This window comes from Diabrotica virgifera, chromosome 2, assembly GCF_917563875.1.
Source record: "Diabrotica virgifera virgifera chromosome 2, PGI_DIABVI_V3a".
Taxonomy (NCBI): Eukaryota; Metazoa; Arthropoda; class Insecta; order Coleoptera; family Chrysomelidae; genus Diabrotica; species Diabrotica virgifera.
The window spans coordinates 150,788,888-150,860,976 of NC_065444.1; the positions used below are offsets into that span (position 1 = coordinate 150,788,888).

At 33.4% G+C, this 72,089-nt stretch overlaps 1 protein-coding gene across 1 annotated transcript; it reads right to left on the reverse strand.

Moving 5' to 3' along the window:
• Positions 1-20,375: 20,375 nt before the first annotated feature.
• On the reverse strand, positions 20,376-30,390 carry LOC114330083 (thioredoxin-2-like). Its single transcript, XM_050642861.1, has 2 exons — positions 29,892-30,390; positions 20,376-20,673 (listed from the first exon to the last, which is right to left on the reverse strand). The coding sequence occupies exons 1-2, from the start codon at positions 30,295-30,297 to the stop codon at positions 20,609-20,611; spliced, it is 471 nt and encodes a 156-aa protein (XP_050498818.1). The 5' UTR covers positions 30,298-30,390; the 3' UTR covers positions 20,376-20,608.
• Between the last annotated feature and the right edge of the window lie 41,699 nt (positions 30,391-72,089).

Below are 72,089 nucleotides of genomic sequence, written 5' to 3' on the forward strand. Positions count from 1 at the left end.
GTTAGGATTTTTGATTGATAATTTTGTTTAAGGGCATAGGCGCAAAATGTCGCCTGACAAAATGTTCAATGTGCTTTAAATGTATTTATTTTTTTCGAGTCCTAAGAAAACTAATAAATATTTTTGAAAAATTTAAAGGCAGAATGAAAGACTTCATGATTACCGAGGGACGAAAGTCCCTGAAAACTTTTATAATGTTTATTTTAATAAGTTACAGTTATTTTTAAATGCAAATATTTCATTCAAAAAAATTTTTTACTCTGATGGTCTTGAGGCCCACGGTAATAACGTAATCTTTCATTCTGCGTTTAAATTTTTTAAAAATATTTATTAGTTTTCTCATTATTCCAAAAAAATTAATACATTTAAAACACATTGAAAATTTTAACATTCGACATTTTGCGCCTTTCCCCTTAAGTGTTTAACTGTTTTTACTTATTAAATGTCTAGTAAGGTTTTTTATTGATAAATGTTGTTTAAGTGTTTTAACTTTGTTACCAAATACAAGTCTAGTTAAATATGGTTTTTTGGTTGATAAATGTTGTTTAACTGTTTTAATTTTGTTACCAAATACAAGTCTATTATTACTTGTTTGTTACCAAATATAAGTCTAGTTAGGATTTTTGATTGATAAATTATGTTTAGGCGTTTAACTTTATTACCAAATTTGAGTCTGTTTTTACTTATTACATGTCTAGTTAGGTTTTTTGATTAATAAGTTCTGTTTAAATGTTTAACTTTATTACCAAGTTTCATAAATAAACAGTAGCGAAGCCCAAAATGCGTTTTTATTACATTTACCGGAGCTGTTAGGATAGTATTAATAATAACCGCTTAATCTAATTATAAAGGCATTATTAATCACATTGACCAACTGCTAAGGTTATTATAAATACAGACCAGTTATTATTAATACAGACCGGACTTATTACATTGACCGTAACATATATACAAAGTGAATTCAAAGTGAGACAAAAATCATTTTTTATAATCCCTCTACCTTTTTAAAAATTAGTTGAAAATTTCTCTTTTAGTTAGTGATATACAAATGAAAATAGTAGGTACCTTAGGGTAACTCCCAAAAATGTACTTCTTGGTCAATAAAAACACCAATAAATAAAATACGATAACAAAAAAACTTTATTTAAAGTTTTTAAATAAATAAAATGTAAATATATGTATAGAGTTAAAAAATAAAAAAAAATGAATATTTTAAATCGGTCAATGTCTAATGGGCATACAACTCTTTACTGCTTAAGATCAGTCTATTCCTGAATTATTATAGTCTAACGAACAGTAATAGTAAATATTATAGTAGGGGAGCCCAAGCGGGGATTTTTGCAGTTACTCGAGCGCGTCAGATTATCATGTGGGGAGAAACCTGGTACCCTGCAGATGTACCTCTACCATATATCTGTACCTCGGAAGGATACAACACTAAGTCCATTTTTTTCAGTTTTGACATTTGAACATATTAATAATCAACTTTTATCACTTTATTTAGAGGAATAGAGCACTATGGTCTAAACCATTTGCTAACGGAGATAGCGACCTTTAAAACAACATCAAGTCCATTTTTACTTAGAGGGATAGAACACCATGTGGACTTGATGTTTTATCCCTCTACGCATGTGAATTACCGCCACACATAGTGTTGCACACGGTTGCATTTCTTTATGATGACAAGTAGTAGATTATTAGTGATCTAATAGGTAGTGCTTTTGCCATTTACGGTGTGTTTAAAGTTATTTACGGTACGTATTTGGGTACGCACCTGAATGTAGAGAAAATGTATTAACTGTATATAGAGGATTATAATAACAATAATTTCAACCCTATGTTAAGAGCTAAAAAATGGTTCTACTATGATGTGTTCAACAAAAAATTTAAGTTGACTTTCAAACCGCCAGAAATAGACACATGTGACTTTTTTCAAGCAAAACTAAAAAATAATTTGACACCAGATGAAAAAAATCTGTTGAAGAAGAACATAATGGACATCTGCATGAATCTAAATCAAGGAATGATTTGAAAAGCAAAGACACCAAAAAGGCTAACAATACCATTAAGGTATTAACTGGTGATCTGCAAAAATGTTTGCCATCACCTCTCGTAACAAATTGCATAAGCTTCTATAAGATAAAACTGTGGACATTAAATTACACCTTGTATGATTCTTTTGATTCCTCAGTCCATTGCATTATGTGGGATGAATCCAAAGGAGCTCGTGGTGGATTACTCATATGGGCAGATACCGTCATTCCTGGCAGTGAAATAGAAGAAATCATACTATGGTCAGACAATTGTTACGGCCAGAATAAAAATGTTAGCCTTATTATGTGTTTCTTTTGAATACTCAATAAGTATCCAAAAGTAAAAATGATCACCCAGAAGTTTCTACTAAAGGGCCACACCCACATGGAGGCGGACACTGTCCATGCGCTGATAGAGCGAAAGAGAAAAAAACTTAACACCATGTCTATTTTAACACCCTGGGAATGGCAGCAGTTAGTCAGACAAACATCAATGAAATATACCGTACATAATATGAAATTAGAAGATTTTAAAAATTTTAGGTCTGTGTACGATGTCAAAATATCTCAAAATCCTCCTTTTATTAATAGAAAGAGAGACATCAATAAACAACCAGTTTTTCTGTCAAACTGTGTTCAACTGCAAGTAAAACAAAACAGCATGGGAATTCTGTTTTTGAAAAGTAATTTTAATGATGAAAACCAGGAAATTGATCTTGTTAGGTTTCCAAGGCGACACCTTACATTGCCAAAAGATTTGCAACTGGTATCACAAACTCCAATACCTATATCACAACAAAAGTACAATGATCTATTGGCATTACTGCCATATGTACCTACGTTTTGCCATGATTTTTATAAAAACTTAAAGCACACTAGTGATAATGCCAATAGTGACTATCCAGAGGGAGACTCACTTGAGGACGTCTGAGTGGTTTGTATCACAAAATACTATTTTGGTTAAATACATAAGATGTATTATTTGTATTTTTGTAAAGGTGAATTGTTTGGTTAAATAAATTTTGTAAATCAAATAGTATTGTAGTTGTTATTGAATACCCCATACTAAGACATACAGTACAATAACTTTGTTAGAGGAATACAACACAATGTCCATAAAAGGGTTAAAAACACAGGAAATTTTTTTTATTATAACAAATGTATTATGTAAACTACAATAGATAAATATTCTGTTAAAATATTGTTTCAATATCTCAATAAATAGCTACAGCAATAACACTTTTTGTTGAAAAAAAAAGTTTAAAACTGCTCTTCTGTAAAGTTAAGAAAATGGACAAAGTGTTGTATCCTTGCGAGGTACAGATATTGGCTCTTAACACAGGGGAGTTCGTTAAGGGGGGCCCGAAAAATAAAATCTATCCTTATAAAAAGTCTAAATTGTCAGATTAAGATAAGGTAAGTTAATTACATGCAAAAGAGTGTATATTTAAAAAATCTGACGATTTTTAGCCAGGCGTAAGGAAATGGGTGAGTCCCAAAGTTTCACAAGAAAAACAAGAAAAAAGCGAATATTTCGCGAAATGAATGACAGATCGAAAAACTAAAAAATATTTGCTCAATACTTTTTAAAAATCTATCGATTGATACCAAACATGACTTCCCACGTAGAGGGGTGGGGGGTAAATTTAATATTTTAAATACGAATCCCGCGATATTTCGCGAAATGAACATCAGGTCGAAAAACTGTAAAATACACTTATTCAATATTTTTTAAAATCTATCAAATGGCATCAAACGTTACCCCCCACGGAGATGGGGTGGGGGTTACTTTAAAATCTTAAACAGGAGCCCCCATTTTTTATTGCAGTTTCGGATTCCTTACGTAAAAGTAAGTAACTTTTATTCGAAAGAGTTTTCGAATTATGGATAGATGATGTTATAATCGGAAAACGATTGTTGGAAATGGAAAATTAAATTAAAAAATGGCAAGCGCCCACTAAAATGGAAAACTTTACTTACCTTTTTTTTTATTTTCGAACCTACTCTTCACAACCCAATAGGTCCCCGAAGCGCTCGAGTGACTGCATATTTAGCATACTTTGCTCCTCTACTATTAGTAGGTATACGTTACAAAATAAAAAAAATATTTAAGAAGCAGGGATGGCAAAACCACAAAGGTGGGGAAAAATTATGATGGATTCCAGGTTTCTGGATGGAATAGTTGGGAAAACCAAAAGTGTTCCACTGCAATCTTCCCTAATACCACTACATAACTATGATTTGGGGGATAATATGTATTTTGAGTCCGCCCTTGAATTCTCAGGTATACTCAATATTTGAATTCTCAATACGATAATATTTTAAAAAAGCAGAACGTAATTTTTTGTTTGAGACAAAAAATGGGTCCCAACAAAGATCTGCATTCAAAATACGACTTTTATTTATCTTTTCTAATGTACGTGAAAAATACTTTCACTCTGCTATAACAGATACCAGATTAAATAAATGAAAACAGAATTTTTCTTTATTAAGTAATAAACAAAAAAGAAATACAAAACTGGGACACATTTGTCTCAACAGTATGAAAAAAAATTGATACAGATACCGCACCAGTAACAAAAATACTTATAGTTAAAAAGTCAACTTAAGGTGAAACAGTAGCGATCAAAACGCGTTCCAAGATTGCGGCTGTAATTTTGAATATTTTTTCGAGATATTTGGCACACGTATTCGTAATATAATAAAGAATGGCGGTACAGAGCCCAATTTGAACAATATATTAATATGTGGAAATTACTCTGTAATTAAATACAATATTATAAAAAAACGAGCCTGTACCGCCATTAAGAAGAACAAAAAATATACTTTCTTCAAATAAACTTTTTTAGCCGATGCCTAGATTTTGTGTCATTTTGGAACTACTAATGAAATAAAAAATTTTAGTAGTTCCAAAATGACACAAAATCTAGGCATCGGATAAAAAAATGTATTTGAAGAAAGTGTATTTTTTTGTTCTTCTTAATGGCGGTACAGGCTCGTTTTTTTAATATTGTATTTAATTACAGAGTAATTTCCACATATTAATATATTTTTCAAATTGGGCTCTGTACCGCCATTCTTTATTATATTACGAATACGTGTGCCAAATATCTCGAAAAAATATTCAAAATTACAGCCGCAATCTTGGAACGCGTTTTTGCTACCTGTTGATCGCTACTGTTTCCTCTTAAACGAAAATAATAAATTTCTAACATTTAAGTGTAAAAGGATTGAAAACAGTCATTGCGCAAGGGACGCTTACTTCCTGAACAAATAGTTTTTGTTCATTTTTCCCTATTTTTGAGGAATATATGAATTTAACCTTCGACGAGTTTTTCCTGGAAACGGCTAATGATCTCCTAGGTTTACAAGATTTTGTGACGAATTTGAAGGTATTCTAAAGTCATGCTCCATTCGAGTACACCTGCATAATATACTTACTTAGGTACTTAGTTTACTCCTCTTGATTCCATCTGAAACATAGGGCCTCTACACTCCCCCTCCATTCATTTCTGTTTCTGGCCAGGGCTCTCACCTCTTTCCATGTTAACTTTCTTAACCTGTCTTCTAGCTCTCTGGTAATATTTATTTTCAAGGATGTCATTGGTCTGCCTTGTTCTCTTTTTCCAGTTGGTTGGTAATCAAGGGATGGTTTGGTTATATCGTCTTCATTTTTCCTTATTGTGTGTCCAATAAACGGTTATTCGCCTATCCAGCTATATAGAGTTTTTTACATAACTAAATATCACATAACTAAATATCATATTATTAAAATAACTTATTAAGTTAATTTATGGTAGGGGAGTCAAGCGGGGATTTTTGCAGTTACTCGAGCGCGTCAGAATACCATATGGGGAGAAACCTGGTGCCCTGCAGATGTACCTCTACCATTTATTGGCTCTTAATACAGGGGAGTTCGTTAAGGGGGCCCGAAAAAAAAATCTATCCTTAAAAATACTCGAAATTGTCAGATTAAGATAAGGTAAGTTAAGAACATGTAAAACAGTGTATATTTCAAAAATCTGACTATTTGAATGGGGCGATCGTAAGGAAATGGGTGAGTTAAAAAGTTTCACAAAAAAACGCGAATAATTCGCGAAATGAACGTTATATCGAAAAACTAAAAAATATGTGTTCAATATTTTTAAAAAATCTATCGAATGATACCAAACATGATCATCCACAAAGAGGGGTGGGATGAAAATTTAAAATTTTAAATACAAATCCCAATAAACATTAGACCGAAAAACTGCCAAATCCACTTAATCAATATTTTTGAAAAATCTATATAATGATACCGTACACGAAACCCTACGGAGGTGGAGTGGGGGGTTACTTTAAAATCTTAAATAAAAGCACCAAATTTTTATTCCAGATTTGAATTCTCTACGTAAAAATAAGCAACTTTTATTCGAAAAATTTATCAATTATGGATAGATGGCCAATGTCCAAATTAAATTAAAAATGAAAAGTCTCCACTAAAATGAAAAACTTTACTTAACTTTTTTTGGTTTTAGGGCCTACTCTTCACAACCCAATAGGTCCCCAAAGCGTTCGAGTGACTGCACATTTAGCATACTCCGCTCCCCTACTATTATTACTGTTTTGATTTTTACATTGCATCTCTCATTTTAAAAATTAATTACTTAGTCATTTAACAACCGATTTTCAAAAAAATTATATCGCTGGATAGGTGAATGACCGTTCTCTTAACTTCCAAAAAAATATACTGGGTATTTCATTAAAAAAAGTTAACAACGGTTTTTTTTTAAATCCGCCATTTTTTTTTAAATCTACAAAAAATTCAATCGATTCAAACAAAACTTTTATTAAAATAAATGATTTCAGCGAAAACCGCAATTTTTATCTTAAGCCGTTTAGAAGCTATTGGCAGTTAAAATGGGGGAAATATAAGTGGAGACCCGGTATATTTCCAATATTCGTCTAAGGCTTCTATTTACAAATGTTTTGTATAATATGTTTCACTCCAAGTTTCTAATGCATATAGCAAAATGCGCTTTACATTTTTTGTATTAAATATCCTGATTTTGACTTTGGTTGTTAATTTATTGGACATTGGACATTGGAATTTTGAGCTTTAGTTAGCCTTCCATTAATTTCTTCTTCTATTCCACTGCTAGCGTCAATTATGCTTCCCAGATAGCAAAACTTCTGTACATTTTCTACTACTTCTCCTTCAATGTATATCCTCATTTCTATTTTAGTGTTTATCTTCATAAGTTTGGTTTTTCTGGTGTTTCTAAAATTCGAAATAAAACTAGAATTTTGTTTTGCGTCAAAATGAAAATACATTTTCGCGCCACGTAATATTCATATCAGATCTTTTGTAGCTGGAATGTTGTATGCGCCACTCATTTTTACGGCGTTTATCGGTTTTCTATTCTTGTATCGGAGTTTTTCAAAGTTATTTATAAATTAAATGTATGAAGTTGAATGCAATGTTTCTCGATTAAACGTTAAGATTTATAAATGGTCGCCTTTGTCGTATTACCTCCCAAATGATCTAGTGTCCATCGACTGTACATTAATTTTTTTTTCTATTCGAAATAGGTTGAAAAAAATATTGGGATGGCCGGTAAATAAACTCGGATTGCCCGTTGCCAGATCAAACTTAGCGTCGTAACCACTACAACTACATAAACCCTTTCGGGAATAATCGTTAATTGGTTTATACTTTTGTAGCTTAACCTTCCGACGACCAACCTTTTTTTGTTACACGGATGACTAAGGGGGGGGGGGGGGAAATGACCCCAGGTCAAAAATGTCAAAAATGACAACAAAAAATTAAGTTTTTTATGGCATGGACTTTAAGCCAGTCACAACATGAGTATTAGTGTCATGTGTAGTGTGTATGTTGAGTAAGTGTCTTGTTACTTTGCAAAGTCGTCGTTAGCGTAAAACTACTTGGAATTACACATTATAGACGGTATTTTACTAAACATCAACTTCAGAATATATTTTTTATTCGTAAAATTTAGGGAATTTTTTTAATTTTAAAATATGAGGATATCTAGAATGATATTAAAGTCAAATAAAAAAATAATGAGTTAAAAATTGAAAATACTTTTGAATTTATTAAAGAAAAACCTGCGCTGGGGTCACAATTTCCCCCGCTTGGTCATCCGAAGGTTAATAACTTCTAAACAGCTTAACCGATTTTGATCACTAAACATGAGTTTGAAACGTATTGACAAGTAGTATCTAATGCATCTAAGTTCAAGATCCTGACGGCTTATACACCAGTTTAAAGCTTAACACTATTGATTTAATGTATTTGCGGTTCTACTGTCTCTTCTTGAACCGAAAATATATACGCTTAAACAATTTGCCGTTTTGTACCTACCAAGTCCTATAGCTGGCTTATGGGTGGTCAAAAGTCACAAACTATACACTACACCGGTTCTGAATCGGCCCTGACCCCCTCTTCAAACACAGAAAAAAATATTCAGATCGGTTTAACTTTTCCACATACATAACATATTATTATTATGTACATATCCACAAACATTTTCCCTTTTTTAATTAGAAATTGAGTCATTATTTCTGAGCTCGGTAACTTTTGAATGGCATAACCGATTTTCAAAATTAGATATGCCGTAAAATCCACACCCTTGGACCAAAATGGATGGTTGACATATGAATGGGTGAGTCTTTCCCTGAACTTTAAGATAGGAGTTGGCCCTATTTTCAATTCAGTTATATTTATAAAATCGAAAATTTCGTGTATATATACCTAGTGTCGCGTGTAGGGGGTGTGGGTGTGAGCCACTGGCGAGAACTGCCGTTCTCTGGTGATAATTATAATGTCAGACCAAGCAAATACACTGCTCAAAATGATTAAATCTTACTAAAAGTCATATCAGTTTTTTTAGGAACCAGCTGTACAATAAGCCAATAATTGGATGTAGTTCGTCCGGTTCATGTATTAAATATTATATAATATCAAAAATCTTATCAAACTATCTTTTAAATATTCTCATCAATTGTCAAATAAACGTCAAATTGAAAGGCAGTTTATTTAGAAGTCCTCCTAAAAATTATTAATTTTTAAGGTTTTTTCTTAACTTTTTGAGTATTGCTAGTTGTATAAAGAAGTACTAAACTAGTGCTCTGTAAGAAAGTGTGAAATTTCGCGACAAGAAGTTAAATTTCAGAAAACAAGTAATATGGAAGGTATACCACCTGAACCTCCAGATAAAGAGAAATTTTATGTAGAAATGGAAGGAGATGGGATGATGGAATATGAGGAATTAAATAAAAATAGGCTAAATAATAAGGTAACAAACAAACAAAACCAAACAAGTAGCATTATTGAGGTAAGTAACAAATTTAGTTCCAATAATGATGAAACTTTGACAAATTTAAATCAAACAGATAAGTCAGGTAAGCAAAATTTAAATAAAGTAATAAATTTAAGATTAAAACATAGATATCAATTTGGAGATAATGCACCTTATATAGTACACATAGAAAATAAAAACGGTAACATTGGTCGATTACACAGGATCGGCACGGCCCGTTTGATTTTAAGTGCAGTACCTGAAATTGAAAATAATATCACACAAATTACAGTAGTTGGTAGAAATAAAATCAAGGTAGAACTAAATAATTTTGCTAGTTCTAATAAATTAATTGACTCTGAAATTCTAAAAAGCAAACAGTACGAGGCATATATTCCAACGTTTTTTACTCAAAAGAAAGGTGTTATAAAATTGGTAGATAAAGAGATAGAAGATAATGATTTATTATCATTAATTAAACCTAGATTTGGAATTAAGTTCGAAGTATTACATGTAAAAAGAATTATGCGGAAAGTGACTCAAGATAATGGTAATACTATTTATGTAAAAACAGGAACCGTAATTGTCACTTTTAAAGGTCAGTCTATACCAAAAAATGTAATAATAGAAAAAATGATATACGAGGTGGAAAATTATACACCCAGAATAATCCAATGTTTAAAGTGTTTGAGATTTGGGCATATAAGTGCTCAATGTAGAGGAAAAGATAGGTGTGAAAGATGTGGCGAAGAACACAACAAATCTAATTGTTCCAATCCGAATAATTTACTTTGTGTATTGTGCAAAGGAAACCACAGCGCTACTGACAAGGGAGCAGATTGTACAGAAAGACAAAAACAGGAATATATTAAAAAAGTTATGAATAATGAAAATATAACATATTATGAAGCTAATAATAAATATAAAAAATATTATTCAACAGTAAGCAAAGAACAAGAAAATACTTCTAATAAATATACAATATATAAACGAAAACGATCAAGTAGTATTGATTCTAGTAGTGTAGATAAAGAAACAATGGAAGCACGCAGAAAAATTTTGCAAACACCAAAAGTACAAAGTCAGCCTTGTTATAATCTTAATAATCCCATTTATTCTACCAAAACACAAACACAAAACGATAATCAAAATAATATAGGAGAAATAATAGTAAATTTTATTTCAGCAACATTAAATCAAATTAATCACAACTTAGATAAAAAAACGTTGGAATTATTAAAAAACAATATTTCACAATTATTATTACCTCGTGATGGCTAACGTTTCATTTCTTCAATGGAATGCGAGATCAATTAAAACAAATAAGGGATATTTAGAAAAATTCTTGTATGACAATAAAATAGATATAGGATTAATATCAGAAACTTGGCTAAAAAAAAGTAATTTTATTAACTTTACTGGTTATAATGTCTTTAGGAATGATAGAGATGACGGATATGGTGGAGTAGCCATAATTTTAAAAAAATTAATTAAATTTTACAACAGTCCTACTTTTTACCAAATCAATGACATAATGTGCAATAGCATATCAATTAAAATTCAATCCGGCAAAAAGATAAACATTTATTCAATATACGTAAAACCCAATCTTAAAATCACAGTAAATGAATGGAAAAAGTTTTTTAATAGTCTAGAGAAGCCTTTTATCATTGGTGGTGATTTTAATAGCCACAATTATGTTTGGGGTTGTAGTACTGTAGACACTATAGGAAAAAATCTGTTAGAAGCTATTGAGGACTGTAATCTTGTAATTTTAAATAATGGTAAAGAGACTTTGATGCGTAGATCGAATAGCAACAATAAATCTGCAATAGATCTTACAATATGCTCAGCAAATATTAGTCATTTTTTCGATTGGGATGTTGTGGACGAGACATTAGGTTCAAACCATTTTGCTATTGTTATTAAGTCAAATATTAATGTCAAGAAAGCGGAATGTGTAAATACAAAATTCCAGTGGAACATAAATAAAGCGGATTGGTCTCTTTTCTCTTCTATCACTGATAATTTCATGGAAATTGATAATAATTTAAGTTACCAACAATTTTTAAATAAATTAAATGAATATTGTAAGATATGTATACCGGAGAAGAGAACAGGGACTAATCCACGATTTAGAAAAACTTGGTGGAATGACAATTGTAAAAAGGTAATACAAGAACAAAAACTAGCCTTACGCAAGTTTAAACTACAGTCTAATATACAAAATTATATAAATTATAATAAATGTGTAGCAAAAACCAAAAAAGTTGTATTAGAGAGTAAGCGTAATGCATGGAGAAATTTTTGTAAAACTTTAAACAAAAATACACCAATTAAAGATATGTGGAATCAAGCCAAACGATTACAAAACATTTTTAAACCACAAGTAAATCCAGTGACGGAAGGAGAATGGGTTGAGGAGTTTTTAAGAAAATTATGTCCAGATAATATATTTTCAAAAATTAATGTAATGGAAAGGAAAAATTCTAACCATCCACTTTCAGTTCCATTTAGTTTCTGTGAATTAGAAATAAGCCTTAAGAATAAGAAAAATACTTCTCCAGGTATAGATAATGTACATTATATTATGTTGGCCAATTTACATCAAAAAGGAAAAGAAACACTATTAAATTTTTTTAATCAAATATGGCTATCAGAAGATATTCCAGATAACTGGAGAGAGTACCGGGTGATTCCTATTCTCAAAACAAATCGGAATCCTGATTCAGCAGAATCTTATAGAGGTATTTCATTGAGCTCCTGCATAACAAAAACACTGGAAAGAATGATAAAACTTAGGCTCGAAAGTTGGCTAGAAAAAAACAATAAATTATCACAAACACAATTTGGATTTCGAAAAAATCATTCTACTGTGGAAGCAGTGAGCCATTTGGTAACAGATATCAATTTAGCGTTTACGAAAAATTCTTCAGTAATAGCTCTTTTATTAGATGTCGAAGCAGCATACGACAACGTTAATTTAAATATACTATATAACAAAATGATACAAATAGGTCTGCCAGAATGTTTCTGTCAAAAAATAATAAAATTGTATGACTGTAGAAAAATTTATATATCGGTAAATAATAACACATTTGGTCCAAGACTAGCGATGGGTGGTTTACCTCAAGGAGGAATATTAAGCCCTTTGTTATATTTAATTTACACTTCTGATATAGAAAAAAATTTACACTCAACAAAAATTTTACAATTTGCAGATGATATAGTTATTTATCAAGAAAACATTAAAATAGAAAATGCAGTCAAATCCATTGAAGAAGGAGACAAACATATTAAAATATGGAGTGAATTACATGGACTAAATATATCTGATTCCAAAACCAAATTATGTATTTTTACAAGAAAACGAAAAGAAATACCCAATTACATCTTAATAAACAATATATCCTATCCTGTACAAAGTTATGTTAAATATTTGGGTATTACTCTGGATAGACAGCTTCTCTGGAAAGAACATATAGACCATATAGTTAAAAAAACAGAAAAAGGAATAAACCTTCTTCGATTCGTATCACACTTACGTTGGGGAGCAGATCCAAATATTTCATTGTTGTTATTTAAAAATAATATAAGAGCTATATTCGACTACGGATCAATATTATACAGTGACGCATCACAGTGTCATTTAAGTAAAATAGACAAAATCATTAATAAATCCCTTAGATTGTGTATAGGAGCCCTAAGAAGTACACCGATAAATAATCTACAAGTTGAATGCTGTGAAATACCGATGGATATAAGACGAAAAAAACTTGGCATCAGCCTTTTAGTTAGATTGTATGAAAAAAAGGCAATTTTAATTTCCAAAATACATCAACTGTTTTTAGCAGACTTGACAGAAAAATATTGGATACAAAAGAAAACTCTAAATATAGTAGATTTATATTCAAAAATGATAATATATGATAAACAACTTTATAAATATGACATACACCCAAATTATAATATCGACTTTAATACTATGGAACAAGTTCAGGTATGCTTTTTAAGGGACTATAGCAATTTGCCTCTATCTTTAAGAAAATTAGTGTTTATCTCAGACAGTTCACAAATGTTCAAAGATTGTTTTATGCTATATACAGATGCATCAAAAAATATTGAAGGTGTGGGGTGTGCCTATTGGGATAGCAGTAATAAAATTAGTAAAATGTTTAAACTAAATTCTATTATGAGTATATACACAGCTGAATTAATAGCGATAATGGAAGCACTAAAATATTTATCTAATATAAATCATTCAAAGTTTATAATTTTTAGTGACAGTAAAAGTTCTCTTAGTAAAATTAGTGCTATAAATCCTAAATCAAAAGTGAACTACATTGAATTATATATCATAAATAAAATTATAGAACTTCAGCAACAAGGAAAGTCTGTTAAATTGGCATGGGTTAAAAGCCACTGTGGAATAACTGGAAATGAAATGGTAGATGAATTGGCTAAAAACGCGGTGACACAAGGAGTATTAACCCATTATCTTTGTACGCCAAAAGATATTGAATCAAATTTATTCAAAGAGATTAAGAAAGAATGGAAAGAAAGGTATATTGATGAAAACGCAAATACAGGAAACCACTACAGATCCATCAGAAACTATATAACGGATAAACCTTGGTTTTCTAAAATGGAGTCGACAAAAGATATGACAAGAACCATATGCAGAATGAGATTTGACCACTGTCTTACTCCATCATATTTATTTAAAATTAATATAGCTGATAGTCCACAATGTATTTGTGGACAGTTGGGCAATCTACAACACAAAATTTTGACATGTTCTCTTATCTCTAATAAAGTTAATATGTTTTTAAATTCACTGTATTCTTTGACTGATGTCCACCATCCCGTTAATTTAAATTATTTATTAACATTAGAAAATAATGAGTTGGTATACCGACTATTGTATAAACATATTTTAGATATTAAGCTTAAATTGTAATTGTAAAATATAGATTAAGTATTTCTTGTAAATTGTTATATGTTAAAAGATAAAGAAAAGAAAAGAAAAAAAAGAAAAAGAAAAGAAATATAAAAAAAAAATAAAAAAAAAACAAAAAAAAAAGAAAAAAAAATATAAAAAAGATATAAAAAAAAAATAGAAAAAATATATAATAATTAAAAAAATATAAAAAAATATGTAGATAAAAATGAATGACGAACTTGGACAGTCCATAGTAAAATAGCTTTCGAATGAAGTAGAGGGCTAAAGAAGAATGTTGCAGTTTTTGCTGTGGAACTCTGAGAACATCATTTAGAAAAAAATAAATAAAAAAAATATATAAAAAATTATTAAAAAAAAATACAAAAATAATTATTTATTAGTAGAATTGTTTATTATATTAGTATTAGTTTTAGGATAAGATACGAAAAAATGACTAATAAAATAAAAAATAGTAAAATTGGCGAATGGATTTAGTGTCCGCAGTCATATAAACCCAAACAAACAACAAATATTCTCATGTGTCTACAAAACCCAATTTGCAAAACTTAAACTCCAAAATAAGTCAAGAATACGCGTATACTATAAAAGAAAATATTTAAAAAGTCCAGTATCATTTTAACAAGTTTTGCATAAATCCTAATTAGAGTCTGTCAGCAGGCAATATTAAAACAAGTTAATTTTGTTTTCTGCAGGAAGTCCCGTTCCAATTTTGCATCATGTGGCGAATTTTAATTCTGTAACGAATTACGGAATCGTCAAAAATTGTGAAGGAAACAAGGCCTGGCATTGTCATAAAAATAAATTGAGGAATTTAATGTCCGCACTGAAAGTGTCGGGTGTTGACGAAGTACATCAACGAAAGATTGTTGCGAAGTTGTAAAACGTTTAGAAAAAAAGTCTCTAATCATACAGGTGAACTTTTTTTACAAAAATTGAAGATTGCCCATAATGTTGTTTAGATTGAATAAATTAAAATAGATAATAAAGATGAAAAATTAATTGTAAACTATATTGCGACGGATAATATTACATCCATAAATATTTACATCACGATGGAAAAATTATAATTTATATTTATGCTTAACATTCTATGAAGATCCGTGGTATTTGTTTATTACGCATACATATTTATATTAGATAACTTAACTTTAATTCAACTAACAATATTTTTATTTACAATATTATTTAATTTACTTTGATTAACAGTCTGCTCCCACCGAACACGTCTCTTATTTTTACCATTACCTTTTATTTACCGCTATTCGTTAATTATTTGGGAAACTCCGTTATGCATATTTACACATGCTCCAATACGACGGCACCAGGGTGCTTAATCGGTTAGTCTTTGGTATACACTATTACGCTACAAACTCTCACTGATTTAGGCACTTATTAAATTATAGGCCATCTATTAAATTATGGTGCCTAAGTTTTTATTGCCATTAATATTTTAATAAATAATACACATATTTGTTATTATTTTAAGTATTGTACATAGGTTTATATTTTTGATAACAAAATAACCAATATTTTATTGCTTGAAAAGCAACTGTAGAAATGTCGAAACTGCAATAAACCGAACATACTTAAGAATGTATTTTTTGACCCTAATCCAAGAAGCAAATAAAACAAAAATTATAAAAAAACGCCAATGAATAAAAAACAAATAAATATTTTTTTCCGCAAATCGCCAGGAAATTTTGACATTCCTGTCAAAATTTCTTGAAGAAAAGGTCAGGACTTCCTTACTGTAAGGAAATGTCATTTCCTTACTGTAAGGAAATGATATTTCCGTACAGTTGTTAGTGTTCTACATAAATGATAATTCAACCTCAATACGTTTCCATAGTAACCCAAGTAATTTTATTAGGAATTTCAAAGCACCATTTATTTGGGAATAAAATTATCGCGTTTTTTTTAAATCAATCAATATCTGTCGAATTTTAAACGATTTGCGGAAAAATAGTATGTTTACCTCGTAGGAAAAGCCACATTCCTGGACTCTGTGTTGCTAAGTCTCGGCTTGCGCCTCGACTTAGCAATCTTCACAGTCGTCCAGGAATGTTAAGCTTTTCCTACCCGGTAAACAATGTACTATTAATTTTATATATAAGTACAGATATTATTACTCGTATACATGTGTAAATGTAGTAGACCGGGAGATATTATACAGAAGTTCAGCCACGATTTTCTCAGTCCTGCCTTTTGCGATACTGGAAGGGTAGACGAAGTACTTACAATCTGTGGAAACATCCACAAATTTCCTGTGACATTTTCCTGCAAAAACTAGATTTTCCCAAAAAATAAAAATAGGGTTTTGCGATGAATTTCTGAGTCCTGCCATATCCGTAGAATGACAGGATACTATCGATTTTATGAAGAAAATTTTTTGGGCAGGAGGGTTGCAAACGGGCTAACGGAGTATACTATATGTATACAAACATGTAAGGAAAATAATGAAATTTTCATGATTTTCTGGGTCCTGCCAACTAAATAAATTAAACAAATTTATTTCAAAATGATCAAAAAAATATTGGCATGACGTCTCCTAATATTTAAGTTAACTTGTCGCTTGGAAAATTCTGCGGAAAATTTTCACCCTGATTCCGTGATTTTATGAGTCCTGCCTTTAAAAAGTTTTAATACTCAAATGCAATCAATACTTTTTCGGTAATCGGCAGAAAGGTTAAACGGTTCTAGTAAGACGGCAGGTGTCCTAGATGTGTAAGAAAATTCGTGAAAAATTCCACGATGTTCTGAGTCATGCCATTTTGCATATGTTTCAAGAATCTTAATATAAGTCTATTTACAAATAGGCAGGATGGTTTTATAGTTATTTCGTATACAGGGTGGGGCATTAGTGTGACAAAGTCCAATTACTCGTTTGTCGTAAGAGATACGAAAAAAGTTATTTAGGTAAAACGTGGGGCAAAGATAGGATCACAACTTAAAAATATTTTCTAATATACAGGGCTACCCGTATTGACAGGACGACACAAACTTATGTTTTTTTAAATGGTTTTAAATAGAACACCCTGTATATAATTTTAAGATTCCTAAGATCTTTTTAAGACAATTTAACACACCTAAAAAAATTTAAATACGAAAAATATTGGTTTGAAAGAAAAAAATTATTTTATCTAGAATTTTAATATTTTAATGTTAAAATAAATCGAATTTATGTCTTTAAGACGCTTATTTGTAATTTTTATGTAAGCCTTATACTGTAATCTATCATGGCTTTCAGCATCTCCAGAAAGCAATATGGCCGGAAATCCAAATAAAACTATTTGGTCTATCGACAGAGAATTGTTAAGATCAGAAATGGTTATATTTTATACGTATCCAAGAGAAAAATATACCCTACATAAAAGCAAAGTTGCCTTGGAATTAAAACCGTTTAGTTTTAATGCTGCGTTCAACAATGCCACTCGGTTTTAATGTGAATCTAACCCAAAATCGAATCGTCGTAGTGCTGTGTGTGTTGTATTTTTCTTTTAAAATTACCAGTTCGTTTATATTTTAAGTACTTGCGACTTATTTCTTCCATACTAACTGTACTTCCACTTGTTACAACACACTACACCACTGTTTCGCTCTAAAACAAATGGTCGACCATTTTTGACATGCAAGAAGAGGGGATGAAATTAGTTTTATTGTTTCTGACACATTCAGTTAAGAGAGTTTGGTTTTCATATAGCCTAATAATTGCTTTTAAGAAAGCAACTTTAAAGAAAACTAAAAAAATATTTTTCAGGCATATGTTTGACTGACATAATAGTCTTGAGATCAAGTAGTTTTAATAATAGGTTTTATGAGCCATATTAGGAGAAACATTAAAACTGCAATAAATCTAAAAGGAAACAAGCTAAAATCTAATAAAACCAAACAGTCCGGAAGTTCTTCATAAAACTGATTAGTTTTAAAGTGAACTGAGAATAAACCATTTTAAAACTACAATAAGACAAAGTATTTATTAAGATTAATTAGTCTTATTTGATACTCTTATTAGATACTTTAAAACTAGTGACAAATGCTTAACAGCTTTAAAGTTCTGACAGTATATCTACAAGGTAACTTTAAAACTATAATCTTCTTATTTACCACAATAAAACCTTTATAAACCTTAAATAAATCTCAAATGTTTTTATTATGCTACTTGGGTAGATGATAGTGTAGAAGAGCCACATCGAGATAACGCCAAGACCCTCGCTGCTCAGAAACAGCTAACAAGCACACCAATCCATATAGCTACGTCAAGGAACTATTCACTGAATTCACATTCACTATTGACCACGTCAAGGAACACAAGGATATTCAGTGACGTCTGAAAATAAATTGTAGCATTAAGGAGGCGGCATCCTAGTACTCAATTAGATAACGCATTGGCTAAGACCCCTCATGGAAGTCAGAATTACAGCTTAATAAAACAACGTTTACCCCGTGGGTTTTAAAACATGAAGTGAACTGTGCATGTGATATTGGAACCCAGCAAACTACAGTCAAATTCAACAGTATGCCTAGGAACCCCATGATCCCCACTCGGGGGACGATAAAGTGGCTAGGGAAGGAGTAATGAGGAAATATCTAGGGTATTGTTATTTTTGGTTGGGTTTTATTTTTTTCTCGATATCGATATTTTCAATAATATCGAGGCAAGCGTATCGACAATACAATAGTATTGTAATGATTTCAGACAATGAGTATCGTATCAACATTAATATTGCTAAGGTATGTATTGTATCGATATCGTATTGGTTTTCGATACGATATCAATAAAATATCGATATTTTTATCGAATATCGTGAAACTCTGATATGGTCCCATTATGGTCGCATTACCATAATGGTCCACATATTATTCAGTAAAAACTTACATCATTTTGAGAGTCGGGTTTGGGGGTTAGTGGGAGGAGAAAATTCGGTAAATTAGTAGTTTTTTAACACTCTCATCAATATTTCTAAACCAATGCGGTTTAGCAAACAATATTCTATACAAAAATGTTCTGCATTAAATTTGAAACGAAAAAGTTCCGATGCATAATTGTTCTAAAATCAACGGTTCCGGAGTTACGGAAGGTGCAAAGTGGTGGTTGTCCATATTTTTTATATTTCTTGGGCAAATGATAATATTGTTACTGAGGAAACAAATTTTTTTAACGGGATTGTGTTTTCTAAATATAATTTGCTATTTCAATAGCCGGTGGTATGTTACTGATAAGCCGTTGATGGAACGTCAACCTCACCACCTTCAAGAGGTTTCTACAGGCCTATGCCATATAAATCTCTGGTACAGAGGAACACAATCTGAAATTTCTATGGACAATGTCGCTTGAACATCTTTCCAACAGTAAAATTTTTGGTTTCAAATTTAATGTAAAACCTTTTTGTATAGAATATTGGTCACGCTAAACCGCTGGTTTAGCCATGTCGACGAAAAACAAAAACAACTACTAATTGTCCGCTTTCTCCTATCCCCCCCCCCAAAACCCGACGCTCAAAATGGTGTAACTTTTTCCTGAACAATATGCGGACCATATAGAACCATTTGGGGTTGGAAGAAAACTGTTATTTTGGATGAAGAGGTTAGGCCTTATTTTGGACTAATAAAATTATACTATACTACCTATGTAACTTTGGAACCATTCGTTTTAGATGCATTATGCATATAACCTTTTTTGTTTAAAATTCAATGTAGAACATTTCTGCATAGAACATTGTTCATGCTAAACCGCGTATTTTTAGAAATATTGACGAAAACCGTAAAAAACTACTAAATTAATGATTCCCCCCACCTCTCCCCCAAACCTGACGCTAAAAATGGTGTAACTTTTTACTGAACAATATGTGAACCATAGAAAAATTTGGTGTTGAAGGATAACATTCACCTTGGATGTCAGGGTTTGGGTCTAGTTATACCATACTAATGAGCATTATAGAAGGTTTTAGAGACTTTCGGCCCTCAGTAATAATGTAATCTTTCAGTCTGCGTTTAAATTTCTCGAAAAAAATTAATACATTTAAAACACATGGAACATTTTACAGGAGACATTTTGCGCCTATGCCCTTAATATTAGAATTTGTTAAAAGCTATTTTATTTACGAATTATTTATAAATTTATTTTAAAGAAAATGTTAACTAAATGGAAATAAATAATAACAATCAGTCGTGTGCCCTTTGCGGTTGAATAGCTACATAAATATTCCACTATACAGTAAACAGACATGAGGAATATTAAAAATATTATTATTGGCCAATATTTTTTTACTGACAGCTTACAATATAAGACTTTACGTAGTCAAGAATAATTGTTATTTACTTTTAGTTGAATTAGTGCTCTTCCTTGATTCCCTTTCGTCCTTAGATGATTTTCGTCCTGAAAACATTAGGATGATTAGATCTAAGAAAGAATGGAGAAAAACAGTTTAAAAGCAAAGAGTAGAATATTACTAAAGTTCATATTTTAGTAAATAATTACCGTCTCTAAAGTTATACATAATAGAAAAATAAAAACTAAAACCAGTTTAATGGTTAAAAAATCATCCATTTTGGGGTAGGTACCAATGACATGGTGGGAACAAAGCAGCCATAGTGGCGACTATTACTTCCGCTCGGACGATATCACTACAACTCAAAAATCAATGCATCCATTTTATATTTAAATCTCCCATCAGCTATTCGCACTCTTCTACTTGATACCGACACACATGTGCCAAAACTCTCTGCCACGTTAGAAAATATACCCGAATCAAGTGAAGCTCATTGTTCTCTGAGACAGTAATAATTGATTTGGTAAAAGACGCGGATTTTATTTGTGAAGATGCTGGTCAGTTGCTTTAGTTCCGGATAAGAAGAAAGATTTATTATTAAAATAAACTCTAACATCGAAGTCAAACAAAGTCGATGTAATAATAAAATCTGCATTAATATTAATATTAATACTAACATTAGTATGCTAAGAAATATGCTAGAAATAATGCTAAGTACTGCAAGACACTCGAGATATGATCCAGAAAACAACACAGCCCAACAGTGTCTGGATACATTAAAACAAAAACTCTCCGTTTATTCAGGACGACTAAAGCAGGCCGCGCACTGAATCGGCATAGAGCGATCGGCCCGGCTAAGAGCAATGGGCAGATTTTGCTATACATTGAAATAAATAAGCTACCGCGCACCGCCTAAGAACGTTCGACTGTCGGTGACGGTGCGGTGCGCGGTGACTCATTTATTTCCATGTATAGCAAAATCTGCCGATTGCTCCTCGAACGTTCTTAGGCGGTGCGCGGTGACTCATTTATTTCCATGTATAGCAAAATCTGCCGATTGCTCTTAGCCGAGCCGATCGCTCTATGCCGATTCAGTGCGTGGCCTGCTTAAGGAGGTACATAGTTAGTAGCAACCAAAAATGTGACAATGCACTTTTTGAGAATTCTGAGAAGGCGTTCTATCGAAAACTCAATTCCGCTGAAGAAAGTGTCGACAGGTTTTACCTAAGCCAAGAAGAATCATGAGTTTTGGGCGAAGCTACTCTCAACACCAGCCGCTTTTAACAACAATTCTGGATGGATAGAAGATACGACGCAGAACTGCCACCACTACGTTGCTGCTAACTACGAACCATTCACGACCGAAGAGGTCTCAAATATCATCAAAGAGCTTCATAACTGGAAATCTTCTAAACCAGAGGGAGTTCAAAACTTTTGGTTTAAGAAGTTTTGGAGTATTTAGTGCTTAGCAACATTAATTAATCATGTTATTTCTAATCCGCAGGAAATACCATAATTACAGGAAATTTTAAAAGGATTAAAATAACGCCCAAGATCCTGCCAAGTACCGCCCAATTACTTGTCTTCCAATTTTGTATAAATTGGTCACATTCTGTACAGCCCAACGTATCTACCAACACTGTACTCTAAACAATATCATAGAGCCTGAAAAGAAAGGATGCGCTAAGGGTTCCATAGGTTGCAAAGAACAACTTACCATCGACTGAGTCATTTCTTACCAGGCATTTACAAAAAAAGAAACCTCTTTACTACCTATATTGACTACAAAAAGGCCTTTGATTCATGAATGGCTTATAGATATATTAAGAATATATAAAGTCGATGATAACATTGTCACCTTTTTAAGGCATATAATGACAAGTTGGAAGACGAAAATTCACCTCCAAACACCTGGTGAAAACAATATCGAAACGGAAAATATCGCAATCAACCGGGGCCTGTTTCAAGGAGACTCGCTGAGTCCATTGTGGTTCTGTTTGGCTATGAACCCCCTATCATAGCTATTAAACTCTACTGACTCAGGCTTTATCATTAAAAACAACAATACTGTAGTAGCGAAGCTTAATCATCTGTTGTATATGGATGATTTGAAATTAATGGCTTCTACTCGAGACAATCTAGAACAGATGCTTAAAACAGTAGAAACATTCTCTAATGATATTAATATGCACTTTGAACTAGACAAGCGCCGCGTTTTAAATATAGTCACATTAAAGATACCGCCCGGTGGATTGGATATGCAAAATTTCCAGAACATCGAGGCCATGGGTGAAAATGATATATACAAATATCTTGGAGTATAGCAAGCGCGGAAAATTGACCATAAGCGAATGAAAACTGAGATAACGACTGAGTTTATACGAAGTATAAAACAGCTGCTTCATTCACAGCTTAACAGTAAAAATTTGTTTAAGGCACTAAACACCTTCGCTTGTTCCGCGCTTAGCTATTCATTTGGTATTGTTAAGTGGACAAAAACAGATATAGAAAATCTTCAGCGAAAAGTACGAACACACCTCACAAATGCACATAAACACCATCCTAAAAGTGCAGTAGAAAGAACGACATTACCACGGAATCTAGGAGGAAGAGGACTTATGAATATAGGTGAGCAATTAGATAAACAAATTTCCAATTTAAGAACCTATTTTCAGATGCAAGCTGAGACATCTATTCTACATCGCGCTATTTGCACAGTAGATGACACAACACAGATCAAACTGGGGGAACCAGAAATGCGCATAAACCACCTCATTAAAGACGAAAAAATGCGCATCTGGATGGGTAAACCTCTGCACGGGCGATATCCCAATGAGGTCAGCCAAGACTATGTCGAAAATACAGTGTCGAACTATTGGTTGACATCAGGAAATATGTTCCTTAAAACGGAGGGTTTATTACTGGCCATTCAGGATCAGGTTATACCAACCAGAAATTACCTGAAACATATCACCAAAGACCCTCAAGTTCAAAAAGAAAAATGCCGATATGGATGTCAAGCCCAAGAAACCATCTAACATCTTACAGGGGGCTGCCAGGCATTTGCTGCCACTGAATACAAGGAACGGCATGACGCAGTGGGAAAAATACTTCATCAAGAGATAGCTATCAAGCTAGGATTTCTCCAAACGGACCAGCTCCCGTATTATCAATACGTCCCTGAGAGTATGCTTGAGGATGGCAACTACAAGCTATACTGGGACTGCACTGTGCTCACAGAACAAACAGTGGCACATAATAGACGAGATCTCGTACTAGTTAATAAATTAATAAGACAAACAACACTAATTGATGTGGCGATACCTAACAACAATAATCTACGTAGTAAATTTACTGAAAAGATCGCCAAGTACAAAGATCTGGAAATTCAAATACGAAGGGAATGGAGAACGCAAAGTACCCAGACGATACCGATGATTATGTCTACTACTGGAGTCATTCCGAAGACCCTCTTTGAAAGCATAAAAAAACTGGGTCTGAATGGGCATCTTTATAAGACCATGCAGAAATCTATACTACTCGCGACGGCCGAAAATGTACGAAAATTTTTGGGACATGCAGTCACATATGTATCGCCGTTTTGAATGCCCGCCATTTTTGTAAAAGGAAAAAAAACTGAGATGGCCTCGTCTCTAAATGTGAACCTCTATATGTGTAGTATATGTGGTCCAAATTATATGCTTCTACCATTAAATGCACAATAATTCTTATAATATTTGCACGAATCTGCCGCATAGAGGTACATGTGAAGATAGGTTTTGCACTTAATAAATGTTAATTAATATAACTAAAAAGTTAAAATTATTTCCTAAAAAATATTTTTACGCTCTTTTTAATGGCCGTATTAACTATTTGAAAAATTAATACATACAGGGTGAAATAATTGAAAAAGAACAACACATTTTTACATAAAAACCAGGAAAAACACAACTTCTGGTAATCAGATTCTTCCGGTTCAAAACCAGTATCTTATACATCAAAAAAAGAACCTATATTATACCGAATTTGGTTGAAATCTGTAGTCTCGTTCAAAAGTTATCATGCTATTAGTCACATATGTATAGTCGGCATTTTGAATCCCCGCCATTTTTGTAAAAGGCAAAACCTGAAATGGCCTCCTATCTAATTTTGAACCTTTATATGTGTAGTATATGTGGTTAAAATTATATAATATGCTTCTATTAATAAATGCACAATTCTTATAATATTTGCACAAATCTGCCGCACTATTAGTCCTACCTCGTATGCATACAATTTTATCTACAGTGTTAAAAAATATGGGTCATACTAAAAATTTAAAAGTGATACACTATTATGTCAAGTCACATGAATATTTCTAAAGTGGCCTAGACAATACTCATAATTTGTCTTTTATATCAAGTCATTGTATAGGTAACAGAAAATAAGTCAGGTGAGTTTATTATCCTCCAAATAGCTCCTGAACAAGCCAGATTTGCAAAAGAAAGTTGAACTTTTAAATTCATTAAAACTTATCAAAACATCAAGGAAATAAGACATCTGCCTGGATCTCTGTCTCGTGGACTAAGGGTGAAGCTTCCATAACATACAATGACATTTGCTTTGACAGTCATGGCAATCATTCAACCAATAATGCGATTGATAAACGCATTCCTCTTATTATGCAAAATTAGTAAAACTGCCAGAGAGGGCTGAATAGTACATATTATTATATCAAAGTTTGTTTAATATGTAAATGGAATACACAAAAATACTGATTTTGGATGAATGGGAAAGGAATAGTTTTTTTTCATGTCTAGATATGACAAGATCGATAGTTATATAGATTTAATTAGCACCATCAATAAGAACGGGAGCTCTTCTTCTTCCTCTATTTCTTCTTCTTTTTATATAGACTCTGTTTTCATCTCTGCTGTTTCTAGCATTATTTTTGTCCTTTCTGTATCAGGTCGTGTTTCTGCCCCCTATGTCATTATTGGTCTGATGACTGTTTTGTAAATTCTGCCTTTCACTTCTTTTCCGATGTTTTTATTTCTCCAGATTGTTTCATTCAGGCAACCTGCGGCTCTGTTTGCTTTATTCACCTGATCTTCCACTTCTGTTTCGAGCTTTCCGTAGCTGCATAGTGTGATGCCTAGATATTTAAACTCCATGACTTGTTCTATTATTTGACCCACAGCTTTAATTTACACCTTATTAGATCTGCTGTTATAACCATGCATTTAGTCTTTTTTGGGGAAATTAACATGTTAAATTTTCTAGCGGTTATATTAAATTCGTGCAGCATACGTTGTAAATCATCTTCATTGTGAGAGATTAGTATTGCGTCGTCTGCATAGCAGATTATTTTAAGTTGTTTTTCTCCCATTTGGTATCCTTTTTTTGTTCTTACTTTTTTATTATTTTCCATGATCATGTTGAACAACGGGAGCTGTAAACAAGAAATTCACAACGTACATATCCTCAATCTATTTATTCTTTAACATAATTTTCTTGACTTAGGGGCAAATAGTTCAAAGGAAGTATAGAAAACTAGCGTTTTCGGTATTTTATTGTTAGACAAAGGTAAAGTGTGTAACAGGTCTGGTTTCAATACCTCACCCAACGAAAATATGGAGATAACTTAAAAATAACCACAGGAACAAGTTGTCAGCTCGAACATAATGAGTATCCAGAATAGTATAATAATTATGTATGAGTATCAAGGATAGTCATAACTGGAGACTTTTTGTAGTGTGTTTTTAACATAAATTTAATATTACTATAATACATGTTGCGCTGTCCCGACCAGGCACCAATCTTAGCCGGTGGTCTACAATAGACGCTGTAGGCTGCGTACAACGTCACGTTGTAGTAAGTTAATTTTAAGAAAATTTGAAGGATAAAAACTATCTTAAAACCGAACATAGTTAAAAAGGAGTAATTCTAAAACAAGAGAGAGAGAGAGAGAGAGAGAGAGAGAGAGAGAGGAGAGAGAGAGAGAGAGAGAGAGAGAGAGAGAGAGAGAGAGAGAGAGAGAGAGAGAGAGAGATTACATGTCGTATGTTGGTACTGTAAATGTTGGTTTAATATCAATTTTATCATCTGATGAATAATTTATTTTTGATCATTACCATTTGTTGATCCTGGTTTTGCGGATTCAATATTTAAATTTTTCTATATGGCACTAGGTAGGTATATCCGTTATTACCAAAGTACCGATATATTACTTATTACCGAAGATCTGGGTAAAGCACAACAAATGCTACTAGAATTAGAAAAGGTATCTTCAACAAAATAGGTCTAAAAATGAACATCAGTAATACCAAATTTATGACAAATGTAGTTCCCAGCGAACACATAACCATCCAAAATCAAGTGGTAGAATTGACAGAAAAGTACATAGGTATAGACCAGGGTAATGGGCTTAGGCTAGAAATAGACCGTGTTCGGGACACTCAAAGATCCAGGTAGCTAACTACTTTTTTAGTTATTGTACACCTATAGGATGAAAATCTACCTGTTTCCTGCCTAGAGTTCGCGTCCGTTTTTTAAATATTAACAATTTAGTGCAAAAATAGCGATTTTTTCGATTTTTTACACCCCTTTCAAAAGCTAAATAGTTGACATAAAATTAAAAAATTTAATTTTTTAGAACATTAACAAACCTTCAAAATGTGGATTTTTGAAAGTTAAAAAGTTAATTTGTTGCTACCCATCATCATTCTCTTTGCCTTATCCCTATGCGGGGTCGGCTTCCCTAATTGCATTTCTCCACACAATTCTGTCTTGGGTCATATCAATGTTAATCCCCTTTACCAACATGTCCTGCCTTATCGCCTCCCCCCAGGTCTTCTTTGGTCTTCCTCTCCTACTCCTTCCAGGAATCTGCACTTCAGCTATTCTTCGTATTGGGCGATTAACGTCTCGACGTTGAACATGACCGAACCATCTTAACCTATGCTCTCTCATTTTGGCATCAATTGGTGCCACACCTAGACTTCCCCTAATATACTCATTTCTAATTTTATCCTTCTTTGTCACTCCACTCATCCACTCATCAATTTGTTGCTACCCAAACTGCAAAATAAGTGAAAATCGTTATTTGTTAATAACTTTTACTAAAACTACCTTAGAACTTTAGTGTTTTACCCAAAGTTGGGTATTGGGGTACTTAATAAACCTTCAAAATTTGAGACCGATCCACTGATTAGTTTAAGAGTTATTCTAATTGTTTATCCCAGAGACCTTTAATTTGCAATAACATAAGACAGAAAATAATGAAGATAGAGCAATTCTGGGTATGCCAAATAAAAGTAGAAAACTGGTGCTATCACAATGTACTAAAAAACGATAAAAAGATTATCTAATATAGTCAAAAATTCTAATGCCAAATTTGTGAAATTCTGTAGTTTAAAACATTTAGAATAACTTTAAAAATATTGTCTCTAGAAAAAGTCATTTTACATATTAGAAAAGCTGGTATTTTACATGAATTTTTAAAAATGTAGTTTAATTGGTGACTAGTCGTGGTAAGTGAAGGGGGAGCTGGGAGCCGACAAATGCACGAGTTCAAAAACTAAAAAAAGCAACTTAAAACTAATATCATTTCTTTTATCTCGGGATCTACTAAATATATTTTGATCGTTCTTTTTCTAATTTGTATGTAATTTTTCTGTACATTACAAATATGTAATTTGTATAGACATTTATTAATTAATAAACAGTCTAATTTTTTAAACAATAATTTTTGAAAAAAAAATTTTTCCCAAAAATCCATGATTTTAATCATACAATCTCCATTAATAGACAAAGTTAAGGTATACTTTAATAAATAAATTATCTTCAATATATAATTATCTAATAAAAATCATTTAATTATTAAAGTGTACTTTAACGTCTTCTGTGATCATTAATGATAATATGATTTAAAATATAGATTTTTGTAAAAAAACATTTTTCAAGAATTGTTTAAACAAATTAGACTATTTATTAATTAATAAATTTATAAACAAATTGCATATTTGTAATGTACGTAAACATTACATATCAATTAAACAAAGAAAGATCAAAATCCATTGAGTTGATCCGGAGATATAGCAAATTATATTCGTTTGAAATTGCTTTTCCGGTACTTTAACTCGCTGGATTTGTAGGTTCCCCCTATACTAGTAATTGTTTGCACTACATTTTTGAAAAATTGTAGAGGGTGCTCTAAAGGTATAATGTTTGTGCAATTTTTTTTAGAAAAAATACAAATCCCTTTCTATAAAATGGCATTAATGAGATTCCTTAATTCTTATAAAAAAATTAGCTGTGAATTAAAAAACATATGGCTAACTTTAGGCATATGTTTTGAAAATGTTAGCCAAATTTTTTTATTTAAAAGTTCGTGTTAAAATACTATCTTTTCGAATATATAAAAATATTGTTTCTACGGACAACATTTTTAAAGTTATTCTAAATGTTTATAAACTACAAAATTTTAAAAATTTGGCGTTAGGATTTTTGACTATGCTAATCATTTTTTTATCTTTTTTAATACATTTTGATACTCTTCTACTTTTATTTGGCATACTCAGAATTGCTCTATTTTCATTATTTTCTGTCTTATCTTATTGCAAAATAGAGGTCTCTGGGGTAAACAAATAGAATAACTCTTAAACTAATTAATTGATCGGTCTTAAATTTCAAGGGGTTTGTTAAGTACCCCAATATCCAACTTTTTGTGAAACACTAAAGTTCTAAGGTAGTCTTAGTAAAAGTTATTAACAAATAACGATTTTTATTTATTTTGCAGTTTGCGTAGCAACAAATTAACTTTTTAACTTTCAAAAATCGGCATTTTGAAGGTTTTTCAATGTTCTAAAAAAACTGAATTTTGTAATTTTATGTCAACTATTTAGTTTTTGAATGGAGTCCAAAAAATCGAAAAAATCGCGATTTTAGGTAGGTTTTCTTCCTATAGGTCTACAATAACTAAAAAAGTAGTCAGCTACCTGGATCTTTGAATGTCCCGAGAAAATTCTTATTACCCTGGACTAATATGTCGGTCATGAAATCAGAATAGGCAAGGACAATCAGACTTGCGAATTTCAATGATAAATAACACTTGCTTTGGCGGCGTATGGTTCACTAAGAGACATCTTTAAGAGCAACATCCCGACAGCTATGTCTGTCAACCGAAGACATTTTACCAATGCGTTTTGCCTATTATGACATACGGAGCAGAAACTCTCACGCTCACAAAAACAACAGCACTAAAAATGCGAATGGCACAAAGGCTCATGGAAAAAGGACAACGACGTGGAATAAAAACTATTTTAAAACATATATAAGAAAATACCCTGCTTATTATTTTCATCTTTTGAAGTCGAATTTTCCTCTTTCTTCCCCTCTTTTTGTGGATTGGGGTCTGGTATAGGTATGGGCAAATGTTCTTCTAAAACAAATTTAAATTTTTTCACATTAGCACCTGCAAATTTGTCTACAAGCACGCCTTTTTTGTAAAACAGAAAATATGGAGTCGCCATAACTCGATAAGTATGAGCAATGTCATCACAGGTATCCACATCGACCAACAGAATAGGCATTTCTTTATGTTTTTCAGCAGTTTCGTGTAATACTGGAACAAAATTTCGACAAGGTGCGCACCAATTAGCATAGAATTCTACAACAACTAACATATCCTGAGATTTGTATTGAGTCATTAACTCCTCCATTTGGTGGTCTTCTTTTATTTCAATAATCATTTCGTTTTTTGGTTATGGGGGTATATAATACGTGTACGAGTTTCATTTAATTTCATATAATTTTTGACAAGAATTTTTATTATGACAATTAGTATTTGATAATTAACCGTTCGTTTTCTTCTTCTTTTTGGTTTATTTTTATATGTACATAAATTAGTTCGCGAACTCAAGCGAGGGTGCTGCCACTTATTTGGAACTAAAGGAATGTAAACAAATCATCCGTTAACCTATGTATTAACGTCGTTTGAATGCTTGTTGGATGTGTTCATTTAATGACTGATTTACTTATATTAATTATTTACATCAATAAAATTATTAATTATATCAAAATTACATCGCCCATTTTCATGCAACTGCACTGCCACCTATAGTGGATTGAGTTCGCGAATTGGGTCGAAAATTCCTTTTACGCCAGTCAGTGGGAGCAACAATAGGATATTACCTCCGAATTCTATCCTACTGCATGGATTTTAATGAAATTTTGGGAGTAGCCTCTACTTATCTTCTAATTCAAAGTCTACCCTAAGCCGATGTGTGCTTTTATCTTGGAGGTGGTTCCTACCTCTTCTCGTGGTTGGAAAATTTTTTAGTTAAAATAACCACGGAAGTGGCTAATGAGCCAGGGAACCTAATTTTAAGCAGAAACTATTCTATAATCTTTTTTTGAAAACTCAATACTTTTTGAGTTATTAGTGGTCGAAAATTGGCCATTTTCATTGAAACATAACACCTTTTCCAATAGCTTTTTGCTAATGCCTTAAAAACTATGCATCTAACTAAAAACTATATAAAACATTTTTGTAGCTTATAAAAAACAAAGAGACTCGTTACTTCATAAATCTTCTATTTATAGTATAAAAAGGGGTATGGTAGGCGAAAAGAATTTGTGTTTTTTTGGTGCTTGCTTAAATTGGTTATTCAACTTGAAATACCAGAGAAACAGTCGATTTTAGGTGCAGAATGCTACCAATACCTTTTGTAGTGCTTGAAAAGATCTTTAAATTGAGCAATATTAAAGGACGATTACATTCCAACTAAGCCAGATATGCTGCAAAAAAAATTGTTGACTAATGTACTTTAAGAAAAAATGAGAAATATTTAACCCTCCTTCACCAGAATTTAAATGCATCGTTTTCCTTCTATAGTACCTTTCATTATAGTGTTATTTTTATGTTCAAAAAGTTGGACAGGTTTAAAATGAATTGTTTTTGAAAAAAAAATAAGATCAAATTATTAAGCGTATTTTTAAATTTTCTTAAAGGTCTTCTATTTTCTCCAAGTAACTTGAAAATTAAAAATAAAAACAAAATTTTTATCTCAAAAAACCCTACATTTTGTGCGGAATCTTTTTTTTTTTCGTATCTCTTATCATTTTCGAGGTACATGGAAAAAAGGAAGATTTTTAAGAAGATTTAAAAATGCGCTTTATAATTTGATCTTATTTTTTTCAAAAACCCGTCCAATTTTTTGAACATAGAAAAAACACTATAGTGAAAAGCATTGTAGAAGGAAAATGATGCATTTAAATTCTGATGGATGAGGGGTCAATTATTCTGATTTTTTCTTAAAATACATTAGTCATCAAATTTCGTGCAGCATATCTCGCTTAGTTTAAATGTAATCGACACTTAATATTGCTCATTTTAAAGGTCGTTTCAATCACTACAAAAGGTATTAGTATTATTATACACCTAAAATCGACTGTCTCTCTGTTATTTCAAGTTGAATACACCGATGTGAGCATGCACCAAAAAAACAAATTATTCTCACCTACCATCTCTTTTTGTATTATAACTAGAAGATTTAAAAAGGAACGAATCTCTTTGTTTTTTTTAAGTTACAAAAATATGTTCTATATTTTTTTCGTTAGATGCATAGTTTTTAAGGTATTTACAAAAAACCTTTCGCAAAGGTGTCATTTTTCAATGTAGACAGCAATTTTCAACCACGTATAACTCAAAAAGTATTGAGTTTTCAAAAAAAAATATAGAACAGTTTTTGCTTAGAATTAGATTTTCGAGCAATTTCCGTGGCTATTTTAACCAAAAAAATTTCCACTCTCGAGAATGGGTGGGAACCACCCCCAAGATAAAAGCGCACATCGGCTTAGGGAAGACTTTGTTTCTTGAGCTATTCTCCACTTACTGTGAAAATATTAAGTAAATCGATGTAGTAGGATGGAATTCGGAGCCAAGTAGCCTCATTGACATTTGTATTTTTTAAATCAGATTTACAAAAATTTGTTTTTGTTCTTTTTATTTTCAAAAGATGTAACATACTTCTAGTATAATAAAAATACGTATTTTAAAAGCATCGACTAAAACATTGTTCAATTTTACGAAGTTACTTGACAGCATGGTTACCTATCTGATTGTCTAAGTATAAAAAACGGTTATGTCTGGATCCTGCGTATGAAAAAAAGTTTGTTAATAGCAAGTTGAAAATTTAATAATAGTTTAACGGTGTCTAGTCGGACAAACTTTGATGTTCGGGAACACTGGACAGGGGAAGTTTTAATTGTGGAACAGGTTACAGATTTCGATCTTCAGACTACGAAAACGTCCCATGTATTTTGTCGGACAGAACTTCCAATTGATTTGTTACTTTTTCATTAAACGCTCATGCCAAAATCAGACAGCTATTTACCAGCAACATAATTCCTGTTATTTGACATGTTCTACCTGTCTGACTTATATATTAAAATGACCAACATATTTGTCGGAAAAACATTTTTTCATATAATGTTTGCTATTGAATGCACTTAAAAACAACCTGCTAGTTTTCACAATAATAAACTTGTCAGGATGACGCGTCCCACAATTAAACGTTCAACAATTAAAACTTCCCCTGTTCCAGTGTTCCAATGAATCAAAATTTGTCACAATAGACACCGTTAAGGCCGGCCATTGGTAATGTTATAAGTATAGGCGATCCCATCACCTTTATAAAGTACACCACTCATAACCTAGAGCATATATGTATACCGAAAAATGCTTAACCTACTAACAATATATGTCGCTAATTACAGCCATATTTTTGCTATCCTACCTGTTGTGTATTGTTTATAAAAAAATGTGAAAATTTTGCTTTTTTCTCAATAAATTTAAGAGCGTTTATATCTAAATTACTCAAGTATTTAAATGAATTTCATGATAAAATTCCGTCTAGCACTACAATATACGTAATGGAAGGATATAACGTTAAAAAAATGTGAATTAATAAAGTACTTTTTGCGTGGTGTACTTTTAAACTAAATTTCTGCAATTAATAGAAATTGGCATGTGAAACGTAAATATTGGACATATAATACGAATAAAGTATAGGAATCTGTAAGAATCTAAGCTCTGTTAATGTAGCCATTATGTATAAGATGGCACTACGAAAAATATTATATACATATGCAAAATTCAGGAGCGTAATGGCCCGTTTGAAACTTTCCTTTGGAAATTTCGGTACTGTACAGAGTACTAACGTTTTGAGGGATGCGGGTGGTTCATTATTAGCAGGGCGTACTTGGAATAACATATTGTTTTCACCCAATTTTGAAAAAATGTGAAAACTTTGAATTATCCACGTCCGTCTGTCCGTCCGTCTGTATGTAATCATAACTCCTCCGTCAATATACCAGCTATAATGACAAATGAGGTGTCAAATGAAAGCTTATGATCCAAGGATGGTACTAATGGTGAGATATTTGCCCTAGGCTGTCTGTCCGACCGCGAATATAACTCCTCCGTCATTATACCAGGTAGAATGACAAATGAGCTGTCAAATGAAAGCTTATAATCCAAGGATGGTACTAAAGGTGAGATATTTAACCTAGGCTGTCTGTCCGTCGGTCTGTCCGACCGCGAATATAACTCCTCCGTCATTATACCAGGTAGAATGACAAATGAGGTGTCAAATGAAAGCTTATAATCCAAGGATGGTACTAAAGGTGAGAAATTTGACCTAGGCTGTCTGTCCGTCTGTCCATCCGACCGCGAATATAACTCATCTGTCATTGAAAAATGAGGCGTCAAATGAAAGCTTATAATCCAAGGATGGTACTAAAGGTGATAACTTTGATCTAGGCTGTTTGTCCGTCGGTCTGTCCGACCGTGAATATAACTCCTCCGTCATTATACCAGGTGGAATGACAAATGAGGTGTCAAATGAAAGCTTATAATCCAAGGATGGTACTAAAGGTGAGAAATTTGACCTAGGCTGTCTGTCCGTCTGTCCATCCGACCGCGAATGTAACTAATCTGTCATTGACAAATGAGGCGTCAAATGAAAGCTTATAATCCAAGAATGGTACTAAAGGTGATAACTTTGATCTAGGCTGTCTGTCAGTCGGTCTGTCCGACCGCGAATATAACTTCTACGTCATTATACCAGGTAGAATGACAAATGAGGTGTCAAATGAAAGCTTATATGTTAGAATATATTCAACTATAAATTATGGTATTCTTATTAGTGTTAAAATGGACATAGCAGTCAAAGTGGGCGGGCTAATTCCCCGAACCTTTTAGGTCGAAAACTCTTACATAGGATTGATTGCATGAAAGTATCGTGTTACAAGACATATGGATGTGAAAGCGATTTTAGTAGTTTTGTTTTTGATATTTTTACAGTAGTCTGGAAGTATACGTTGTAGAAGACACATCTTAATTTCTTTGTTTGTATATTATTATAATACGGTTCGGTTAAAATAAATAGTTTGTTTAGTATTATTTGTACCTTTTATTATCTACTATTTCTAATAGGTTCTGGGCTCAGTTACGTTGTTAGCTCACCTGTATTAAGATAATAATTAAAAGTGTACAGTCGCGAAATTTTCGTGTTAACCGAATACATAATGGCGGAGAGTGCGAAATATAACGTCGAAAAGTTGAACGGCAAGAACTATCAATCTTGGAGTTATTTAGTGAAAATGTTACTCATCAATGCTGATCTATGGGAAATAGTTTCGAGTGAGTTACCATTAGAAGCAGATCGAAGCAGTTCTTGGAAAAAACAAAATGATAAGGCTTTGTCAGCTATAGCCTTACTTGTTGACGTTAATCAATTAGTGCATATCCGGAACAGGGAATTCGCGCGCGATGCGTGGATAGCGCTAAGGGAGTATCATCAGAAATCAAGTTTGTCTAGTATGGTGTTTTTGTTAAAGCAAATCTGTAGGCTATCGCTAGAGGAGAATGGTGATATGAAAGCACACATTAGTTTATTCCTAGAATCGTTGAATAAACTGGCCGCCTTAGGGGAAGAAATTAAGGACAGGTTCTCAGCAGGAATTTTGCTGGGAAGTCTTCCAGACTCATACAGTTTTTTTATTACAGCGCTGGAAACTAGGCCATCGAGTGAATTTACTCTAGAATTTGTTACGAGTAAATTAATAGATGAGTACAGGAGACGTCAGGGAGCTTTGGGAAGAAATCAGGAGGAGTCGGTGATGAAGTCAGTATACGAGGGTAACAAAAATAATGGTACTGCAAGGGCAGAAGCAAGGCAGTGTTATTTTTGTAACCGGAAGGGCCATTTTAAACGAGATTGCTTTAAGTACAAAGCGTTTAAGAAGGAAAAGGCCAATAAAGTCACTGAAGGTACTGATGATGCATGTTTTATGGTCAATTATAGCTCAAGGGACGGAAAAAGGGATTCTGCTTCGTGGTATGTGGACTCAGGAGCTTCGAGCCACATGGTTAATTACAAAGGATTCTATACCCAATTTGACGGTAGCAGAAAAGGCGTTGTAAGTTTGGCGGAGAAAGGGCAATACTCCGAGGTTCAGGGTATAGGAACAGGACTTATTGAGTGCGTGACTGGATCGGGAGTGGAAAATTTAAAAATCGACGAAGTGTTGTATGTGCCGGGATTAGACTCAAATCTGCTTTCGGTGAAAAAGCTAACAAGTGCGGGACATAATGTGCAATTCGATAAAAACGAGTGTAAAATCGCTTTACACGGAAAAGTCGTCGCGAGTGCGGTGCCTTCACCGGACTTATACAAACTTTCAACTGTGGACCATGGATTGAGTGCTGTGGAGCACTCCAGCAACTGTCAACATGCATGGCATAGACGGTTTGGACACAGGGACATGGATGCAGTCAAACACTTAATGGAAAAGAAAATGGCAGTCGGGATTGATATGACTGACTGTAGGATTAGGGAAACTTGTGAATGCTGTATGAAAGGTAGAATTTTACGTAAGAGTTTTCCAAAATTTTCTCATAGCAATACATTTAATATTCTTGACTTATTACATTCGGATATTTGCGGGCCCATGAAGACTGTTACTCCAGGGGGTAAACGTTATATTTTGACTTTAATTGATGATTTTTCTAGATATACAACTATATATTTATTAAATCATAAAAATGAAGCGGTAAAATGTATAAAAGAGTTTATAGAATTTGCGAGTAATCAGTTAGGTAGGGTTCCAAAAGTAATTAGGTCGGATAGGGGTGGCGAGTACGTAAATAATAATTTAAGGGAATTTTTAAAGGGTAAAGGTATAAAAATTCAATATACAGCGGGGTACTCTCCAGAACAAAACGGGGTTGCAGAAAGAAAGAATCGATCTCTAGTTGAAATGGCTAGGTGTATGTTAATCGATGCGGGTTTAGCAAAGAAATTTTGGGGGGAAGCGATAGTGACAGCCAATTATTTGCAAAATCGATTACCTACTAAGTCGAAAGAAAAAACGCCCTATGAATTGTGGCATAAAGTAACACCGAATGTGTCGAATTTGCAAATATTTGGGTCTACGGTTTATAGCCACATTCCCAAAGAAAAAATGAAGGATAAATTTGATCCAAAAGGTGAGTCACTGATATTTGTAGGTTACTCTGATGAATCAAAAGCGTATAGATTGTTAAATGTAGATACAGAACGTATTACAATTAGCCGTAGTGTGGTGTTTTCCAAGAGAAATATATATGCGTCGAGAAAAAGGAGGCAAAAAGTGAGGAAATATCCATTGGGTCCATGATGGAACGGGAAAAAATAGAGCCAAACGACGTAGAAGACAGAGAGGTTGCAAATTTTGAAAACACGGAGGAAATAGAAAATTCTACGGACACATCTAACACGTATGAGAGCTTAAGTTGGGAAGAATCCCATGACGATGACGGTGATTCTAACTATCAATTAGATACAGATCTCGATATAGAGAATTCAGGTGATCGTAGATCTAGCAGAATAAATAAAGGTATTCCACCTGAGCGCTACATAGCAAAGTTGACAGAACTCGAAGAAGTAGAACCTAGAAACTTTAAAGAAGCGCTTAAAAGAAGTGATAGTGAAAAATGGAAGCAAGCTACGGAAGAGGAAATCACGTCATTAAGGAAAAATAAAACTTGGGATTTAATACAAGCACCAAAGGGAAAGAATATAGTCTCATGTAAATGGGTATTCAAGTTAAAAACAGGCGAAGATCAAAGCTCGAAGAAGTACAAAGCACGGCTGGTAGCAAGGGGTTTTAGCCAAAAGTTCGGCGTAGACTACGATGAAGTGTTCGCTCCGGTTGCGCGGCAAGCTACTCTTCGAATTTTATTGACAGAGGCATGGAGAAAAAATCTCATAGTAAGGCATATAGATGCAAAAACAGCCTTTCTAAATGGAGAACTGTCAGAAGAAATTTTTATGAAACAGCCTGAGGGATTTGAAGAAAAGGATACAAGTTGTGTTTGCAAATTAAATAAAAGTTTATATGGTTTGAAACAATCTGCCAGAACTTGGAACAAAAAGCTTGATGAAGTTTTATCTAAAGAGAATTTTTGTAAAAGCAATATTGATACATGTTTATATATCAAGGTAATAAATAATGAAAGGGTTTACGTACTTATATACGTGGATGACATTTTAATAGCAGCAAAGGATACACAGGTAATTGATACATTTGAAGAGAATCTAAAATGTAATTTTGAAATAACGAGTTTGGGATTATTACAAAATTATCTAGGTATGAAGATTGAAAGGTGCGATCAAGGGATATATAGTTTAAATCAAGCCAGTTATATTGACAAATTGCTGAACAAGTTTAAGATGAAAGATGCAAAAGAGTCCAACATACCGCTGGATGTTGGATACTATAAGCTTAGCAGAGAGAAGCCGATGAAAAACAGTGAAATATACCAACAACTGATTGGTGGTTTATTATATATTGCGGTAAATACTAGACCGGATATATTGGCAAGCGTCACCATACTAAGTCAACAGAATAAAAATCCAAAAGAAGTAGATTGGAACGAAGCAAAGAGGGTGTTAAGATATTTAAAGAAAACTAAATATAAAAAGCTTATTTTAGGACAAGAAGGAACAGATAATGCATTATACGGCTATGCAGACGCTGACTGGGCAGAAGACAAGGGGAACAGAAAATCCAATAGCGGGTATATATTTTTATTACGGGGTTCGCCTATAAATTGGGGATGTAGAAAACAGAATTGCGTGTCTGTATCATCAACTGAAGCAGAGTACATAGCATTGGCTGAAGGCTGTCAGGAAGCAATTTGGTTAAAACAGGTTATAAAGGAATTTGTGGGTTTAGAACCGGAAATAGTTATATACGAGGACAATCAAAGCTGTCTAAAACTTTTAGGAAATCACAAATTCATTAATCGGACAAAACATATCGATACAAAGTACCATTTCGTAAAAGAATTGCATGAAAAAGGGGTTGTTAACTTTAAGTATTGTCCTACCGAGGATATGATAGCTGATATGTTGACTAAGCCGCTGAATAGGGTTAAGTTAGAGTACTTAACTAGTGAAGGGGGTCTGTTTGACTAATTCAAAAATAATTTTAGTTGCGAGGGGATGTTAGAATATATTCAACTATAAATTATGGTATTCTTATTAGTGTTAAAATGGACATAGCAGTCAAAGTGGGCGGGCTAATTCCCCGAACCTTTTAGGTCGAAAACTCTTACATAGGATTGATTGCATGAAAGTATCGTGTTACAAGACATATGGATGTGAAAGCGATTTTAGTAGTTTTGTTTTTGATATTTTTACAGTAGTCTGGAAGTATACGTTGTAGAAGACACATCTTAATTTCTTTGTTTGTATATTATTATAATACGGTTCGGTTAAAATAAATAGTTTGTTTAGTATTATTTGTACCTTTTATTATCTACTATTTCTAATATTATAATCCAAGAATGTTACTTATCCAAGGTCAGATATTTGACCTAGGCTGTCTATACGTCGGTCGGTCCGTCCGACCGCGAATATAACTCCTTTGTCATTATACCATGTAGAATGACAAATGAAGTGTCAAATGAAAGCATGTAATCCAAGTATGGTACTAAAGGTGATAACTTTGATCTAGGCTGTCTGTCCGTCCCGTCCGACCGCGAATGTAACTCCTCCGTCATTGTACCAGGTAGAATGACAAATGAGGTGTCAAATGAAAGCTTATAATGCAAGGATGGTACTAAATGTGAGAAATTTGACCTAGGCTGGCTGTCCGTCTGTCCGTCCGACTGCGAATATAACTTCTCCGCCATTATACGAGGTAGAATGATAAATGAGGTGTCGAATGGAAGCTTATAATCCAAGGATGGTACTAAATGTGCCAAATTTGACCTAGGACTTCCGGTTTTAGAAATGCGACCAGAAGTACTGTTTTAAAGTCACCGGAATAGTACACGTGATATATTATTCGACGCTACTTCGCAAGAAGAAATGTTGACATGTTCTTCGTGTTAGACTTATTAAAATGCTCAGTTGGTGATAATACCAGTCTGATTTTTGCTTTCTGATTTTTGCAGTGTTTAATGAAATGGTAACAAATCAATTTTAAGTTCTGTCCGACAAAATACATGGAAGGTTTTCGTAATCTGACGTTCCAAATTTTTAACCTGTTCCACAATTAAAGCTTCGCCTATTTCAGTGTTCCCGTACATCAAAGTTTGTCCGACTAGACACAGTTAAGTTACAAATTTTCAGCTTGCTATTAATCAACTTCTTTTTTGTACGCGAGATCCAGGCCTATAATTCAAATTTAATTTATAAATAAGTGATTTTTACTCAGGTCAGCCATTATGATGAAACATTTTATTTTAGGGAATAGTGGGAATCGGTAATAGGAAATGAAGATAATATTTATTAAAAGTTCATTTCATCTGACATTGAAATAGATATGACAAACGTGATTCTCTGAGTTGGGCTAAATTTTTAAATTCACAGTCAAAGAAAGCCGGGGAACCATTAGTTTTTAATTATGTAATTTTTTACACTCCTCTTGACACTTGAGTTGAGGAGAGTGTCGTAATCGGGAATTGACTCATCACTTTTAATTTAATGTTATGGTATGTTATGATCAGGTATTAAATTGCCATCACAAATTTCCGAGGATTTTTTTTTCTTTGCAAAGTACCTAAGTTTTAAACAATACAGGGAAGTATTAAATGAATTTTAATACAAACGTATTAAAAATACCAATGAAAATAATTTTTTGAAGTTATACTTCTTTAGGCGCGATTTCATTGAGGGTGAAATTTTATTAATCTGCACGCATGCGCACAAAGACAGTATGGAGTTCGTTACTAAATGTTTTAATTTATGTATGTATCAGTCCAGAAAAGGCGTGGAAAGAATATATTAGTGTTTTTAAATATATTTTTCTACAAACGTGTTAAAAATGCTACTTTAGCATTGCCAAAAAAAGTGAATTGTCAAATTGTGAAACGTCAAAATATTTATATTTCATTTATTAACATTAATATTAATAATAAAACTTGCGCAATTTGAAAAAGGTGGTTTAAAAGTTTTTTTAAAATTTAATTTAAACTGTATTATTGCATTTTTAACACGTTTTTAGAAAAAAACTATTAAAATTTGTTAGAATATACAAAAATAAAAGTAGATGGTATTCTGATTTACGTATTGACAATATAGTCAGTTTTGATGTAATGTCAAGAAAAATATAAAAATGGAATGTCAGTCAAGTTCAAGTAAAAGTTTTTGTAGGTATTGTCCTGTAATTGAGAATGAATAAATTATAATTGTTGATTAATTGTTGACAAATTAAAATATTAATTGCCGCCGCCCTACCGCAAACGGCTGCTGTTTAAAAAACACCGCCAAAAATCTTTAAAGGATTATCATTGATTTTATTGCTCGATCCTTGTTCCCAGTTGTTTACAGTAGGAATCGATTGTAGTGCCGCCGGTACCACCTCCTGCCAATTAGGCGTTCGCATGGCACGTGCCGCTTGCTTTCATGTAAGCCGCTTTTGGGGCAATTTAAAGAAATAGTAAAATTAATGATAATTTACAACTTTTATTACACAAGATATTACCCAATTCATAAATAAATCAATTTTTAATATATTACAACATTTTAATAAAACTAGACATTTAGACAAATTTGAGTGATATAATTGTTCTTCCCTGGTATAATTTTATAATATTTGGACATGAAAAGTAGGTAACAAACTATGATGAACCAATATGCGAAATAGTTCATGTGGTGAAACCGCTCCCGCCCGAAAAAAATTATGATTCGGTTTCTTTGTGGATTCCTATTCAAAAATGTCCCCTTTAAACAAATCTGAAGGGTGCCGGGCAAAATTTTGGGGCAGAATTTGTTTAAACAATTTTTTTAAACAAATACAAAAGATTACATTTTTTTTTGTTCTTGAACATATATTTTTAGGTTTTCAAGGTCATTCTAAACAAGAAAGGTATCTTGCAATTTTTCTTAAAAATTGATAGTTTTCGAGTTATAGGCGATTTAAAATCTGAAAAATGCGAAAATACGCATTTTCGAGGCTAAAAACTCATATTTAAATTAGTATTCTTGAGGTTACCAGATATTTAATTTGAAGACTAAACATTAATCTTCAAGATTCTCAAGAGTGATCGCGTCTAACCTTAATTTATACCGTTTTTTTTACTTGTTTGCATTTTTTTTGCCGGTGCGGCGAGCTCTATTTCAAAAATCTTCTAGTTTCTTCCAAATAATTCTAAGTATTCTAAATAAAATAAGTTTCTTGACATTTTTCTCCAAAGTCAATGGTTTTAAAGTTATAAGCGATTTAAAATCCGAAAAATGCCAAAACGACGCATTTTTGGATTTTAAATCGCTTATAACTTTAAAACTGTTAACTTTTGAGAAAAATGTCAAGAAACTTATTTTATTTAAAATGTTTTGTTTAAAATTGGAGATTTTTGAAATAGAGCGCGCCGCATCGACAAAAAAATCGGATGGACATGCATATTTAACAATTAAAACACGACGGTTTAAATTAGGGTTAGACGCAATCACTCTTCAGAATCTTGAATCTGAATGTTTAAACTTCAATTTAAGAATCTGGCAACCTCAAAAGTTCTAATTTAAATATGAGTTTTTAGGCCTCGAAAATGAGCATTTTCGCACTTTTCAGATTTTAAATCGCCTATAACTCGAAAACTATCAATTTTTGAAAAAAATTACAAGATACCTTCCTTTTTTAGAATGACCCAATAAACTTAAAAATACATGTTTCGGGGCAAAAAAACGTGATATTTTCTATTTGTTTATAAAAATTGTTTAAACAATTTCTGCCCAAAAATTCTGCCCGGCACCCTTCAGATTTGTTTAGAGGGGACATTTTTGAATAGTAATCCACAAAGAAACCGAATCAGAAATTTTTCCAGACGGGAGCGGTCTCACCACATGTACTAAAATAGATTTCTCCAATACTTTTGGTTTAGATTTTACCACGAGATACGAGCACAGTATTTATCCAAGTAAAATTTTCAGCGAGACCCCGTCCTTAAACCGCCTAGAAAATTAAAAGTTCGCACCTGATATATAAAACGATTTCGAGTCGTCTTAGCAAGGCCGCACCTGCATACTCTCTGTACTTAACTAAACTATCGACTCGCTAAAAAGTCTGACGTTTGGGGCCTCGCTTAGATATATATTGCGTTATTTCTCCGATAGAGGCAGCATCTCTCGGGAAAGAATCTTTTCTCTCTGTTGTACCGCCAGTTGGGGACCTCTCTTTCATACAACGGCCGGCCTTAAGCCATTAACACAGTTTTAGCTTACTAAATAAACTTTTTTTTTTGGTGGGCGGAATCTGCATAGGGATTACGAACACTCGATACGAATCGAATCCGCCATGTTTTCCATGGCGGATACGATTCGTATCGAATGTTCTTAATCCCACCTCAGGTCTACTGATTTTGAGAATATGAGAATACACTACTGATTTTATCGCCTTATTATGTGACAATTAAATGACAAGATCAAGACAATATTTCATCATATTACATGACAAGAGTAAATTTTGAAAATTGGTGAATTTCACTTGGTGGAAAAAAAGCTATAGAACAAAATGTTGCTTACAGAATAATTAGTCAATTTATTAAATTCCGGACATTGTTGGACCCTAATTTTTTTCACCCCCGATAAGCGGTGAAACTCACCCTCCAGGGCAAAAGCGCACGTTAGCACACTTTTTTCTATGACATGTTAGTAGCTATATGCATGCCAAATTTCATGTCAATTTAAGCAGTTCGTTAAAATTTGGAGCAAAAACCGTGAGGAAACGGACTAACTTCCTTGTGATCAAAGTCAATTCGTTATACACATTATGCACTACGTGTGGCCTAACTTTTACAATACTACTCTGACAAAATGTATAACGTTTTTGCAAAATTTTGGAATGTGCATAATTCGTGTTTTAATATATGTTTTCGATACAGATTTTTTTATTTAGAAAAAAAAAATGTCGCCTCAACTATAAAACGACTATATTAGCGACTACAATTGGTACGTATTACCAACGTGTACTAACGTGTACCAACGAACCCGGTACCAACGAACGGGTACCAACGAATACCAACGTGTACTATTGGTAATCAAAATATATTTTTGCAAATTATAATTTTAATCTTGAGTACTTGATAATTATATTTTTTTACTAATTAAATAATAAAAGTCGTTGGAAAAGTATAGTATTCTACTTGCGTGTAATGTCTATTACTCATTCTGATGAATTACGACACTCGCCTACGGCTTGTGTCGCGAGCCTTTATCATCGTGAGTAATAATAGCATAGGCGTAACCAGGGGGTGGTTTTTGGGGTGTTATAACCCCTTCTTTTGGATGTACTTTAAGCTCTATACGCATAACACCATTATTATTCCATACCCCCAGAGACCTTCAAGTAGATGTAACCGCCCCCCTTCGGATCATCCTGGTAATAATAGCATAGGCGTAACCAGGGGGTGCTTTTGGGGTGTTATAACCCTCCCCCCTTTTGGATGTACTTTGAGCTCTATACGCATAACACCATTATTATTCCATACCCCCCAGAGACCTTCAAGTAGATGTAACCCCCCCCTTCGGATCATCCTGGTTACACCTCTGAATAATAGCCACCATTACATGCTCGTTGAATAATATAGGGAAGAGACTTGTACCTTGAACCGGATTTTTTTAAACCTCAATTATTTTTAAGTTTCTAAAGTTCAAGGAAAACTTTTTGGACTTACTTGTAGTTTACATACCATCGTGTACTATATCAAACGGTCTTTTAATAAAACAAAACCAAACACATTTTTTTAAATTTTATTAATTAGAGATCATTTGGTCTAAGGTACAAACCAGTCGACCAGTCCTGTACCTTGAACCACCTAGTCTTGTACGTTGAACCACCCTTAAACCTTTAAAAATATATACAAAACATTGTGTTATTCAACATTGAACCTCTCAAAATCTAAGTCAAACACACGTACTCATTTTTTCCTTTCAGACTCCCCAGCCTGACTTGGTGGTTTAAGTTTGAGCAAGACATCCCCAATTCCAATGTCAAATTGTTGATCACTTGGGTCAGAAAATTTGTAGCTGTTCAGAATTCTCTTCAGATAGTGGACCGTTAAATGGGGACTTGCAGCAGTTACTTGTGCAACATAAAAATGTGTATTTTTTTTCCATTAATTTTGTACGGCCCAACGTACAAGCCCTGATAGCGGTCCAAGGTACAAGACTCCGCCGAAAAGAAAACAAATGTGAATTTATTTATTTATTGTTATGTTTCCCACTATGTTGTTTAACTACCTGTTAGTATAGGCATACACACCCTTTGATTTAATTTACGATATCCGTTAACACCAAAGTTAAAAAAGAAAATGATCTATCCTATAAATAGTTACTTTTCATGAAATAAAACACTATATTTTTACGATAGTCGCAAATGTTTTCTAATCACGTTCAACAACTAACCACACAATGATGACGATCGTAGTAGAACTTGAGATAAGAAACACAGAGAGTTCGCGCGAAAATTAAAAGAAAAATGGGGTGGCCCATGGTACAAGCTGGCCCAAGGTACAACAAGCTTCTCCCCTACTATAACACTATTACTCAAGGGAAAGTAATGGGAGTTATTATCTATTCAAAAATAGTGAATAATGAGCATGTTATTAATCGGTCGTAGAAAAATATATTTATAGGATATTCAGTAGTAAGATTCAAAATACATATATTAAATTTTTAGCATCATAATAATTTGAAGAAATTCATACATTATCCATTTGTCTATTCCTTTGTCGTCGATTGCGTAATTCCCCATTTTCCTTCTCGCTACTTAGTAAGTTATTACCGGCAATTTTAATCAGATAAAAGGGGTGTTTTGTTACCAGCATATAACATTGTCTCTTTTGGCAGACGTTTGTGGGCCTGCAAAGTGCCAAACAGACACGACAAAACGATATCGCGGGGGTGCATCAAGTAAGCGATGCGAATCCGATTCGAAAGGGGAGCTTGAACATAACAGAGTATCTGAGCATCTGCCAAGAAGATACATGACAGTGAAGTACTCCGGAGTGTTAGTTAATACAAGGAAATTAATAACTTATTGATGGTATACTATATGTATAATTAAAGAGAAGGGTTCAAAAAAGAATTTCAAAAAAAATTGCGATGATCCCTACATGATCAGTAGCCACTCTATTGATATATAATAATGTTTCGTATATTTTGTTGAAAATTTTAGAAGAAAATATGTATTTTTCAACGAGTTATTGATTATTACGCTGGAAATTTCATCCGACTTGATTGCTTTCCCATTCTTGGATAGTTTTGTAGTTCTTTTCATTTAGTCGAAGGTTATGTTTGGATCAGTCGATATATCTTAGACATTATTTTATTTTAGAATACATTAGATTTTCTGTTCTATCGTCGTCAAACAGTTCCTCGATACATTCCCTCCATCTCTCCCGTTTTTCTTGTTCGTTGACTATAATATTTCGTCATTTGTCAAGTAGACTACTACTTGCAGTTGATCTCTATGATCTGGTTATTTCATTCACATTTTGTACATATTATGAAACATCTTATTCTCTTTCTGCAGCTATTCTGTGTCGAGGTGTTTGCCGCTGTACTATATTTATTTTGTATTCCGGATTTTTCTTCTGAATTCTTTTTTGATTTTGTTGTAGTCTTCAGTGTTTTAATTTTTTTGTTTTCATCTGATTTTCATCAGTCTTAAGTGATCTATTGTTGTTTGCGTTTATTAATAGTTTTATACTTTTTGTTTGTTTGTTGCATGATGGTTTTGATTTGATTCCAGTAGTTTTCGACGTTTTGATCTTTTTACAATCAATGTGCCTATACTCGTGTCGGATTGTATACTTATTTCTTTTTTATTGTCACAGTGATATTGCTCGAGAAAGGCCTGGGAATTCCAGTGTGCTTGTCTCTTCTGTCTCTTCTGTCTCGCTTGTCTCTTAGTATCTGAGGACCATGATCAGTATACCTTTTCTTATCATATGTTAGCAACATTATGAATGAACTAGGGAATAATAATGGGTGGTTTCCCGTTGTTTCCGGATCGCAGTTTCAGAGCCATTCTTACTGCTCCAGTCATGCTTGCGGTAATCCAGTTTCAAGCCGATCCAGGACAATGTTCTCTAAATTTTGAGCTGGTGCAGACGACTATTGCATTTCTTCATCAGGGAGGGAAAAGAAAATAGTAACTATGTTTTCGAAGGATACAGGGATGTGAGATGTTTTCTCTTAGTCAAGAGTTGAGAGTAAGGCATGGCTGCGTGGGCAGGGTAGCTTACCTGAAGTAGACCTATTCTCTACCAAGATCGTAGAAAAGTGTCTATTCACTACGCGCTAGGGTAGTGGAGAAGCTTGTACCTTGGGCCAGTTTGAACCATGGGCTATCTCATTTTTTTATTTTGCGTGCAAACTGTCTGTGTTTTTTATCTCAAGTTCTTCTACTATCGTCGTCTGTCTGTAGCTAGTTGTTGATCGTGATTAGGAATCATTTGCGGCTATCGTAAAAATATAGTGTTTTATTTCGTGAAAAGTACCTATTTATAGGATAGATAATTTTCTTTTTCTATTTTTGTGTTAACAGATATCGTAAATTAAATCACAGAGTGTGTATGCCTCTACTAACAGGTAATTAAACAACAAGTGAGAAATTAAAAGGCAAAAAGGAGTACATGTGTTTGACTTAGATTTTGAGAGGTTCCTTATTTTTACAGGTTTACGGCTGGTTCAACGGTCAACGTGGTTCAATGTACAGGACTGGTTTGTACCTTGGACCAAATTAGCTCTAATAAATAAAATTCAAAAAAATGTGTTTGGTTTTGTTTTATTAAAATGATCTTTTAATACAGTACACTATGGTGTGTAAACTACAAGTTAGTCTAAAAATTTTTCCTTAAAATTTAAGAACTTTCGAAACATTTTGAAACTCCGGTTCAAGGTACATGCCTCCCGCCTAATACTGGGAAAAAGTTCATATAGGTTTTGACATAGAAATGAAGGATAACGTAGTAAGAGTTATAAGAACGAGTGGTATGATAAAGATAGTAAATTTTGTACGTGATAAAGAAGTACTGAATGTTTTGTATGTGTGATCCTCAAATGGTACGGGTAGAAGAAAAGTTACCTATAATCAATTAGGAGACATAGAGAGATATTTTATCAAACAAAAAGAGTGAAAAGAGATGCTTTTAATGCACATCTGGGCTAATCCAAGAGATGATACTATATAGCAATACATAGAGTACTAAGCTTTGGAACTAGAAATTATGCTAAAAATTATATACTACAATTATTAGTATCAGCATTAGATCTGGCAGTTCTTAAAACATTTTTTATAAGAGGTAAAGCTAACTTATCATATAAAAAATTAACAATTTAAAACCACTCCCAAATAGGCTATTTTGTGACAACAAAGGAGAAAGGTGTAAATCTAAAAATACAAAGTAATGGTTAGTAACACCGTAAGGCAATCATACAAAGTAGAAAAAATATGCTGGAATAGTAATGGACATTTTATTATAATTAGGAGGAATATGGCCAATATTATTAGAGATACTGCTATTGAAATATTTGGAGAAACTGGAAACTAAGTTGGAAAATAAAACGACATGAGGAGGGCTGTGCATTTTGTATTGACCAGTATCTTCTGGAATCTTTCAATGGATATATCGTCGTATTTGATTTGGGGCTTCTTGATTTATTTTCGTTTCCTTTGCATACATAGCACCTCGACTCTTCAATTCTTTCTTGACTGTTTTATTAATTTTTTTGGTATTATCTAGAATTCTGATTTTACGTCAACCCCTTTGATCCATCATCTGATGAATGTTATTGGTCATCCGTTCTTTATCCTTTACTCTTTTTTTTTGAAGACGTTCTTATTCCGTATTCGGCACTACCTCTGTGATATAAGTCCATTTTTATTCTACTTGTGTCTTGTGTCGCTGTTTATATCTTTTCTCTCATTGTATATCTTACATTCTGACAAACTACTGGGTTTTTCGGCGTGTAATAATTCAGATTCTATTTTGGTTTACACTTGATAAGTTTTTTAGGTTAAGTTCTACCTATATGATACCTATTTCAAAAAGGATAACGGAAAGAAGCAAAAACAGGTGTATCACAGAAAGTGACGGAGTCGAAGAAAGCTGGGCAAAAATTAAGTCTAATATCTTAGCCTCAGCAAAGCAAGTTTTTGGTGAAAAAACATTAATAAAAATAAATTGCTTCCAACGCGAAGAACTTCATGGTTTTGTACAAAGGTGAAGGGAAAATGTAAAGGGAAGAAAAAAGCTTACCTAAAATACATGTCAAATAAGACACAATAGGCATACGATAATTATAAGATAATAAGTAACAAAACACATTCAGTCGTAAGAAGAATAAAAAATGATAACTGGGAACGTTTTTAGAAATAAATCAAACATTACATTTATGGTCTACAAAAGGAAATATTATACAGGTCTACAAAAAATTTATAAGAGGTCGAAAAAGGAGGTAAAGGAAAGAAATCATTTGAGAGAATAAGGCTCAAAGATGTAATTCATCATCTATATAATCTCTAGATATTATAAAAAATAGAACCTACAAAATGGATTGACCTACAAAAAAAGCTCTATGTACAGGAAGAACAAATAAAGCTAAAACGGGAAATACCAGAAATTACCACAAATGAAGATATTAATATAAGTACACAGAAAGTTCGAAAAACACTTGAAAAGCTGAAGAACAGAAAAGCTGCAGGTAAGGATGAAATACCAAACGAATTACTGAACTATTGTGGAGCAGCAATGATAGAACAATTAACAACATTAATTAACAAAATCATAAAACACAATAAAATACCGAAATAAATGAAGAAGGAGAGAACTAATTCTACTATTCAAAAGAAGAGATAAAAAGCAGCCTGAAAACCACAAGGTTATTAACTTGTTATACTACCCTAAAACCTACAACTAAAATTTTATAAGACGGAATCAGAGGATAAATTTAGCAGATAAAATATAGGGTTTTCGTACTGAAAGATCGTGTACAGATGCAATATTCGTCATAAAGCAAATTACTGAGAAATCACTAGAGTATAATAGACCAGAATTTTTATGTCTGATTGACTTAAAGAAATCATTTGAGAGAATAAGGCTCAAAGATGTAATTCATCATCTATATAATCTCTAGATATTATAAAAACTATTGAAAATATCTACCAAAACAATAAAATGGAAGTCAAAGTAGATGAACAACTTACATAACCTATAGATATAGACAGCGGAATAAGACAAGGGGCCTCATTGAGTCCTATGCTTTTCAACTTAATCATGGATGAAATCATCCAAAACGTCAACAAAGGAAGAGGATATAGAATGGAAAAAAAATAAAAATACCCTGCTACGCAGATGACGCAATATTGTTAGCCTAGGATAAAGATATTCTGCAAAGATTAGTGCACAGATTTAAGGTAACAGCGAAAGACTTCAATATGACAATGTCATATCAGAGAACTAAAACAATAATAATTAGTAAAGGACCGATCAGATGTAAAAGAATTGATGGTGTCAGTATTTAACAAGTAATGGAGGTAAAATACCTTGGAATTACATTGTCAAGTTACGGAGACCTGGACAAAGAAGTGAGAAATCACGTACAAAAAGCAAATGGACTGACAGGATGCAACACCATATGGCGAAACCAACATATTAACACTGGGATGAAGTCAAGAATTTGTAAAGTCAGTGTGAGGCCAATAATGGCACATGCATTAGAAATAAGACCCGATGCAGAACTAGAACGGGGGACACACGTGTGGTCAAATAGCAAGAGACAAATCACCAATCCGTAGAAGAAGTATCGGCCGACCGCGAAAAAGATGATGTGACAACCTTCCATAAAAATATCAATTCGCCAATGTTTTATATGCCATTAGATTGAAAATTTGGTCTTTTCCTAGCAGTTGCCGCCAGGGCATCTATGCCATTTCGTTCGTTGCAATCCGTGACTGCACCCCGGGGTTTGTTTTGGTTGGATCAGAGAGAGCAGCATGTGCCTCCTGATGAGAGACTAATAAGTTTCGAAACCGGTAGAGGTGCTTGCTGCACTCTCTGATTGGACTAGAATATGGTGCGGCTGTATTTTCGTTTTGCAAAGAAATTAAAAATGGTTATTATAGAATAAAATAGAAATCTGCTTTATGGTCACTGAAAATTTTTACAATTTTATGGACAAAGCTTACATACAGTCAAAAGAAAAATAATATCAATAACAAATTAATAACAACTACAATTTCCTAAAGTTAGATCGTCAATATACAGTATATACGATATGAAAGCAAAAACAAAAACAATTTATTGCAAAATTTATATGAATTTCAAATTGAACACACTTACAACAAATAAATAAATAAATAAATTACAACATTAGGAACTGAAAAGTTTAAACTACTGCATATGAAACCCAATTTTCTTAGTTATTCATTAAGAAATTCTTCTATTGAATAGTATGGTCTTTTAGATAGATAGGCTTTTGTCATTTTACGGAACTTTGGGAAAGATGTTACAGATTTAAGTTGTAAAGTTTTTTTTGCGGAATATAGTATAAATTTCTTTAATAACTCGGTGGATGGAATCGGTAAATAAATATCAAAGATTTAATTTCTGGTGGAGTAAAGATGATTGGGCCTTGCTAAAGAGACATGAAGGTGTTTACGAATTAAACAAACCGTTTTTAGAATATATAAAGATGGAAGTGTTCAAATTCCGTGATCTCTGAAGTAACTTCTGCAATGTGTAGATCTTCTGAGGCCAAACAGATATCTTATTGCTCTTTTTGCAATTTAAAAATAACATCAAATTGGGCAGCTGTACTAAAACCCCAAAAAAGAAGACCATGTCGAAGATGAGACTCGAACAACGAAAAATATGTAATTTTAGAAGATACTAAGTTGAGTTCCCTTAAGACAGATCTTATTGCATAGCAAGCTGAGGCGAGTTTCTTACTTAACGAATCGATATGAAGGGACCATTTGAGGTTGCTGTCAAAAAAAATACCAAGAAATTATACAGAAACAACGGTACTGATCTGCCTGTTATTAAGAGGAAAAGGTTGAAGAGATCTTTTATAGGATAATGCTACTGTTTTATCTACGTCAAAAGAAAGTAAATTAGAGTCAGACCAGGGCATCGGTTTTGACCCTTCGCTTCGTTATCGAACGTATTCGCTTCGTATACTAATCAGATACGAAACGAATACGTTCGATAACGAAGCGAAGGGTCAAAATTCGAGGCGTCTTTATTGTCAGTAGATCCGAAGTTATAGTTTCATGAAGAGATGCAATAGTTGAGTTGCTCCAAATGATACTGGTATCATCAGCAAAAAGAAAAATTTTCCCACCGATTTTTAAATTAGTGATGTCATTTATAAAGATAAGGAACAGAAGAAGGCCCAATACTGAACCTTGTGGTACTCCACATACAATGTTTTTGAGTCCACATACAATCTTTTTTGATTTACATGTTTACTCTGATTGGAGAACGAAGGGAACCATTCTCGTTGAAACTTTACCCTGCTGAGCAGATGGGACGTGAATTATAAATTATAAAATTCCCTCATCTTCCTTAGTCTCAGCATCCGTTATGGCTTGCAAATTGTAGAAGCCTCGGAGGTGTAACCAGAGAAGGTTCCCTGTGTTTTCAGTCTGGTGGGATGCAAAGTAGCATTACGCTATTTTATATGCCATTAGATTGAAAACTTGGTCTTTTTAAATAATTAAGTTTTTATCCTCATTTCCTTTATCATTTTCTGCTTTTGCCAACAGTGATATTAAAGCCAACCATGAATTGGTGAGTTCGTTATATTTGGTTTCCTTAAGTGACTTCTGCACAAGTGCTTACAACTTTTCGATGTCCTCTTCTGGCTTGTCTGATGTCAGAGAGTAGATTTGAATGGGGTTGGTATTAAAGGACCTGCTCTGCAGATTTACCAGAATGACTTCCGAGAAAGGAAGCATACCGAGTACAACACTAGACTCCTTTTTGCTCAGAATCGTCGCTAGATTATTTCAGTGCTATAGTTCATAGTTTCTATCGTAATATTCAACCTGTTTACCCACGCAGCACTTTCTAGAACCTGGTCGTCTCATACCGCTGATTTCCATCAGGTCACGTCGGTCTTTAGTCTCCATTTCTTGGATGAGGTTGTGGATCTTTCCCCCATCAAATATACTTCGGACTTTCCAAACACCAATTTTTCGAATACTCCACGTGCACACTTCGCCATCGGCGTTTGAATAATATTATATATTTTGTGGGTGGTCGACCTGGGAGCTTTACAGTTATATTCCTGTTGGTATTAGAGGTCCATGATCGGTAGCTTTTCCAATTTGGTGGATATTAACCATGATGAATGTTAATCACGGTTAATGTACTGGCGTACAAGGGAGTTTTAGTTTCCTACAGCCTCAATCTGGTAATGACATTATTGATGCGTAATGACATGTAAGCTTTGGTAATGCTTATTTACTTGCGGTAATAAATATTCGCCGTGTCACGCAGTAGTGGTAGGGGGCCCAAGCGGGGATTTTTGCAGTTACTCGGGCACGTCAGAAAATCACATGGGGAGAAACCGTGTAGCCTGTAAATGTACCCATACCATATATAGACTCTTAATGATGAAGAGTTCGTTAAGCGGGGTCCGAAAAAAAAATATCCTTATAATAACCCGAAATCGTCAGATTTAGATAAGATAAGTACATGCTGACTAGTGTATATTTCAAATATCTGACGATTTAAGTGGGGCGCAAGGAAATGGGTGAGTCACAAAATTTCACAAAAAAGCGAATATTTCGAAATGAACGTCAGATGAAAAAACTGGAAAATGCATGTTCAATATTTTTTTTAAAGCTATTAAATGATTTCAAACACAACCACCTGCGGAGGTGGGGGTGGTTACTGTAAAATCTTAAATAGCAGCCCCCATTTTTTTATTGGATATTTGGATTATTTATGTTAAAATAAGTAAATTATATTCGAGATATTTTTTCGAATTATGGATAAATGGCGCTATAATCGGGAAAAACTATTGTTGGAAATGGAAAATTAAAGTAAAAAATGGAAAGCTCAAACTAAAATGGTAAATTAACTTAACTTTTTAGGTTTTAGGACCTAACTTTCACAAACTTACATATTTGTGTTGCAAACGTTGCAATATTTATTTTTGTGACAACTTGATGATACATAAATATTGCATAAATAAATCGTTACTATATTATATGCATTACATCTGTCTCAATATCTAACCCTTTCTGGTACGACGCTGCTGTCCTTATAATATTATTCTCCAGAGGGAATCACTTGCAGAAGGACTAATTGAGTTGTGTGCAGCCACAAAGCATCTTGATACGAAACAAATGTAAGGATATTTCTCCCTTTCTAAGACAAATCATGATTATGAAGGGTAGATGGGTGTTAGGAGGAAACTCTAGGAGTTTCCTTGTATTTGCTCCACGGATTTCTCAGTTTACAAGGAAGTTCATATTTCTTACGGAAGTATGCCGAATATTAGATTATGGGGTGCAGTTTGGGATAAAGACATTTGCAAAATATTAAAAAGTGAAGGGGAATGTAAGGGAATATCTCGTTTTCGGTTGAGGGGGAGAAATTTATTTAAAATTGAAAAAAAAAATGGTAAATTGATGGATTGTGTTTATATATTGTATATTATTGTATATTTATATAATAAAATACAATATATCCAATTAACCAGAATAAGGTATACACAGAATATAAGAATAAAAAGCTTTTAGAAAGCGTGAACAACTTCAAATATTTAGACTGATTATCTTTTCCAGAGAAGGAGAAGAAACAAGGTAACTGACGTCATTGGCAGGATAGCTAGACTAAAATATAGATAGGTAGGACACATAGATAGAACGACATATGGGCAATAGACACAGAGGTTATTGGAATGGAGTCCAAGTGAAGACAAGAGAAAAGCCGGTCTTCTTTAAAATTTAGTACTTCTTAGGTGCTCATTTTCAACTCGACAAAAACTTTCATAAATTTTGTTTAAACATTGACTATTTGGATATGATTTTTTAATTATATCTAGTAGCACATCACAGTGAGCTGTAAGGGGTTAAACAGAATATCACAACACAAAATGTCAATCTCACCTGCTCGAGTCGTAATTTTACAATTTTAACTTGCTAGAAACTAACGAGGTTCTGCCCGTGTACAGGCGGTATTATCCTATTAGAGTGGCACGCATAGAGTAAAATGTGTTACTATCATATGTGCATGTGAAAGAATAGGGAACTTGCATAAAATTTTAAATCCGAAAAAAATGTTATAAATCACAACAGAACATATTTTAGAACCTGTATCAAAGATAAAAAAGTTTTGTTTGTCTTTCGTTTGGTCCGTAAAGACGACTAAAAATTCAACTTATACCAGCCACCCCAAAACGCGTCGTAACGTCACGCCGTTCTATGTTTACATTCTACACCAATTGTATATATAATTTTAAATTAGACATTATAAACGTCAGTAAAAAATACAGTTATGTGGCGTTAAAACTGTTTTGCATCGTTTGAACTATTCATAGAAAATTTGTACTTTTACAAAATGGTTTTATTTTCAATAGTAAACCTTCTTTCCTTTCCTTCAAAAAATGTATCAAACTCCAATCTCAACAAACTGGTATATATTATTACAACGACATACGATAAATGTCATTAGAATATAAATATTTTTCCTTTATTCCCCGACGACGAGCTGGCCAAATACCCAAGTAGGTGGAGGCCAATAAACTAAAGAAGGAGAAGAAGAATATACATAAATATAACGCTGTGTCTAGGTACACGCTAACGTGTACGCAAATAAAAAAGTCAGAGTGTTGGAATTTGTTTAATCGCCTTGTGTTTACACTTTAATTTTAATATTGATTAATAAAAATATTTCTTATTTTTTATTTGTTTAGTTTGTTTTTAAATTAACTTTGCAGTGTGGACAATTATTTAGTTGTTTTAATGAGTTTAACATTTTAAAACAGTATAAAAAGTTAAGAGACTATAAATTAATATATATTTTTTTAGTTATAAGTGAAATAGTATTACCGTCCAAAATTAAAATAAAAGGAAGACCTAAAACTTTCACAATAATTATTAACTTGTTCTGAAGCTATTTCCTTGTGGCATTTTTGTAATCAACTATTCTAAATGGGAACTAAGCCACAATTTAACAAAAAAATGATTTTATTAACGTTTCGACGTCTAAATCGGACGTCGTTGTCAAAATAAAAACTATTATTATGTTATCAAAACACAAAATATTAATAAAAAACAAAAATGTTGTTGCTTAGTAAAAATTTTTTTCTAATAATTTATTTAATCTGACTAATTTTTGTATTTTGAAAATGACATCCGATTTGGACGTCGAAACGTTAATAAAATTATTTTTTAGTTAAATTGTGGCTTATTTCCCATTTAGAATAGTTGATTATATTAATTAACTTACGTATAAAAATTATTTTAACAATATTTTTTACGTGTCATGTCAACTAAATACATACCTATATTTATTTTGCTAACCTAAATATATACTTTTATATACATTGATTTATTACAGTTAGGTTTGAAACATCTGAATAGTTCTTCTTCCCTTCCCTTAACAAGTATTTTTCTATCAAAAAAACACTAAACATATCAAAATAGCATGTACCAAAATATACAGTCACTGCGCACGCTAAATAATGACGTCACCGTCTTGATGAAGTTTAATTCGCGTGTACCTAACTTTTTTATTTGCGTACACGTTAGCGTGTACCTAGACACAGCGAAATATAACCATAATAATAACTAACTATTTTTAATGGGAATAAGCCACAATTTTACTTAAAAAAATGATTTTATTAATGTTTCAAAGCCCAAATCGGGTTTCGTTGTCAAAATACAAAATTTGGGCTTCGAAACATTAATAAAATCATTTTTTTTTTGGTAAAATTGTGGCTTATTCTCATTAAAAATAGTTGATTATAAAAAATGCCACAAGGAAATAGCTTCATAACAACATAATAATAACTAATGTAAAACTATGTGACGTCACGGGTCGTTTGAACTATTTTATAGCGCAGAAGACTTTAAATATGTATTTATATTATAATAAGTTATTACGAGTTTTTGAAGCGTGAAATTTTGGAAATCTCATTTTTAAACAAAACTGAACATTATTATGTTATAAAAAAAATGTGCTCGTTCCCTATTATATTATATTATTAATAATCATATTAACCTCGATCGTAGCAATTTTCAGAGCTAACAATAGATGAATGCCAATCAAGTTTTCTGACAAAAAATATCAAAATGTTGATTAAATGGATATATTCTGAGATATGCATAAAAAATAATTTGCAATTTACAATCTGTATAAGGAGTTCAAAGAGGCATTCGAAGAATTGGATAGACAAAGGTGCTAAAGAAATATTCTTGTTAGGATACTTAGCTAAAAAAACTATCGACCTGACACGAGAAGTCGTGAGCCAATAGAATATAAAATTTATGAAAAATGTAAAACATGATCGACATAAGAACAGAATTATTATTGATATTGATTGAAATATTAGCCTACGAATAAGGCTCCATATTTCTCTGCCTGTGATCAATAATAAATAGGGAACAACGTCAGTCAAAAAATGTAAGCACATATTCTTAGCTGTAACACTTTTTTACTAACGTTTGTACATAAAAGGACATATTATGAAGCCGTTATTAAGCCAGTGGTTACATATAAATGCGAAACCTGGACTCTCCCAATCTCTGATTAAAATCAACTAGAAATCTTTGAACGCAAAAAAAGAAAGATAATATTTAGACCAACCCCTTTGTACCAATGGTACGTTGAGAAATTAAATAAATCATGAGCTAGTCCAATTCATACAGGGCGCACACATCGTTAGATTTGTAAAGTCACAAAGATTACACTCACCTGGTCATTTAGAAAGAATAGCAAATAATGGAGCTGTTTTAATCAAAAATGTAAATTTAATCAAAAAATTCCAAGGAAGAAAATAAAAGAAAGGCCCCGTAACAGGTGGATGAGGATTGAGGATGTGGGCTGGATAGGGGGGGCAAAGAAAGTAGCCGAATAGAAGAGTATTCTGAACAGTGCTGTTAAGAGTAGTGCAAGTACAACTATTTAGCTTTTACAACTAAAATAGGTATAGGTATACTTTAAAAGGAATTTTTCAAAATAGGTATAGAAAATTCTTTTCAAATATGGCTTGTTATTATACAACTATAAAAATAAGGCATAATATACTAATAATTAGACGAGGGCATTTAGCACAAAATAAATAAATTTTTAGATACAGCACATAGAGACTTGCAGTTTTTTGCATTATGTTCAGGATGACGTCAGGAAAGAAGTCTACTATTCAAAAATGGGTGGAAATGCATAATTGCACTGTAAAGTGCATAGAATGCATCCAAAATTGCATAAATATAAAAATAAAGTCAAAATCAGTATACTAAGGAACAAAATTTATTATTTGGGGGGATTTTGGGGTCACTGAATACGATTACGCAATCAGAACTGACACCCGGATCACCTGGTGCCCAAGGTCAGTGCAAGAGACGTCATCTTCTGGAGTTTCGATGGTTTTCGGCAATAAATCGATGCAAACGGATTACTCACGGGTTTTAGGGGTAACTAAGTACTAATATGCCATCAGAATTGACCTCCGAAGTACCTGGTGCCCAGGGTCGCTACTAAGGTACTTCATCTTCTGGAGTTTCGAGGGATTTCGGCACTAGATTGATGCAACTGGACTATTCGGGGGGTTTTTGAGGTGGTAAAACACGAATATGCCATCAGAACAGACCTCTGGATCACCTGGTGCCCAAGGTCATTGCAAGGGACGTCATCTTCTGGACTTTCGAGGGCTTTCGGTATTAGATTGGTGCAAACGGATTACTCGGGGGTCTTTGAGGTAAACACGAATATGCCATCAGAATAGACCACCGGATTACCTGATGCCCAAGGCCACAGCAAGGGACGTCATCCTATGGAGTTTCGAGTGCTTTCGGTATTGAATTGATGCAAGTGGATTACTTACGGGTTTCTGGGGTCGCTAAACACGAATATGCCATCATAATTGAATTCCGGATTGCCTGGTGCCCAGGATCGCTACTAAGGTACGTAATATTCTGGAGTTTCGAGTGTTTTCGGCACTAAATTGATGCAAACAGATTACTTACATGTTTTTGGGGTCGCTAAACACGAATATTCCATCATAATTGAACTTGGGAATACCTGGTGCCCAGGGTCGCTACTAGGGTACGTCATTTTCTGGGGTTTCGAGGGCTTTTGGCATTTAATTGATTCAAATGGATTACTGGAGGGTTTTTGAGGTCGCTAAACACGAATATGGCATCACAAATAACCCCTGTGCACCTGGTGCCCAATGTGACTACAAAGGACGTCATTTTCTGAAGCTTTAAGGAATTCCGGCATTAAATTGATGAAACTAAATTACTCGGCTATTTAACGTCGGTAAACACTAACATGTCATTAAAACAGACAATCGTAGAACCTGGAGTCCAGGGTCACTGCAAGGGGCGTCATCGCTAGGCGAGGTTTTAGTTACTATATTGATGCAAACAGATTACTTATAGGTTTTTGGGGTTGCTGAATACTAATACCCCATCAGAACAAACACCGGAGGACTTGGTGGCTAAGGCACGTCATCTTCTGGAGTTTCGAAAGTTTTAGGTACTCAGTTAATGCCAACAGATTACTCACGGGTTTTTGGGGTTGCTAAATACCAATACGTCATCAGAAGACACACCGGAGCATCTTGGCCTAAGACACGTTAACCTCTGGAGTTTAGAGGGTTTTCGACTTTAAATACATTCAAACGGACTACTCATGCATTTTTAGGGTTGCTGAAGATAAATACGCCGTCAGAACAAACACCGGAGCACCTGGTGTCTAAGGTATATCATCTTATGGAGTTTAGAAAAATTTTGGTACTAAATTGATGTAAACGAATTCCTCATGGGTTTTTGAGTTTACATTATACGAACTCTACAATGTTGATTTATTTAATATTTTTACATGAGTTTTATTATGCGTTGACATTACTAGTGATTACCGTAATCACTAGATACTCCAGAATTCCTCATGTAAGCCATATTCGTGTTGAACAACCCCAATACCAAATAGTAATCAATTTTTATTAAGTTAATACCGAAAACTATCGAAACTACATAAGATAACGTGCCTTAGGCACCAGGTGCTCCGGTGTCTGTTCTGACGGCGTATTTATCTTCAGAAACCCCAAAAACCCATGAGTAATCCACTTGCATCAATTAAGTACCGAAAAAACTCTCGAAACTCCAGAAGATGACGTGCTCTAGGTACCAGGTGCTCTGGTGTCTGTTTTGATGACGCCATCGTGTTCAACAACGCCAAAATCCGATTAGTAAGTAATCCGTTTGCATCAATTAAATGCCAAAAATCCTCGGAACTACAGAAGATGGCCTGAATTAGGAACCAGGTGCCCCGAGGGTAAGATCTGTTGGCGTATTCGCGTTCAGAATCCCAAAAACCTATGAGTAATCCGTTTGCATCAATTTAGTACCGAAGACTCTCGAAGCTCCAGAAGATGACGCCCCTAGCAATAACCTTGGGCACCAGGTTGTCTAGGATTCGGTTTTGATGGCATATTCGTATTTAACGACTTCAATAACCCCTCAGTAATCCATTTGCATTAATTTAGTGCCGAAATTTCTCAAAACTCCAGAAGATGACGTCCCTTGCAGTGACCCTGGGCACCAGGTGCTCGGTGGGTCTGTTCTTATGGCATATTCGTATTTAGTGACCTCAAAAACTCCCCGAGTAATCCATTTGCATCCATTTTATGCAGAAATCCCTCGAAACTCCAGAAGATGACGTGCCCTAGTAGCCATCCTGGTCACCAGATACTCTGGAGTTCAATTCTGATATCATATTCATGTTTAGCAACCCCAAAAGCACGTAAGTAATGCGTTTTCATCAATTTAATACCGAAAGCCCTTGAAACTCCAGAAGAGGATGCCCCTTGCAGTGAGCTTGGGCTCCAGATGCACAGGGAGTCGGTGTTGATGGCATATTCGTGTTTATCGACCTCAAAAACCCGTAACTAATCCGTTTGCACCAATTTGATACCGAAAGCTCTCGAAACTCCAGAAGATGACGTCCCTTACAGTGGCCTTGGGCACCAGGTGACCCTAAAGTCTATCCTGATGGCATCTTCGTGTTTAACCACCCCAAAAACCCCCCGAGTAGTCCAGTTACATCAATTTAGTGCCAAAATCCCTCGAAACTCCAGAAGACGACGTGCTTTAGTAGCGACCCTGGGCACCAGGTACTCCGGAGGTCAATTCTGATATCATATTCGTATTTAGCGACCCCTAAAATCCCTGGGTAATCCGTTTGCATCGATTTAATGACGAAAACCATCGAAACTCCAGAAGATGACCTCTCTTGCCGTGACCTTGTGCATCAGGTGATCCGGGGATCAGTTCTGATGGCGTATTCGTATTCAGTGACTCCCAAAACGCCCCAAATAATAACTTTTGTTCCTTAGTATGCTGATTTTGACTTTATTTTTATATTTATGCAATTTTGGATGCATTTTATGCACTTTACAATGCAACTATGCATTTCCACCAATTTTTGAATAGTAGACTTTTTCCCTGACGTCATCCTGAACATAATGCAAAAAACTGCAAGTCTCTAGGTGCTGTATTTAAAAATTTATTTATTCGTGTGTTTTCAGTGCTAAATGCCCTGGTCTAAATATACTGATAAAAAGATGCAAAACTTTGTTTAGGGTTACTTATTTGGTTCGAAATATTTCTTTGTAATAGTATGGTATAACTAGATCCAAACCCAGAAGGGGAACTAGACATCCAAAGTGAAAGTTTCCTCCAACACCAAATTGTTTTATATGGTCCACATAATGTTCAGAAAAAAGTCACACCATTTTGAGCGTCGGGTTGGCGGGGAGTGGGGGGAGAAATCGGTAAATTCGTAGTTTTTAAGTTTTTCGTCAATATTTCTAAAGCTATGTGGTTTAGCAGGAACAACCTTCTATACAAAAATGTTCTACGTTAAATTTGAAACAAAAAAAGCCCTATGCATAATCCTTCTAAAATGAACAGTTACAAATTTACGGAGGTAGTATAGTATAATTGGTCCCAAAAAGGCCTAACCCAGACATTAAAAGCAAAAGTTTTCCTCCAACACCAAATTCTTCTATATTATGGTCCAGATATTGTTCAGTAAAAAGTTACACCATTTTGAGCGTCCGGTTTGGGGGGGATATGGGGGAGAAATCGGTAAATTAGTAGTTTTTTTAAGTTTTTCATCAATATTTCTAAAAATATGCTTTAGCGTAAACAATGTTCTATACAAAAATGTTCTATATCAAATTTAAAACAAAAAAGATCCTATACATAATTGTTATAAAATCAATGATTCCAGAGTTACGGAGGGTGAAAAGTGGAGGTTTCCGATAATTCTTATATTTTGTGGGCAATTTATAATATTTTTACTGATTGAAAGAAATTTTCTTTAACAGGATTTGCTGTTTCAGTGGCCGATGGTATGTTAGTGATAAGCCCTTAAAGAAACGTCATCCTCACCACCCAAAATCGTCATCAATTCCCCAAAAAATATAAAAAGTATCGAAAACCTCCACATTTCACCCTCCGTAACTCTGGAACCGTTGATTTTCTAATTATGGATAGGACCATTTTTGTTTTAAATTTTATGTAGAACGTTTTTGTATAGAACATTGTTTACGCTTAAACATAGTTTTAGATATATTGACGAAAAACGTAAAGAAACTACTAATTTACCGACTTCTCCCCCATCTCCCCCCCCCCCCCCAAACCGGACGCTAAAAATGGTGTAAATTTCTACTGAACAATATGTGGACCATATATGTAGAACAATTTATTGTTGGAGGAAAACTTTTACTTTGGATGTCTGGGTTAGGCCTTTTTTTGGACCAATTATATTATACTACCTCCGTAACTTTGGAACCGTTCATTTTAGAAGGGTTATGTATAGGGCCTTTTTTATTTCAAATTTATTGTAGAACATTTTTGTATAGAAGGTTGTTCATGCTAAACCTCATAGTTTTAGAAATATTGATGCAAAACCTAAAAAACTACGAATTTACCGACTTCTCCCCCCTCTCCCCCTAAACCCGACTCTCAAAAAGGTGTGACTTTTTTCTGAACATTATATGGACGATATAGAACAATTTCGTGTTGGAGGATAACTTTCACTTTGGATGTCTGGGTTGTCATTTTTTGAATCAATTCTCTCATACTATAAGTCTTGTTTAAAAATATATATGCGAAAAAGTTTTCACTTCGATTTTTTTTTCTTTAACTGAAGTGTTTTTTTAACTTCAGTTTATTTGTAATTTTTAGTGAGTAATTAAGCAATTGAGACAGGATGAGAGATATAATCTGGATCAGTCAATTTTTTTTTTGTTTCTTTTATGTTGACATTACTGATATTGATATCTTAGGGGCCACCCTTTTTTTCTGTTTTCTGAGCTCCACATGACATGTGCATTACAGACACGAATAAAATTTAAACTCACTTGTTATTTTTCATATGTTTCTTTCCCCCAGCTCCTTACCGCTCCTAGATAAGAACCGACAACTTCTACGACAAATCTAGGCTGGGCAAGGCGCTCAGAAGTTTCGTTCGCTAACTGAACACTTACGGGAGTGTCTTGATGAACACGGGTGGTTTAGTTTATCCGTTTGCAGCATCATCGGCAATTTCATCATATAAGCAGCTTCGAAAAAGGATGCATTGTACGTATAGAAGAGGCTGATTTTGGTTTACGGGGATGAGACTTATCGACGTCGTGGAGGGAGGGTTTGGACATCATAGAGATTTCAAAGGCCGTAATTTGCGCTATCTTAGACTTCTTGATCTCAGAAATAGACGAGACAGTGTACATCAAGTAAGAGGCGATATAGTTGCAGCTACAGGAGGGTGGTCTCAAAAAGAACAGTTACTCAAAGATTACTGACACTTAGAATGGTGCACAGCTCGGTAAAACTGGAATAGCTATTTGAACTTTGTCTGTTTCAGTAGTGAATCTAGGTTGTGTTTGGTTGGTTCTGATGGGCACAAAAAGACAATACCTTTTCGAAGTGAGAGACGAAATATAGACTTGAATGTCATGCAGTAAGCCAACCAAGCTTTATGGTATGGGATGCTATATATTTGGGAATCAGATCACCTCTGGTTTTTTCTAATGGTCCTCTGACAGCTCGACGATATATGGGTGAAGTACTGCAACGGGTTTTATATCCCAACCACCAAACCATTCCAAATTCGAACTTTGAAGAGACCACGAAGTTCATACAAGAGTCTGGTATACAGACTGAAGTGGCCATCAAGATCAGCTGATTTGTCACCCACCGAGCATATGTGGGATATGGTAGATCGAAACCTAAATTGATTGTCACGTTCTTCAGCAATCTTAGATATCCTTTGGCATGCCATAAGAAGAATCTGGATTAGTATTCCGCAATATGGTATAGACAACTTAATTCGGTCAATACGCCATAGAGAAACTAAGTATAGAAAATCAAGGGGGAGCCGGTTATTACGAATTTTGTGACGAACAGGACGTGCAAAGTTTGCAATGTTATTAAATAATCAGAATTTAGTACGTATACTTTAATAAATAAATATTTAAAAAATATTTGTCTTCTAGATGTTGAAGGTTTGGTTTGGCCATCTGTAACCGTTTGACGTTACGAAATCAATTTTGAACTTTTTAATTATTTTTAAAATTTTATTTTCTATTGATTGCTTTCAAATTCTCTAATTTTCTCGTAAAGGACTACTTACGTGACGTCATACTTCGGTGATCGAACGTACCTACTATATACGCCACCTATCGAGAAATATTCTTTCGTGTTCTAAGGTCGTCCTGGTGACTGACGAAAAGAACCTCGCCTCAGCTTTCACTTTTGGTTGGAACACCGTGAGTGGCTTGTGACAAATTGGTGTCAAAATTTACAGGTGAAGACCTAGTTTAAGAACTCAAGAAATAGATATATCGAGTTTTCCGGCATAGAATTATCGCAGTCACCGCCACTCACGTGAAAACTTAAAATATCTCACAACACCGAGAGCCAACCATTAGTCACTTTGGGGGAACAAGCTCTTTGGGGGCATTCCAGCTCCTTTTCGTTTTCGCACCTGGGTCTACAGGAGGCATAGTTTGGCACCATCCTAGTGCTCATTTTCGAGGATTCAGCAGCAACATTTAGGAGTCGTTTGGGTTTATTTTGGGAACATTTAGTGTTGTGCCTTTAGTAACTATTGTGTCTTCATATTACAGACATTTAGTTAATGCATTATGTTTAATCATTATTTTTCTTAAGATTCAGCTTGCATTTATTTTTTTTTGATATAGGTACATATATAAGTTTAGCAAGTTCCCAAACATGTATAATTTTGCGGTATCGTATGTTGAGCTCAGCCTATTTGCCAAAAAGTTATTAGTTTTTATATTATATTGCTTATTTAGGTCTATTTCATGTCATTATATAAATTTAGGTTGTATTAGTTGCTTGTTTCTCAAATATTTTGTGTTCATTATCTTATCTTCATTCATTCGGTCAATTCAAGTAGGTTGTATATTATATTTCTTCGCTTCGAGTCGTTCAGTTATTAACTGTGATTAATTTATTATATTGTATTTTCTCTTAATCAAGCTTGTGCCTATTTATTTGTATTATTTTCATCTTTGTCGGTTTCAATTTAGTGGTACGTAGCAAGCGTACTATAACCATTTGGTAGAAGTCTTATGTGAGTTGTACTTTATGTGTATAGTAAGAGCTATTTAAGTTTTTTACATACATATAATAGGACTCTTGTTATATTGTATATCATGTTTAGCGTTAACTTTACTTTGTCATTTTAGAGCCACTTAATAATTCAATTGGGTTTAACTCAGAGATTGTCAAAAATCTAGTAGTTATTTTAATAAATATTTACTTATTTTGTATATCATTTATTTTTATTATTCCTTTATATTTACATTTACTGATTAAATATACTGATTTACTGATTTAATATATTTAATACTTGACAGCAATGTAAGATACCAGGGAGAATAATCGAAGATCATTTTCTTGGCGCCCATGATTTGTTGGGTTTTTGTTTAATTTGTTCTTCTTTAGCAATTATTCACCTTTATTCATTTTTAGTACATTATTCTTATCTTAATATTTACCTTTTCTAGTCATGATTATCTACTTTGAGCTACTGTTCTTCGACAGGCATGCAAACGAGCCGTATCCATCCTTGACTATCAAGTTGTTCCCTTGCATTTCTTGCTAGCCAACTCCATTTAGTTTGCCTCTGTCTCGTCATACTTCTACATCTATCCCTTTTAACCCTCCGTTAGTAGCTATCGGTGTCACACACCGACGACAGAATTATTCATTCGGGATTTACAAAATAACTTTTTTTTTTCTATCGCCACTTTCTGTACCTCTTCCTATCAACTAACCTCGTGTTAGTATACATTCTTACCTATTTGGGTACAGTTGTGCGAGTTTTATAGCTATTTTCGGTGCAAGCCTCCGTAGCGACTAACGGTGTGGTTATTACTTTATTGGCATAACTTGCAGTTCAGGTAAAGATTTAGCATCTTATTATTGCATTTTATCAGTAAGTTTTAGTCAAATCTTATTTATAGATGTCCTTTGAAGCCGAACAAAAACGTTTGTTGGAATTATGGGAAATGGTTCCTAGCGAATATTTTTATATTACAAATAACAATATGTATATTGCTATACTAGGGTTTTTCATTTTACATCTGTTGTTTTTCAATAAAACATTTTCAAAAATATTTTTCAGGCATTCCTGTACACAATATAAAATGTTTGTATGAATTTTATAGCAATAACTATTTTTTTTAAATTGTCGGTTTATGACACCGTAGCGACTCTTGATGCTCTGTTTATCCTAGCGACTAACGGAGGGTTAATTCCCCTTTCCTCAACTTCATCATCTTATCATTATTCCCCTTCATAATACTATTGCACAAGTAGTATTTTTTTACCACAACCTCTCTTCATTTTTGTGCCAATAGTTATATGCATTTTCCTTACTTCTGTTGGTTTATCACTCTCTCTGTATTCACTCCAAAAGAAGTTCATCTTTCTTGTGTCACATCACTCATCAGTATATTATTGTTTTGTCCAGAACTGTTGTTTAAAAACATTTATAAAATAAAAAGATGGACAGAATACCTGAATGAATTATTTGAAGACGATAGAAACATTTTAACTCAGATAATCAATGCAACTGGGCCAGACATATTGAAAGAAGAAGTAGAATACGCAATAAGAAACGCTAAAAATGGAAAACCAAACGAACCTGATGAAATCCCTACAGAACTTCTGAAGCTTTTGAATGATAAATCCGTAACCATAATATTGCATATATTCAATACAATATACAGTACTCGTATAATACCGCAAGAATGGTTACTGTCTACGTTTGTCACCATACCGAAGAAAACTAAGGCAATGCAATGTTCAGATCATCGAACAATCTCCTTGATGAGTCACCTGCTTAAAATATTTCTTAAAGTCATCCACAACCGAATCTATCAAAAACTAGACATCGATATTAACGATACACAGATGGGATTCAGAAAAGGATTAGGTACAAGGGATGCTCTCTTTGCCTTGATCGTTGTAACACAGAGATGCCTAGTTGTTAACCAAGAGGTACACGCCTGCTTTATAGACTTTGAAAAGGCCTTTGACAAAGTACGCCACAGTAAACTCAAAGAAATCCTAGAGAGTAAGAACATTGACACCAGAGACATACAAATACCTAATATAAAATCTGTACTGGAATCAGCGAGCTAATATAAAAATAGAAGACCAAACATCAGACGAAATAGAAATACGTAAAGGGGTACGACAGGGTCGTATATTTTCACTGCTCTTGTTTAATATCTACAGCGAACAAATATGCCAGGAAGCTCTCTCATATGCAAACGAAGGGATAATAGTCAATGGAGAAGTTATCAATAACATTCGATATGCTGACAATACTGTGATAATGGCAAGAACAGCGGAAGATCTACAACATCTAGTTGAAAGTATGAATGAGATATGTAATAACTACGGCATAAGGATGAACGTCAAAAAAACCAAATGTATGACCTTCAGTAAGAATCCAATAAATGACACTAGTATCACAATAAACGGTACCCAACTTGAAAAAGTAAACGAATACAAATACTTGGGAACCCTTATCAATGAAACAGGTGACCAAAATCACGAGATAAAAAGACGTATTGAAATTGCCAGGTCTACTTTTATAAAAATGAAAAAATTATTTTGTAATCGTGATATTAGAACTAGAATGTTAAAATCTACGATCTACGATCTACGAAGATCTACGAACTAGAATGTTAAAATGCTATGTATTCAGTACTTTGCTCTACGGTGTTGAGTCATGGACTCTTAAACAGAGGAATATTAAAAATCTTGAAAGCTTTGAGATGTGGTGCTACCGCCGTATACTAAGAATAAGTTGCGTGGATAAAATTACAAATGAAGAAGTAATACGCAGAATAAATAACGAGCCAGAAGTTCTACTGAATATAGAAAAGAAAAAACTTGAATACTTAGGCTATCTGATGAGGGGACAAAAGTACACATTCCTACAAAATATAATGCAAAGAAAAACCCAAGGACGAAGAAATCCAGGCCGTAGAAGAATGTCTTGGATGAGAAATTTGAGAGGTTGGTTTGGCTGTCCCACTAACGAATTGTCCAAAACAGCAGCAAATAAAATTAGAATCGCCCTAATGATATACAATCTCCGATAGGAGAGGCACTCAAAGAAGAAGAAGTTGTTTGTGTTTATATAAATATATTTTAAATATTATTTTTGAAAATATAAAATGTTATATTAGAAATTGCTATGTGGAACATAGGAAAAATTTAAGCTATATAAAAACACATGGTTAATAAAACGGGTAGAAAAATGAATCAATGTAGTATATGTACAGTGCATTTTTAAAAAGGATTGAAGGCAAACACAATTATATTACACTGACATATTCTCACGTTTCATCTGGAAGCCGCTGTTTGTCATCAAAGGGCTAGCCCTCATAAAGCTATCATAACATGCTTTGAAGTAACGGCACATTAATAAACACTTAAAAAGCGATCGTAGTAAGCGTCTGAAACTGTCATATACGATTATGCAAATATTTTACAAGCAACGAATATGAACGGCGTTGTAATTTTAGTGCAAGCAAGGATAAAGAATCTTTAGTTTTTGTATGAATAAAATACGACCATCATAATAGGGAGACGGGTACAATCATTTAACATTTTCGGAACTTCATGTTGTATAAATTTTTCAACATTAAAAGAGAGGACGTAATAAGTAAACAACCCTGTAAACACAGTTATTGGACAATATACATATGCATATTATACAGTGCTAGTCAAAAGTCCGTACCTCCCTTCGTATCTTTTGAACGGTTATACCTATAATATATAATAGTGAAATTTGGAGGGACGAAATAAACGGACGTAAGCTTCTTAACTAGTCATGACAGGTGACGTTATTATGACAGATCACTTTACAGCGCCACTGTGACAGATAATTTTAAATAGGACCTTATAGCAAGTGATACCTCGTTTGAAAGGTATGGAAAATACCTCTTCAGTTATACTAATTTTGTTTGAGTTTAGCTAATCTTGATGAATAAACGAAATAAATATAAAATTGTAGTTTCGCAGTTAATTAATAAAAATTCAAAATTCGGCATATGATTACTTGTCAAAAAGGTTGACGTTGACGTAAAAACTACGAATTGAAAGACGTCAACTTTGTCGTCAAAAAAAAACATAGGCGGACATTTGAATTTTTATTAATTAAATGCGAAACTACAAATTTATTTAATTTACTTAGCAAAATCAAAATCAACTAAAACCCAAAAAATTAGTATGACTGAATAGCTATTTTGAATACCTTGCAAACGAGGTATCATTTGACATAAGGTCCCATTTAAAATTACCGGTCACAGTGGCTCTGTAACGTCATCTGTCACTATTACGTCACCTGTCATGACTAGTTTTAAGAAGCTTACGTCCGTTTATTTCTCCCTCCAAATTTCACTATTATAGGTATAACCGTTCAAAATATACGAGGGGGGGTACGGACTCTTGACTAGCACTGTATAATTATCTATTTCACTTCTAGGTTGTCCGCAAATAATATGGTGTCATCTGCATATCTGATGTTGTTTAGCCGCTAACCATTTAGTGGAATATATTTTTCAGTCTCATGCAAAGCTTCGATAAATATTCTTTCAGAGTAGATATTGAACATTAGAGGATATAAAATACAACCTTGCCTCACTCCACGCGTGATCGTCACTTATTCAATTTGGTCACTTTCAATTCTGAGAGTTTTGGCCTGATTCCAGTGAAGGTTTCTAATTATTTTCAGATCTTGGTTGTTAATTCCTACTTCTTATAGTATTTTCATCACCTTCCCGTACTGTACTCGATCAAACGCTTTGTCGTAATCAATAAGACATGCATATACGTATACGTCTCAATTGACGTCTCTGCATCTCTGGAATAAGACTTGTATTGAGAACAAATTCGCTCTTGTACCAACGGCATTAATGAATATACCCAAACTAGTTGTGGGAAATTTGACTTTCACCAAGCTTTAATAAATATAACAGTTACTAACAAATTCAACAAATACTCTTTTGGATTATCTTTAGGAACAATTTTAGGAGATGACTCATGAGGCTGGTCATACGGTATTCTTGGCATTTCTTGTGCTTTTTTTTGTATGTTTGTATGTTACTGGGTATGTTTGTGATTATTGCTATTTATTTGTTCATTAGTTTGAGTAGCTTTGCATCTATAATATCGCGACCTGCTGCTTTGCCATCCTTTAACAATATGATTGCAGAACACACTTTCTGCTGTAATTCTCTTGGTCGATCACTTAACTCATCATCATGAGTTAAAAGATGTTTATTTAAAATAAGTACATCAACTAGCGATTCAATGTTACATGTAATTAGTTTTCAGTAATCCAGGCATCTAAAATGTCAAAAACTATTTGTAGAAGTAAAACAGACACTCCTCCTTATTTTTCAGTTATCGGTAAATATTTGACACAGATCTACTGAAGTAAAAAAAAAAACTGTCAAATGCGAAAACTAGGTTTGGACCTCATATTTAGATACGAATGGCTTCACACAATGTTTTACCATTTTGCGAAGTATTCCACTTTTTTCGCACAATCTTTGTCCCAGTTATATTTCGTTTCAGCAGTTTTTTGAAATAGTCTTGAAACTCACAGTACTCTCGTTCAAACTTTCTGAAAAATTTGTTAAGATAGGAAAATAGCTTCCGTACCCAATATTGTTCTGCAGTGTCTTTCCAAGTTTTTGGAATTGTTAAAATTAAGTTTAAATGCAATAAAAACATATATTCCTTAAATTAAATTTTTAGTTTGTACGATATTATTTAAGATAATTTATGAACATTTTTCTGCAAAATCCTCCAAACAACTGAAATTATACATATAAAGTAAAGTTGTTCAAATTATAATAATTGTCATGGGACTATTTCTACCAGAATCTGTCGAAAATAAATCTTTCTAGTGGTAATTACCTACCCAACGAGATAGTTTATATACGAAGTTTATCAAAGCAAAGTAAATCATCATGTGTATAGCCAAGTCGTGATATTCATTATGGAAGTGGATTAAAGCACGAGGAGCCGGAAACTAACAAAATTTAAGTATTGCAGATTTTATAATATTAAGTAATAGTAACAATTCATTTATTAATAATTTACTTCTATTAATGTATACAGGGTGCCCCGAAAAGATTGGTCATAAATTATACCACAGATTTTGGGGTCAAAAATACGT

Excerpts from the sequence above, each read along its gene's own strand:
- LOC114330083 (XM_050642861.1), bottom strand. The coding sequence starts at position 30,297 with ATGATTATTGAAATAAAAGAAGACCACCAAATGGAGGAGTTAATGACT. Across the intron at positions 20,674-29,891 it reads AGATGAAAATAATAAGCAGG|GACGAAAATCATCTAAGGAC; the intron begins GTATTTTCTTAT and ends TAATGTTTTCAG.